Source organism: Hibiscus syriacus, unplaced genomic scaffold (genome assembly GCF_006381635.1).
Source record: "Hibiscus syriacus cultivar Baekdansim isolate YM2019G1 unplaced genomic scaffold, ASM638163v2 tig00004072_pilon, whole genome shotgun sequence".
In the NCBI taxonomy this organism is placed as follows: Eukaryota; Viridiplantae; Streptophyta; class Magnoliopsida; order Malvales; family Malvaceae; genus Hibiscus; species Hibiscus syriacus.
This window is the reverse complement of record NW_024061998.1, coordinates 26,482-98,570: the sequence shown is the minus strand read 5'-3', so window position 1 is coordinate 98,570 and position 72,089 is coordinate 26,482. Positions and strand designations below refer to the sequence as shown.

The window sequence follows — 72,089 nt, the reverse complement described above, 5'->3', positions numbered from 1 at the left end:
CGACGTGTTCATCGATCTCCATCAAAGAACTTACAAACAGAAAGACAACCACACAAATATCTCTATTATATTGCATGCATTCATCATATGAAAATTTTGTTTTAATTAAAATTAAATTTTATTAAAATAATAAAATATTTTGAGTATCCAATCACACCATAATCAAGATTGATGACGACTCTCAAACCACATTTTATTATTAGAAGAAAATACCAAATTATTCGAGATGAGATATTTTAAAAATCAAACTTTTGAAAATTTTAAATTTATTTTTTTAAGAAGATTGTCCAAATCGTTTCGACATTTCTCTCCAATTTTTTTTATCGGACTAGATTTTTTTGAAAAGGTTAATGAAGTCTCAAAAGTAATCTTGAATCTTTCTACTTTTTTTCCATCTCAAAATCATGTCTGATAATTATGTACATTCTGATCATTGGAAAACCATCCACCTTTCTTCCTTTGCACATAAACTTCTCAAATAGCCATTTAACTTTGAGGTTGGTGTTCATGTGATGATTATACTTTCAAATTTTGATAATATGACTACATAATTATCTAAGTGGTTTCAATATAGTCATTTGTCGTTAAAATGAACGTCATAGCTAATGTGACTGTTATTGACTACCGATGAGTTAAAAGTCCACATCAACAACACCGTCTATTTTTAACAATAAGTGTAACCGTTTAAATAATCATGTGGTCATATCACCAAAATTGAAAGTGTAGTTGTCATATTGACACGAACCCCATGATTAAGTGATCATTTTAGTAGTTTACCCTTTTTACTATACTCTTGTACTTTCATTCTATTCTTTTGTTTTTTATTTGCTTGACATTGATCGTTTAATAATTGATGAAGAAAAGTAAGAATTAAAATGGCTATTGAGATGAGTCGAAAACATCGTTATTTACTTTCCATATCGGAATCTTAAAAATGTGAAAAAGTTTCGCTTGTAGTTAACAACAATGAGAATACAATTTCAATACGAAAGAATAAAAATAAAGATTTCGTATATAGTTATTAAATTAATGTTCTGATTTTGATTTGTTGTAATTGTGATGCTAACCGACTAATATGGTGTGTTGTGTTGCCAAGAATATTTGCCTCAATTTCTCATATATTATTATCGTTAGATTTGGCTTGAAATTAAGTTGGTAAGTTGGAAATTTGATCTTGGTTGGTGGCCAACTTATTGGAAATTTCATCTTGATTGGTGGCCAAACTTTGAACATGGGAATTTCATGTTTGGTGGCTAACTTGTACACATTGAAAAATTCTTTGGTAGGTGGCCAACTTATTTTTCATGTTTGATCCCTAAAATATTAAGTTATTTATAAGTTTAGTCCTTAAAACTCAACAATAAATAGACCTAAGTATTTCATTGGAAATCATCCCAAAACAAGTTATATCTTCCTCTTGTATTCTTCATTCTCCCACTTTGGGAATTCTAAAGAATTCCATTTGTTGTAATATTGGCGATATAGTGAAGTTATCATCCGGTGTGTGCCCGAGGAGTAGACGATATTCTCGTCGAACCTCGTAAATTTAGTGTGTTATCTCCTTTATTGTTTTTATTCGATTTTTTCCATTGAGTTTCAATATTCAAAAGTTTGACAGGTTTATCCGCTGTGCAACCTTTAGTGGTTTTAATCTTGACATTTTAGGTCAATTTTGAAACTACGTTCGTGTGGGAAATAACATGATTTCCCCAACAATTGGCATTAGAGCTTCGGTTGAGGTTATCCTGGTGGTTCCGTTGCTGAAAAGATACAGTTCGTGCTATTGAATATTGTTCGTTGGAATTAAAATGCCAAAATACGGATCAGTTGAGACATCAAGCTCTTCATCCGGACCGGTGAGGAGGAGGATGTCAAATGCAAATTTCTCGGTGGAGTTGTTCGATGAATTCAGTCATTTTGGCATGTGGCAAGGCGAGGTGTTAGACACTTTATTCCAACAAGGTCTAGACATCACCATTGAGGAAGAAAAGCTCGAATATGTGGAGGAGAAATAATGGGGAACAATCAATCGTTTGGATTGCAGCACGATTCGATCTTGTCTTTCAGGGAGCAGAAGTATGGCTACAAGAACGAGACTTCTGCAAGAAAGATGTGGAAAGCATTGGAGGAAAAATTCCTAAAGAAAAGCTCTCAGAATCGTCTCCACATGAAGAAAAGATTGTTCAGATTTGATTATCAACTAGGCACCAGTATGAATGAGTACATCACTGCGTTCAATGAGCTAGTGGCAGACTTATTGGGCATGGATGAAACCTTCAAAGATGAAGATTTGGTCTTGATATTGTTGTCATCTCTTCCAGATAAATTTGAGCACCTTGAGATAACGTTACTTCATGGTAAGGATAATGTTACCCTTAAAGATATAACTGTTGCTTTGTATAGTTATGAGCTTAGGAAGAAAACCAAGAAGGAGAGCAAGTACGAAGCAGCGGAGGCCATGGTGGCAAGAGGTCGCTCAAAAAGTCAAAAGCCAAAGTGGAGAGGGAGATCAAAGTCGAAGTCCAGACTAGGAAAAGATGAATGTGCCTTTTGTCATGAGAAATGCCATTGGAAGAAAGATTGTCCGAAGCTGAATAAGAAAGGAAAAGCTACTCCATATGCATGTGTTGCAGAGTATGGTGCAAATGACTCTGACATATCATTGGTTGTTTCATCAACAATATTCTATTCAGATGAATGGATATTAGATTAGGGTTGCACATATCATATGTCCCCTAATCAGGAGTGGTTCTGTGATTTAGTAGAACTAAATGCAGGAGTTGTTTATATGGGCAATGACAATGCCTGTAAAACTATTGGGATAAGTTCAATTCGATTGAAGAATCAAGATGGATCAACCAGAGTTCTGACAGATGTCCGATACATGCCCAGTTTGAAGAAAAATCTCATCTCGTTGGGAGCCTTGAAATCCAAAGGCTCAGTAGTCACTATGAGAGATGGAGTTTTAAAAGTCACATATGGCACACTTGTGATGATGAAGGGCATCAGGAAAAATAATTTGTATTACTACCACGGTAGTACAATTATTGAGCAGTTGCAGCAGCTTCCGGAGGTGATGATTTGGACGCAACCTAGTTATGGCATATGCGGTTGGGGCATGCTGAAGAGAAATCCTTGCAAATTCTGGCAAAGAAATGATTGTTGAAATGTGCAAAGACTTGCAAATTGAACTTTTGCAAGCATTGTGTTCTGGGAAAGCAGAAGAGAGTGAAGTTTGGCACCATTATACATAATACAAAAGGTATTGTGGATTATATTCACTCAGATGTATGGGGTCCTTCAAAGATATCGTCTTTGGGAGGAAACCATTATTTTGTAACTTTTGTAGATGACTTTTCCAAAAGAGTTTGGGTGTATCCGATGAAGTCTAAAGATGAAGTGCTCTAAATTTTCCTGAAATGGAAAAATATGATCGATAACCAGACTGGTAGAAAGATCAAACGTCTTAGGACGGACAATGGAGGGGAATATAAAAGTGACCCATTCTTTGACGTTTGCCATGAGTATGGTATTGTTTGACACTTCATGGTTAGAAATACACCACAATAGAATGGGTTGGCATAGCGTATGAATCGAACACTATTGGAGAAAGTTCGATGTATATTGTCTAATGCTGGGTTAGGCAAGGCATTTTGGGCTGAGGCTATGACATATGTTGACCATCTCATCAATCGTCTGTCGTCATCAGCGATAGGAGGAAAAACACCATTGGAGGTATGGTCTGGAAAACCTGCTACTGATTATGATTCCTTACATATATTTAGATCCACTGTTTATTATCATGTAAAGGAATCCAAGCTTGATCCAAGAGCAAAGAAGGCTTTCTTTATGGGAATCACCCATGGAGTGAAGGGATTTTGCCTTTGGTGTTTAGACACCAAGAAGATAATTTGTAGCAGAGATGTTACCTTTGATTAATCTGCCCTAATAAAGAAGGTAACAAATGAAGTTGTCCAGACAAGTATCCGCAGCAGGTGAAGTATACTCCAAAACAGGTAGAGTTTCAGCAGACGATGATCCTAGAAGTTGATGCAACTGATTCTTCAACTCCAATAGAATAATCAGAAGATGAAGAGTTCAAACCCAAGAACCATTGGAGACACCAGAACCACTTGCAGTTACAAGGCCAATGAGAGAAATTCGTAGACCTGCTCGATTTGTTGATATGGTGGCCTATGCTCTTCCAGTTGTTGATGATGATATCCCTATCACTTACCAAGAAGCAATACAAAGCTTGGAAAGTGAAAAGTGGAAAAATGCCATGGATGAAGAAATGCAATCTCTCCAAAAGAACAACACTTGAAAACTGGCTCAATTACCGAAATGTAAAAGATCAATTGGATGCAATTGGGTATTTGCAAAGAAAGATGGATCTCATAGCAAGAAAGATGTTCGCTACAAGGCACGGTTGGTAGCTAAAGGCTACGCTCAAAAGGAGGGAATCGACTACAATAAAGTATTTTCCCCTGTTGTGAAGCATTCCTCCATTAGAATATTGTTGGTCTTGGTAGCATAGTTGAATTTGGAGCTAGCTCAACTTGATGTAAAGACGGCTTTCTTGCACGGTGATTTAGAAGAGGAGATCTATATGACTCAGCCAGAAGGATACAAAGATGGTGGTCGTGAGAAATGGGTTTGTAAGTTGAACAAATCGCTATATGGATTGAAGCAATCTCCGAGGCAGTGGTACAAGCGATTTGATAGCTTTATGAGGAGGCAAAAGTACACTAGAAGCAAATATGATCATTGTGTGTATTTATAAAAGCTCAAAGATGGATCTTTCATTTATCTTCTTTTGTACGTTGACAATATGTTGATCGCTTCGAAGAGTCAAAAGGAGATAGACAAATTAAAGGCTCAGTTGAATTAAGAGTTTGGGATGAACGATCTAGGTGAGGCCAAGAAGATTTTTGGTATGGAGATAAGCAGAGATAGACAGAGAGGGAAACTTTGTTTAAAATAGAAGCAGTATCTGAGAAAGGTATTACAATGTTTTGGCATGAATGAAAATACCAAACATGTAAATATCCCACTGGCTTCTCATTTGAAACTTAGTTCTCAATTATCTCCTAAAACTAACGAAGAACGAAAGTATATGGAAAAAGTTCCATATGCTAATGCAATTGGGAGCTTGATGTATGCAATGGTGTGTACGCGTCCTGACATTTCACAAGCAGTTGGAGTTGTGAGCAGGTACATGCATGATCCTGGAGAAGGACATTGGCAAGCTGTGAAATGGATTCTACGGTATCTCCAACAAACCGTGGATGTTGGTTTAGTTTTTGAACATAATGAAGCACTTGGTCAGTGTGTGGTTGGATATGCTGATTCCGATTATGCTGGTGATTTGGATAAGCGTCGATCAACTACTGGGTATTTGTTTACTCTTGCTAAAGCCCCAGTAGGTTGGAAGTCTACATTGCAATCTACGGTGGCCTTGTCTACTACAGAGGCAAAATACATGGCAGTTTCAGAGGCTGTAAAGGAAGCAATTTGGCTTAACGGTTGATGGAAGACTTGGGAGTTGTTCAAAGTCACATTAGTCTCTATTGTGACAGTCAGAGCGCTATTCACTTAGCGAAAAATCAAGTCTACCATTCAAGGACTAAGCATATCGACGTGAGGTATCACTTTGTGCGAGAGATCTTTGAAGAAGGAAAGATTCTACTTCAGAAAATTGCGACATCAGAAAATCCTGCAATATGATGACCAATGTGGTAGCAGTAATCAAGTTCAATCATTGTTTGAACTTGATTAACATCCTGAAAGTATGAACACCTTCGGGTGTGTGGCACTTGTGAGTGCAATTAGAGGCACTACAAATTTGGGGAGTTGAAGAAGTTGAGTAGGCTTGGTAATTTCAAGCCAAGTTGGAGATTTGTTAGATTTGGCTTGAAATTAAATTGGCAAGTTGAAAATTTTATCTTGGTTGGTGGCCAACTTATTGGAAATTTCATCTTGGTTGGTGGCCAAACTTTGAACATGGGAATTTCATATTTGGTGGCTAACTTGTACACATTGGAAAATTCTTTGGTAGGTGGCCAACTTATTTTTCATGTTTGATCCCTAAAATATTAGGTTATTTATAAGTTTAGTCCTTAAAACTCAACTATAAATAGGCCTAAGTATTTCATTAGAAATCATCCCAAAACAAGTTCTCTCTTCCTCTTGTATTCTTCATTCTCCCACTTTGGGAATTCTAAATAATTTCATTTATAATATTGGTGATATAGTGAAGTTATCATCCGGTGTGGTGCCCGAGGAATAGACGATATTATCGTCGAACCTCGTAAATTTGGTGTGTTCTCTCCTTTATTATTTTTATTCGGTTTTTTCCATTATGTTTCAATATTCAATAGTTTGACATGTTTATCCGCTGTGCAACCTTTGGTGGTTTTAATCTTAACATTTTAGGTCAATTTTAAAATTACGTTCGTGTGAAATAACACGATTTCCCCCAACAATTATACCCATTAATTTCTCTACAACCACCTTCTTGAATAAATCCATGAAATAGAATGGAGAAATAAGAAATGAGCTTAGTTATTGTTCCATCTCGGTTTCATCATTTGAAAACATAGATGGATGTACCAAATTTCGATTTTAGATTTAATGAGATTTTTTAAACATTGATAACTAAATTAATAAGATTTTTAAATATTGAAAGATTTTATAAACCAAAATTATTATTATACGAGAACACATCACTATTTTTATTAAATTTTGATGAAAATTCAAATTCAATAACCAATAACTTAAGAAAATGTGATATTAATAATGATTTTATTAAAAATAATTTAATTACCAAACATAAAAATATAATAATAATTAAATGATAAAATAAAATAAAATAATTTATCCTTAAAATATCCAAAAATAAAATCATAAAGGGAAAAGTATAATTTTTTTTTATCGATTTATCAGATTATGAGTTTAGCTAAAATCTATCAATCTTTTTTTATTCAATCATTATTACATAACGATGAAATATAGCATATGTTCTCAACAACCAAACCATGCACATGAATACTCCGGCAAAAAAGAGCCAACTATCGGCATGAATACAGGGAATCTAGTTCATTATATATCTTTGTGAATGATAAACAGTACAATTTCATGACAATTTTTGTTTAAACCCTTCCAGTCTCAGATTTCCGATCATCGAGATAGTGCTGATAAACATAGGAAACAAATCCCCAAATGGCCAACACCATAGAAATGACCTTAATCCCGGTCATGGGATCGTGGAAAAACACCATTGCAAACACTGGAACAATAGGCAGCCCCAACGTGCCGATGACATTCGAGAAAAGCGAAGACGCTTCCATTATCAAACCCACCGCACCGATCGAGAAAACTTGCCACCCTATGGCTATACAAACCAGCACGTTCACGTACGATGACTTCCCCATCTTAAACCCTTCCATTTCTCTGCCCAAATTTCCCGACTCCCCACTGATGAAAAGCCCCACAAAGATCACCAAAGTTGCAACCAACGACTGGTAGACTATCATGTCCAACACGATCTTAAAGGTTTCCTTTTTCAGAATCTTTTGGAAACAAAATTGAGTTAGGGACATCATTAATCCGTACCCCGCAGACGCAGCTACTGTACATACAAATCCGATCACGTATTTCCCTTTGGAAACCGATGTGGAACCGGAGGAATCGTTTTGGAATACGAGAAGGGCTGAAGAGATTGTTAAGAGAACTAGAGAGTTGATTATGAAAGGGGTGAACTTTTGTGAGTTAAGGAAGAACGAAAACAAGGCATTGAAGGCTAATTGGGAAGCACAAATGATTGAATAAGTGGAGACCGAGAGATATAAAAGACCAACTGAATACAACAGGCAATCGGCTGCTAATAGAACTCCAAGTCCAGAATACATGCCCGAAAGAAGGAGAACAGACGGTGGGTTTATGATGATGATGTTGCTGTTGTTTGTGTTGTGGTTTGAAGATTTGTATGATGAAAGGTAATACAAGGGAATGAGGATCGGGAAACCGGCAACTTGAACTAAGGTTGCCAGCCACTTGCTGTTTCCACCTTTGTCGTAGTACAACCTTCCGAGAAGAGTGGCCGTTGACTGACCGGCGAGGAGAAAAAGTGTATAGATTGCCACTAGGAGCCACCATTTGTAGCTTCTTTTTGACTGGCTCATGATTCCATTTGTTTTCCGCTCAGCTGAATTTTCATCTAATTTGTTCTCGTCTGGTAAATTATCAGTACTTTTTACATGTGAATTGATTCTTTAAATAAAATTATGGAAAATCATAATTATATAGATGAAGTGGAAGCACTTACCCAGGATCTGGAGTTGTATTTCTGTAGCTTCCCCCATGTCAAAGTTCAGAGTAGTTCAATATTTCAATCGAAGATGATAAGAAAAAAACTAAGAAACAAGACGAGAGAGCTAAATTAAAGGCGGTGAAGGAACTCTGGTTGCTCTGCTCTGCAGGGACATCCACTAGCTTTTAAAGTCCAAGAAGAAGGTCGATCCTGGCCCCGAGTGGGTCCCTGTTTTGATTTTCCTTTACCATTTTATTACAAATCCACGCTGAAGACAAAAAATGAAAAACAAAGCATCAAATCACTCTTTTTGTTTTTTATTAGTCGAGTTAATTATAATGTAGTATAATATCTCTTTTAGGAAAAAAGTAACTATTAAATAATAAATATTCAAAAGAGAAGGATTAAGGGGCACGTAGAGACAATCATCTCTTGTAAAAATTTCAGATTCCCTCCATCCCAAAATTTTAGAATTTCTTCCCTTGATTTAAAAATAATCGTTCATCCTTATCTATAGATATCATATTTAAACTTCCAATTACGAATAATAATTATTTTTTAACCATTAAAATTATTTAATACATACCATTTCTCTTTACTCTTTAATTCGCCTGTCAGTAAATAGTTATCCCTTGTTCCCATATGTAATAGGTAAAGGGAGGTAAGATAGTAGACTGCCCTAACACTAGGTCGAGAGCAACTTCCGTAGGAAACCTCCAAATTATAAAATACCCTCAATGGGAACTAACAATTATTTGTTTCATCATTAAAATCACTTAATTAGTACACTGTTCTTTTCTCTTTACTTCGGAGACTATTATGTCTAGCGTTTAATACTCAGTTATATCAAAATTTAATATGCGGTTTACTTAACAACTTCTATATTTTCTTCAAGCACGTGCTAGATTTGTATCCGATTAAGTATATGCAAATTATTTTACCTTTAATACAAATACCTAATCTATTAAATGTTGAATTGTAATAGTATATTTTAGGGTAAATTATATTAGTAACCACCTAATTATAATCCATTTTCATTTTGATCAACATTTCTAATACAAATACCCAATTTCTTATATGTTTACTTGTAGTAATATATTTTAGGTGAACTATATCAATTACTACCTAATTATAGTTCATTTTTATTTTGACCATCATTTTTAAATTATCGTCAATTAGGTCACCATACTATTTAAATATATTCAATTAAACCACTTGTCGTTAACAGTAATATGTTGTACTGATGTGGCAATTAAACAATTTATATATTACATAAATTCAATCATAATTTTAGATTGATTCAATATATTAATTATTCAATGATATGACAATACGTGCAATGACAAGATTAAAGGAAAGTAAATTGGAAGAGAGGTAATCTAATGGTAGGAATCGAACCCTGGCTTCGCGTGGCCTACCACTACTCCAGCTTCCATATCATGTTATAGATTTGCAACGCATGCTATTTAATTTATATTATAAGAAATTACAGGATAATAGAAATAGCAATGATAATTAATAGAATCAAACCTAGATTATAAGGGAATATAAAATCATCCAAACTATTAAAGAAAATATAATTATTGAACTATAATGATATAAAAATTGATTTTTTTCAACTCGAATTGGTTTCGAGTTGCAATTTCATAGGCTCGATTAAAAAAATTCAAATTCAAATCAAATTGTAAAATACAATTCGAATAATTCATATTTTTTAGTAATTAGTGGATTTGTTTTTAAATTTGAGTCGAGTCCTTCGATTTTTTATTATGTATGCATATCACATATGAAAAAAATATGAATAAATATATTTGTATTGTATATATGGTTATAGAAAAGTCACTTAAATTGGAATCAAATGATATAATAATATTATAAATATTTACAATTAAATTTAAATAGAAACTCAAAAAATTGACTTGGCTCGAATTTTATAAACTCGATTCGAAAAAATTTCAAGTCAACTCTGAGTTGTAAAATAGAACTCGTCAACTCAAAATTTTTTTACTCGACTCGATTGAATGATCACCCCTATATATATATATCTAAAAATATAATAAATATAAGATTTTAAAAAAAATTAAATTAAATTAAATAAATTTTTATCTCACACTTTCTCCGTTTCATATAGTCTAGTTCTAGAATTTTCATTTAGCAAAGCCAAGTTCTCCTCGCAGAGGAATTTTTAGAAAAAACCATTTCCTAGATATAAGATTTAACTCGATCACAATGACACCCCTTATATTCGTTATTTTAGCAAGGAATAAAGTCATGAAAGTGCATGCATGAAGTAGAGAAAATGGAGACAAAAATATATTAAATTTAGTCTAAAAATATTAAACTCACTTTTATTTTAAATATTATATTGATTATATTTATATATATATATATAATGTAGTCAATTATAATTTAAAAATTACTTTTATTTAATGGTTTAGATGTTTTTATATTCCTAATAGACTTGGGCTTGACTCCTTTTGTATTACTTTTATTTTCACTTTTCTGGCATTACTTATAAGATAAGATAAATAAAATATGTTGTAAGATTATGAACAAATGTGGGTGCAAGCATAGCGGTAGGATTGAGTGTTAGCTCTCCCATTGACTTAGGATCAATTACCCTTGGAGTTGCTTCTTTTTTGTTTATTTTCCTTTCCTCACATGGCGACACATCGTGTCGTCATGTGATTGGAGAGGAAAACATTTCAATTAAATATAAATTAAAGATTTCAATTAAATATAAATTAAAGATTCCAATTAAATATCTTGACACATGTCATCGTATGAATGGATAATTAATATATTGAATTAATTTAAAATTATGATTAAATTAATAGAATATATAAAAAATAAAAACTAAATGTGTAATTATACAAATTATTTTAACTGTCGCATCAATACAGTCGTTAATTGTTAATAGCAAATGACTTGATTAAATGTATTTAAATAGTTTGATAACATAATTGACAAAAAATTAAAGTATTGGTTAAAATAAAAATAGACTATAGTTAAATGGTTAGCGGTATAGCTTTATCTATCTTTTAAGGGTGCAATATGGTGAGTTTTGCTTCCTTTGCTCTTGATGGGGAGACGAAGGTATATCCACCGGCAGATTTTTATGTATAATTTTGTGGAGTTAATTACAAAATTAAATCATTGTTTTGTGTACAAAATTTATGGGTATGGCTGGACATCAAATAACAATATAAATAGCAATATAAATGACGTAGTCAATAGTGAGCACATTTATGAGAAAGATTGTGTAGTCTAGATCAAAGGAGAGGTGGATCAATATGAATGTTGATACGACACGAAACATAGAGACGTCAATAAATATGCAGAGACTATTATGTCTTGCTTGTCTAGCTTTTAATAAAAAAATGGTTATCCCTTTTTACTATATGTAATGGAATAAAAGGGAGGTAAGATAGTAGGTTGTACTTAAAACTAAGTTGATAGCAGTTTCCGTAGGAGACCTTCGAATTATGAAATACCCTTTATGAGACTCGATCTCACAACCTCAAAATTAAAAATCTTGTATTCTACCAACTGAGCTGAATAATCATTTCAATACTTTTAGTATGCGGTTTACTTGACAACTTCTATATTTTATTGAAGCACGTGCTAGATTTGTATCCGATTGATTATATGCAAATTATTTTACCTTCAATACAAATACCTAATCTATTAAATGTTGAATTGTAGTAATATATTTTAGGGTAAATTATATTAGTAATCACTTAATTATAGTCTATATTAATCACTTAATTATAGTATATTTTCATTTTGATCAACATTGCTAATAAAAATACCTAATTTCTTATATGTTTACTTGTAGTAATATATTTTAGGTGAACTATATATGTAATTGTCCATTTTTATTTTGTCAATCATTTTTAAAGTTTCGTCAATTAAGGTCACCCTATTATTTAAATATACTCAATCAAACCGCTTGTCATTAACAGTTAATTGTTGTACTGACGTGGTAATTAAATAATTTGTATAATTACATATTTAGTTCTTATTATTTATATATTACATAAATTCAATCATAATTTTAGATTGATTAACTATATTAATTATTCAATCATATGACGATACGTGCAAAATTAAAGGAAAAAAATGGAAGAGAGGTAATCTAATGGTAGGAATCGAACCCTGGCTTCGCGTGGCCTACCACTACTCCAGCTTCCATATCATGTTATAGATTTGCAACGCATGCTATTTAATTTATATTATAAGAAATTACAGGATAATAGAAATAGCAATGATAATTAATAGAATCAAACCTAGATTATAAGGGAATATAAAATCATCCAAACTATTAAAGAAAATATAATTATTGAACTATAATTGATATAAAAATTGATTTTTTTTCAACTCGAATTGGTTTCGAGTTACAATTTCATAGACTCGATTAAAAAAATTCAAATTCAAATCAAATTGTAAAATAAAATTCGAATAAATCAATTTTTTTAGTAATTAGTGGATTTAGTTTCGAATTTGAGTCGAGTCCTTCGATTTTGTATGATATATGTATATCACATATGGAAAAAATTGAATAAATATATTTGTATTGTATATATGGTTATATAAAAGTCACTTAAATTGGAATCAAATGATATGATAATATTATAAATATTTACAATTAAATTTAAATAGAAACTTAAAAAATTAACTCGTCTTGAATTTTATAAACTCGACTCAAAAAAGTTTCAAGTGAACTCGAAATTTTTTTACTCGACTCGATTGAATGCTCACCCTATATATATATATATATCTAAAAATATAATAAATATAAGATTTAAACTAAAAAAATAAAAATTTTAAATTAAATTTAATATATTTTTTGTCTCAACTTTCTCCTTTTCATATACTCTAGTTCCAGAATTTTCATTTAGCAAAGTCAAGTTCTCTTAGCAGAGGAATTTTTAGAAAAACCATTTCCTAGATATAAGATTTAACTCGATCACAATGACACCCCTTATATTCGTTATTTTAGCAAGGAATAAAGTCATGAAAGTGCATGCATGAAGTAGAGAAAACGGAGACAAAAATATATTAAATTTATTTTTATTTTAAATATTATATTGATTATATTTAATGGTTTAGATGTTTTTATATTCCTAATAAACTTAGGCTTGACTCCTTTTAGTATTACTTTTATTTTCACTTTTCTGGCATAACTTATAAGATAAGATAAATAACATATGTCGTAATATTATGAACAAATGTGGGTACCAGCATAGCGGTAGGATTGAGTGTTAGCCCTCTTATTGACTCAGGATCAATTACCCTTGGAGTTGTTTCTTCCTTGCTTATTTTCCTTTCCTCACATGGTTACACGTTTCACCATGTGATTGGAGAGGAAAACATTTCAATTAAATATAAATTAAATTAAAAAAAAAAGTTATACAATCACTAATATATTGAATTAATTTAAAATTATGATTAAATTGATAGAATATATAAATAATAAAAATAAACTATAGTTAAAAGATTACTAATAAAACTTTATCTATCTTTTAAGGGTGCAATATGGTGAGTTTTGCTTTCTTTGCTCTTCATGGGGAGACGAAGGTATATCCACCGGAAGATTTTGATGTATAATTTTGTGGAGTTAATTGCAAGATTAAATCTTTGTTTTGTGTACAAAATTTATGGGTATGGTTGGAAATTAAATAGGCGATTTTTCCGATATATCACTGTTGAACATTATATTTCCCGATCAGGCATCGTTCAAACTATATTTCCCGATCTAATACCCTTTGCAGAAAGGTACGACCCCTGTAATGCGCTTTACGCTGATTTAGTGCCACGTGGGGTAAGGCGTGCCCCCTGAAGCGCGAGGGCGCGACTTACGCTGACATGGTGTACACGTGTGTAAAGCGCGGCCCCGGAGGCGCGTCTTAGGCCACCTAGGAGTATAGCGCAGCACAAGGACCGCACCTTACCTTTAACACAATTATATTAGGCGCGGAACAAGGGTCGCGTCTTAAATTTATCTAATATAATTATGTAAGGCGCGGTGCAGGTACCGCGTCTTGTAGCTTTTTCCGACTATAAATACCCTTCCCCCGGGGTAACTCCTCACATCTCCTCTCGATTAGGAAAAAAATTAATACAACAATCCGACAATCTTCTCATATTTGATTCAGAAGTTCGTGCGATTTTTCGTTATAATGTAATTTTGTGATAAATTTTTTTATTATACTTATTGTTTATTATGATTATTTGAAAAAAATATTATATTGAATGTTGTCAATTAATTTATGTGTTTGTAAAATTAGAAAGCGAGAATATACGTCGAAATAGTTTTGCGGTACATGTAATAATATAAAATTATATTATTTAAATTATTTACGTTTATGTGTAAAAAATTTATTCTGTTATATTTTCGTTCATATATTATTTATTTAATCAACATTGTTTCAGTTGTTTTTTTGCAGATATAATATTGTCACACTTTTAAACTCAAAGAATGGTGCGACTTTCAGCTATTGTTTATTATGGTGGTGAAATTCGAGAAGATGAAACTGACATTGTTTTCGTATCAAATGATCGTGTTAAAATATCATTGAAAAGAAACATAACTCTTGAGGAGCTGATAACGAAGATTTCGATGAAGATTCATGTTGGAAGTAGTAGAAGAATGTCGTCGTTGCAGTACAGATTTCCAACATCATTGTTGCCATTAAATTATATAGCGTTCGAACTTTTGAACAATGATGATGTTGAAATGATGGTTAAAGCTCAAAGTAATTATTCAGACGCTGATATTGAGATGTATGCAAATTTTATTCAAGTGCGTGCTGTTCGGGGTCAATTATTAAGCTCGCACTATGGGCTGGCTGAACAAGTTGATCAAGTTGACAACCCGACGACAGTAATGTGTAATGATTTTAATGCCATAATGGGGAGACATTCATCCGCAACTCCTTACGATATGTACCGAGGTGGGTCGACGAACAATCCGTATGGCAACATCGCGTCGAGTTCAAGGGAAAGACATTCATCTGCAAATCCCTTTGACCTTAATATGGAGATGCCATCGACGCAACATCTATGCAGTTTCCATTTGACACGATGGCTTCAAGCTCCAGGGGGAGGCATTCGACTGCGAGCTTTTTCGATCTGAATGTCGATATGCCTTCCAGTTCAAGGCGAAGGCGTACAAGTAGTAGGTTCTTCGACCTAAATGTAGAAAGCATGGAGGAACCATCATCTCCACCAGAAGAACCGCTTCGTGAGCCTGGTGCGGATGGTGCTGAGATTGGACTATTCATTCACCCAGAATCACCGTAATTCAACTCTGATAATGATGATGATATGGATGAAGTTCCAGCAAATGTGGCACAAATTGACCCTCCAACACATATGTATGAAGCTGATTATTGTGCAATGTATGGGCCAGAATTTGCAGATATGCCTCATCTCGGTGACTATGAATATTACTCATCAATAAATAATGGTGAGTTATATTTAGGCATGGAGTTTTCAAGCAAAGAATAAGCGATGATGGCTATAAAAAATTACAATATCCATAATTCTGTTTAATTGAGAGTCGACCGCTCCACGACAGAAAAAATATGTATGTTACTGTGCCCGACGTGAAAAAGGATGCAATTGGATGTTTCGCGTATCGAAGAGGAAGAGAAAAAATAACAGATGGGAACTAACAGTATACAACGGTCCTCACACATGTTGTGCTGGAGGGGTCAACCAAGATCATCCCAACTTGGACTCTGAAGTGATATGCCAAGTCATCATGCCCATGGTAAAAGCAAGCTCTCATATAGATGTTGTTGTGTTGATTTCAGCTATACAATCGCAGTATGGGTACATTGTCTCCTATAAAAAAGCTTGGTTGGCAAAACAAAATGCCATTGTCAAACTTCATGGCGAATGTGATGCATCTTACAACGAACTTCCAGGCTGGTTTAGACTGGTGCGGATGTTGAATCCTAGGACAATTGTGGACTTCGAAACCTCCTATGCATACCATAATGATTGAGTTCTCCGCGATCGATGCCAATTCTACCGGGTTTTTTGGACTTACCCACAGTGCGTTAATGCTGTGAAATACTGCAAGCCTGTGGTCCAGATCGACGAGACTTTCTTGTATGGAAAATACAAACAAGTTTTTATTATTGGCAGTTGTCCAAGATGGCAATCACAACATTCTTCCAGTTGCTTTTGCTCTTGTCGAAGGAGAAGATACATATTATTGGACTTTTTTCCTCCGAAATTTACGTGCACATGTTATCACGAGGGAAAACATCTTGTTCATTTCAGATCGCGGAGCTGTGATCAAAGCAGCAATGGATTCTTTGGGTCTAATGTAGCAACCATCCTTTATCTAACATAGGTATTGTCTCCGACACATTGCTGCGAACTACCATGGAAGATACAAGAAGAATGATGAGCATCAATTACTTGTGCGCATGGGTAAGTGAAACTGATGTAGTTTGTTTTCTTTCGATCCTTTTGATCATGTTAGTAAGTTATACATTTTTTGATCAGGTTACGAACTACTTCCTTGAATCTTTGAATCAATGCTTCAAGATTTACGGGCGAATAACAAGGAAGGATACGATTACATCAACCTCATCGATAAAGAAATGTGGACGAACGCATATGATGGTGGATATCGATATGGACACATGATCAATTCAACCTTAAAGGGTGCACGTCACTTACCTGTAGCGGCTTTGGTAAAGACTACATATTTTCGTTTGGGGGCACTTTTTGTGAAGCTCAGGGGACAAGCTCAAACCTGGATGCAAGGCGGTCATGTGTAGAAACCAAGGACACACTAGAAAAACATGTCCACTTCTGTTGTCATCAAATAACAATTGATGAGGAAATGATGTAGTTGTTTATCAATTAATAATTATTGTACTTTAATTTACATTTACTTCAAGTTAATGTTATTCGATAACCGCTGATGAAGATTAAAAAAACGATACAATTATACGAGATTGGACGTTGGCGTTATATTAACAAATAACTGATATCAACGATACAATAAGTATTAAATGGTAAATGATAACTAAATTACAATAACTAATATTAAATGGTAATAAACAAAATAAATTAACAAAAAGTTCAACAAATTTATCAAAATAAATTAAAATAAATCCAACCATATTAACGAATTAAAGTAAACATTAAATGATAAATAAAAAAATATTACAATAAAAAAGTCCAATAAACAACTACAATAAACAATACTAAATACAAATATAATAAAAACACAAAATCTATCGATGCATGCGACGCGAATGTGTTCCGCAGGGCGGTGGCTGTCGGTCTCGAGGAGGATTTCTTCGTATCACTGGTTGTGACTCCTCGTTGTCATCATCATCACCATCATCATCATCATCGTCGTTGTCGTCGTCGTCCTGAGCAGCTAAATTTTGTTGATGAGGAGCTGATGACGATGAAGCACCTCCATAGAATAAGGACCCTGGAGGTGTATGACTGACTATCCCTCCGGCCTGTGAAAACTGGGAAAACTCATAAAACCCAGACATCGCTGAGTGTGAAAACTGTACAGGAGGCTGAACCCGCCAAATATCCAGCATATGAACCTCAAGTCAGATTTGCAAACATAGACCCATAATAGCCTCCAGGAGGGGTCATATAACTCTGTGAAGGTGGCGGCGGCGGGGTCATAAAACCAGGTGATGGTGGCGGTAGCGGCATAACATATGGCTACGGTATGTAAGTCGCTGTAGACGGTGGCTACTGTGAAGGTCCTACTGGTGCAGCTGAGGATGAACCGAAAGCACCTGCTCTCCGTCCACGAGTCAGGGGACGATGGTATTATGTCGGTGAACGTCTCTGTCGACGTCATGGAAAGGTTCACCCTCGTACATCCTCGGGAAGTAGAAACGGTTTCCCGTTACTGTTGAACCACTCATAATAACCCTCACCAACCATCAAGAGGTCAATAAAAATGGGCTCTCTACGGGGAAGACGCCGATGTCAATCCTCCCACAACACGACCCACTTATGATGCCTCACCAGCCAATTTGTATCAGTCTTGCCGCGTCTATTTGTGCTATGCAACTCGTCCATATTGCGAGGTACTTCCGGAATTGGTTGAAAACAACCAAATTGTCGGAGCACGCGATCAGTGGAGTGCTACTCGACGGTCGCACAACATATCAAAGGGACCATCGCCATCCAAACATCTGATGGGCCCCTCAACTCAGGTAGGATCACCATCCTCACATCATCAATAGAATATGACACCCATTCAAACTAAAACAAATATATAAAATTTTTATCAAAATAATAATCTAATTATATAACTATAATCTAAAATTGATTTTTAAACATTAAAATTCATACATGTGTGCCAGCCTTCTGATAGATGAGCACCCTAATTTTTTCTAAATCATCAGGTAGCTCCTGATGATTTTTCCTATCAGTCGACCACCTATTCAAGAAAAAAAATTTATTATACGCTATATAAAATGATTAATATACGAAATCAGTTTTATAATTACCTCAAGAGTAGCAGAAATACGAATGGGTTCTTCACAACGGGACATACAAAGGTCAATCGATACCATGCCCAAGACTGCAGCAGGAGGAGACATCTGCCGATAGCATTTCTGCTGTAGTCAGTGGCTCGACACATCTCCTTGTACAAAAAAGCCAAAACTACCGAGCCACAACTGAGTGATCCGGCCAGACGAAAGTCGACAAGATGTCACAACCACATACAATGAACTTGGTTGCACGATTTGTCCGATATCAACAACCCTCCTATCAGCTGCAATATGCATGCCCATGCATACATTTTAACTGCATAATCTGACGCGTCCTCGCTCAACTCCCAAAAATTGGCATATAACCAATTTAACGGTATCCGACCACCGTTAAAACTTTCCGGGACACGTCTTAGATTATCCCGACACAAAGCAGTCTAGGAACCCTGCGTGATCCCCAATATCACATCTCCATCCACCGGAAGCCCCAGGTGCATAGCAACATCCTCAAGTGTAATCATGCACTCTCCACACGAAAGATGGAATGTGTGGGTCTCCGGCCTCCACCGCTCAACTAAGGCAGAAATAAGGTCTGGTTCTATCTTACAGTGACCCTGATATCTACCTATGTAACTGAATCCAACCTCTACTAAATACGGCAAGACACAGCTAGATATCACTAACTTAAGATTCCTAATAAATTGATCTAATACACGATACTTCTCCTAAAATTAAATAATTACAAAAATTAATTCTTAATTTAATAATCATGCATTAAATAAATCAACAAATAATTACTAATAATTTAAATTAAATTAAAACGTTAAAATGTTACCGTATCAGCAAAGTGTCGAGATATATGATTTCCATCCAAGCGAAGTAGACCGGCTTCCATTTTATATATGCAAAAAATTAATTAAATAAAATATTAAATAAATTAAATACTTAAATAAATTAAATATAAAATAATAAAAATATAATAAAATATACCTTAAACAGATATTATAAGAGAAGTTGAGAGAAGTTTGTGTGATGAAAGTGATTGAGGATAGGGGTATTTATAGGGAGGGATTGGGGTGTGAAACGTCGGGATAGGTGGGTAATTATACCCAAGGCGCGCCGCAGGGGGCACGCCTTACTGACGCGTGGCAGATTCTGAGGCAAGGCTCGGCCCCTGCACCGCACTATACCCCTGTACGCACGTGTATACCATGTCAGCATAAGGCGCGTTTAAGGGGGCGCACCTTACCTCACGTGATACCAAATCAGCGTAAAACGCGTTGCAGGGATCACACCTTTCTGCAAAGGGTGTTAGATCAGAAAATATAATGTAAACGGTGTCTAATCGAAAAATATACTGTTCAACGATGATATATCAGGAAATTCGCCCATTAAATAGCAATATAAATGACGTAGTCAATAGTGAGCACATTTATGAGAAAGATTGTGTGTTGTAGATCAAAGGAGAGTTAGATCGATATGAATGTTGATGGGACACGAAACATAGAGACGTGAACAACTTTTATTGAAAGAATTCTTCGTTATAGTAATGGTGACTGATTAGCGTGTTATCCAGGGATGGGCATGAGTTGGAACTGGTCGGTTCGATCTCAAGACCATCCTAATTATGAGTGCACAATAAGTTACAATTTAATTTTTTAAATTAAGTTGTGTGGTGCTTTCGAAAGGTTGTGCTAGGCTTGGGATATAGGGGCATGTAATATGAGAAAAGCTTGATAATTAGACAGAGTTAGACAAAGAAAGTTATTTGAGAACTTTGCACGCACTTGAAGATGATATTGCAATAGTTTTAGAATGTATGAATACAACACGACAGTGTTGGCTGCAAACTATGCTACTAGTTGCATTAGGTTCACTCTGTTGGAAAAATAATGGATTGGTTGACTGATATTAATGTTATTAATAAATCTCATCATTTGGTGATAGACATTAATAATAAGTCATTTCATTTGAGTAAACTTATTAGTTATTGATTTAAAGTTACATCTATCTTATCATATCTATTAGCTTTTATCAATTCTTTTCATCGAAGGTCAAGCCTCTTCATCGAATGTTCTTAATCTTTAAATTCATTTTTCCTTCCACTATATAAAAACTAGTTGAGACGCAATTTAAAAACAACTTAAAAGAAAAAGACTTTAAAAGATTGGTTAATTACATTATTGATCATTTATATTTGTGTTTTGTTCATTTTTTCTCATTGATTTCAAAAAGCATAATATATAGTCACTTTTGTTTTTACTTAATTAAGATATGATCACTTTCACTTTTATTTAAGATGTGGTCACACGAGTTAACTATTTTGAACAGTTAACATATTAGGTAACGTGATAATTAAATATTTTGGTATAATCACATATTTGATCCATATTATTTACATATTCTCTCAATTTAGTTATACTTTTAATAAATTAAAATAAATTTAATCCTCCAATTGATTGACATGTGTCACTGGTGCCACATGGCATCATTCGATTGGAGGATTAAATTTATTTTAATTTATTAAAAGTATGACTAAATTGAGAGAATATGTAAATAATAGAGACAAAATATGTAATTAATCTAAAATATTTAATTGTCATATCATCTAATCTGTTAACTGTTAATGACAGTTAACTCATGGAAACTACGTCTTAATTAATTAAAAATAGAAGTGGACATATATTATATTTTTGAAATCAATGAGGAAAAATTAACGAAACACAAACATAAGTGATCAATAATGTAGTTAACCCTAAAAAATTTCTTTCAAAAATCATTCTTTTAGCGATAAAGGAATGCAAAATTGTGTTCGACTATTTACTATTATTATGTTTAATGCTTTGATCTTTTATTGTTAGATTTTGGGAGATCGGCGTCAACGTTACTTAAAGCATCAAAGAGAAAACGAATTTGTGTTAAGAAAATTAAAATTTTAACTCTAATAATCAATTTTTAAGAATAGATAGTCGATACAAAAATCCTTCTAATGATAGTACTATAGATGCAATTGGGGGTTGTGATCCATCGTTTAGCTATTTTTGAATATTAGAGTGCACAATAAAAAACGTGATGTTCCAATACGATTCATGAATGGAAAGTCGAGTTGTTGGAAATTTATGTTAATTTCTTAGAGTTGATCAAGTTAATCTGGAAAGAAATAAGCACTCGTTACCTGATTTGAAGACCCTTAAAAGCAATTAAAAAGAGTATCCATGTCTTTAACGATCGACTCCCGATCTGATAATTACCGGGTCGGATCGATTCTCGTCAAATTTATAACGACTAAAAAAACCCAATGTGAATTTTCATGACTAAATTTGGCATTTTAAAAAATAATTCTTAATGTCACTGAAAATATATTTTCTTTTATTGATTGATATATGTAGGTTAAAAATGTACTCATCAAAAACTAGAAATTCGATGGTGTTTCCTTTTTTTTTTTTTCTATGTCGAATTATAGATTTGATATACTAGAGGGCTTGAGTAAGAGTATGATTATGATAGTTGAGGGTCACACCACTCACTCTAGCATTGGTGAGAGTGATTTGACCGTAGTGACTAAAGAGTTTGAGGTTCAAAATAGAAAGGTTAATAATACTTTTATGCTCTTTTATAAGTTTGTAAAGAGGGTCGGTGGGTACCAACGGAGATTTATTTAAGTGATAAGTAAATGAATATTATTTAAGTAATGTTTTAGGTTCGAGTTATTGTATATGTATAAAATTTTAATTGGGAGATTCTCCCATCAAAGTTAATTGTACGATTCGAGTCGGTCTAGATTAATCAATGCAAAACCTTGGAATTAGAGGGAAACTAAAAAAAAGAGGGCCAGAGGTTTCAAAGATATCGGAGAGCTTCAAGATCATCGAGCTATGAACAATGCCGAGTACACAGTCAGTAAAGTGTTTGAAACGTGATAGAGTTCGACCTTAATGTTGTAACTCTTATGTTGAATGTTGGTTAATCATAGAGTTTTTATAAGCTCGCAGTCATTATTAATATTTTCAGATAGTTAGGAGTTTACTCGAAGCTTGAGAGACTAGCATCCCGTAATGATCGAATCAAGAACAATCTTATTAATGTATGTCGAAACTTATTTTGAATTGAGGCAATGTGGAAACTTTAAATGTGGTGTACGGTTGACTTATCATTTTAGTACCTTGCTAGTACTTATGTCACTTGATATGACGTGTTTTGAATGATAAATTTGAATTTAAACCCTAATTGAAGTTTGATGATATGGCATGCAAGTTGTTTACAATGATTAAATATGTAAATTTAGTCAAATTATGAACTGATCATAATTAAGTGTAATGATCACCTGGACAAGTTTTAAAGTTGATACATGATGTGTTAAGCGTATAAAAATATGAAATGACCTATAATGATTAAATGACTACTTCAGTTGTGCAAAGTTAATTTTCTTATGTAATTATGACTTTTGATTTCGAAGGTGTGTTTATTTATGTTATAAATGTGTATCATATATATATTAACATATTCTAAGTGTAACAAGTACGTTCTAAACATATTTATAGACCATAAGATCGATTGTATGTTCATATATACTCACGTGACTTTTTAGATTTTTTTAAAAAATGGATCAATACTCTTCATGAACGGATGATCCCTCCCTTAAAAGATCGATTCCTTAGTAATTCTTCCTTAAGGTTTTTATTGTTGAATAATGTCTAAGGGTCGTTTGTTTGGTGTAAAATGTTTTACAGAAAACATTTTCTTGGGCTTGGCAATGCAAAATGAACGAGTCAATGTAAAGTAATTTACAGTCAAAGGGAAAAAGGGTGTGTGTTTTGTGGTAAAATGACTTACCACACAAACTTTCTCTTCTTTCTTACGTTTACAAGAATATTTTCTTGCCTTCTCTTCTCCTCGCCGGCGGTACTATCTTGTCTTCTCTTCTCCCTCACCGGCGGCACCATCTTGCCTTCTTTTCTCCTCGCTTCCTTCTTTTCTCCTCGCCGGTGGTACCGTCTTACCTTCTCTTATCCTCACCGACGGTACCATCAAAATTTTCTTTAATCGGCGACACAATGAGTAAGATTTCACTCTTGATTCATTTTTTTTCTCTATTTCCCCCCTCAATTGTACTAATAGAACAAACACCCATTTGTATCTCTCATTCATGTCCTTATTTCAGTAGAAAAATAAAACAGAATGCCTCCTTTTTCTCTACTTCAACGCCCTTGTTCCCGCAGTTGTTGAACGGTTAGGTGACGCCAAACAGCCTGTTAGAGACGCCGCCAGACGCCTACTGCTCACTCTCATGGAGGTAAAGTTACCAGTTTCTTTCTGAGTTTGGGATGCTTTAATGTTTTAGGCTAAGTGGTGAAGAATTCGTCTGATTTCTAAAATGTGCGTGTGTATATATTGTTTCAGGTTTCTTCTCCAACAATTATTGTCGAAAGAGCTGGCTCTTATGCTTGGATATATAGAAGTTGGAGAGTTCGAGAGGAATTTGCGCGAACGGTTACATCATCAATCAGTCTTTTTGCATCTACTGAACTTCCAATTCAACGGGCAATTCTTCCTCCTGTATGCTCTTTAACATTTCCAAAATGGATTTTTATTTCTCGTCATGAAATGCCACAGAGATTAGCTGACATATAAATTCCTTTATCAGATTTTGCAGCTGTTGAATGACCCAAATTCGGGTGTTCGTGAATCTGTTATATTGTGCATTGAGGTCTGTGAAACATTTCTTCCAGTGTTCTTTTAGAAGAGCTTAGCAACTTGTTGACCTTATGTGTAGGAAGAATTTGACTGTCTTCAAATGAAATATGATTTGTTGTCCTTTTTTTTTTTTTATGTTGGGGTCATATTCAAAATTTTAACATATGGTTTGTAAGAACTTTCACCATACTTGAACACACAGCTAAAAGCCTGAAATATGGCTCTTACATCAGAGGCAGTTCCTCTGTTCTCAGTTATAGAAAAACATGCTGAGCTCCTCATGATAAGCTTTTTATATGCCTTTAGAGGATGGAAATTACAATGAGAAAATTAATATGAATAAACACAGGAACGTGAACTTTGTTTATTGCCATGGTAATTATATTTAACAATTAAACAAAGATAAACCATCTCAATTTAGGTTGCTTGTCACTCGAGTTTTATACCCTTTTTTGCAACAAAAAAAAAAATTCATATTCTCGTTCATGAACATTTAATACTCAATATAGAGTGTTTGTACTTGTGTTGTCTGCTCCTTGGATTGGTTTTAATGCGAGTTATTATGCAAAGTGGCGTGCTTCTATTGAAAAATGTAAGCCATTAATAGTTTTAATCTCTTGTGGAAGAACTATTCGGTAATTATTCATTCGGTGAGTTTTTTCCTTTACTATTTCTGTTTTGGATGGTTTATTAAGTGTTGCAGTAACTGAGAGCATTAGGTCCACTTCTGTTGTTATTCTTGCAAATTGCTCTTAGAGATTTCATGGGTCCTACATTAAAGGTTCTCATATTTGATGGGAAAATTCTGATAAGATAATTTCCTTTCCAGGAAATGTATACACAAGCTGGAACTCAATTAACAGTGACAACTAGGTGATAGCTGGAATAAAAAAATTGATCTCATGCAATGAGTTTTGTGATTAAATAGGCGATAATGTTCGACAGCAATTGGTGGCCGGCAGGTGAGAGTATGAGAGGAGATAATAGGTGGTGGTTGATTTTATGAAAGCATATATGATTTTAGAAATTTAGGGATGTAATTTCAGGATTTTAGGTATTTTAAAAAATTAATAATTTTAATTTTTTGAAAAAAAAAATTAAAAGAAATTAGAAACGTGTTATATATCAGGTATCTAAATGATTTTTTTAAAAGTTATTAATGGTCAAATATGTTAAATGATAATAGAATAAATATTATACATCCATGTTAAATGTTCAAATGGGGAATGGCTAAAAATGCATTCATATTCTATTTCAGGTTATTGTGAAGCAAAATGGAACATCTCAAACTTATATTTTAAGTTTTGAAGAATCATTGTTTAATTCTGTGTTTTGTTCATACACTAACATTTTCAAGTTGAATTTTTAGTTTGGATGGCATCTTTCTTTATATGTTATTGTTTCACTGTTTGGATCATTTTCTTAATTTGTTCTAATATTGGATTTAGTTGGTGTACTTATAGAAATAAAACATTTAATTTCAAAATTTTATAAAATACAATTTTATAAAAAACAACTTAAAAAAAATTTAAAAGGTAAATAACAAGAAAAATATAAAAAATGTATACATTTTTACAAAAACTAGATTCCGTAAATTGTTTTTAGAAAAAATAACCAAACAATGTAAAACATTTTACAATGCAACATCCAAACAATGTAAAATATTTTCTGGAAAATGTTTTAAGGAAATGTAATTCATTTTTCAGAAACTGTTTTCAGTAAAACAAACGGGCCTTAAGTTGTATTAATTAAAGATCAATCATTTGGCTTAGACCCTAGGTTGGTCACTAAACTTTGAATTGAGTTCAAAATGGTCTAGAATGTGATTTCTTCATGAAACACTGGTTTAAAGTAGGATTTGCGGGAATGTCTCAGGAAAGGCGGGTTAATATACGGCTAATATACAGTATTACCGGATACATTAAAATGTATTTAATAAATTCGGTTTAGCGGTACCTATTATGTTGACAACTAATAATGTTTTAGGTAGAAAATATGAAAAACTATTAAAAAATTTGGTAACCGGTAAACTTTGGTTATCGGTAAGTATCTATCTTTTTTATAAAAGTATCCATACTTTTAACATATCAAGTAAATTTTACCGGTTTTGTCATAATGAATCTGATTTTGTCATATTTTTACCTGTTATATTGTAAATTATCTATCATTTTTATAAAAGTGTCCATACTTATTTCACTGTGAAAATATATTTATTATTATCTTTAGTTAATATTGTTAAATTTAAAATCTAAATAATATTTTATAAAATATCAAAACAATCAAATAATTTTTTGTGTAAATGAAATTATTAAATTAATATTGTAGGTGGAAAACATGAAACACTATTAAAAAAATTGAAACATAAATTACATAACTTTCAAAAAAGTATATATCATTTTTATAAAAGTGTCCATACTTATTTCACTGTTGAAAACATATTTATTATTATATTTGGTTAATATTGTTAAATTTAAATTCTAAATAATATTTTATAAAATATCAAAACAATCAAATAATATTTTGTGTAAATTAAATTATTAAATTAATATTGTAGGTGGAAAACATGAAACACTATTAAATAAATTGAAACATAAATTACATAACTTTAAAAAAAGTATATATCATTTTTATAAAAGTGTCCATACATATAAAAGTAGGTCTAAGTCATGAAGAAATATTAAAAAATTGTGCTACCGGTTCATGTCGATCCAAATTAAAAATGTGTCGATCCAAAACGATATAACAGGTAAAACTATGACAAAACTGGTATAGAAATGATAAAACCGGTCAAGCGCTACCGGATACATTTAAAGTGTCGGTACTTTAATATAAGGATCGACACTTCGTGAATTTAAAAGAGAAGCAGTTTTAAATCCTATAAAGTGTCGATACTTTTAAAAAATATATCGATCCAAAACGATATACCAGGTAAAAATATGATAAAACCGGTAAAAAAAAATGATAAAACCGGTAAAACGTTACTGGATATATTAAAAGTGTCGATACTTTATATAAGGATCGACACTTTGTGAATTTAAAAGAGAAGCAGTTATAGCGCCTATAATGTGTCGATACTTTAAAAAAATATATCGATCCACAACGATATAACAGGTAAAAATATGATAAAACCGGTATCAAAATGATACCGGATATATTGAAAGTGTCGATACTTTCGTAAGTACGTGTAATAAATTATCGACACTTTCAAAGAAATAGATAATTATCCTTTCGAAAGTATCGACACCTGACATAAAAGTATCGACACTTTTGTATTTGTATCGATTAAATATAAATAACATATCCGATGAAAATATAAAGGCCATAGCTAAATATCCTCTGAAAAAAGATAGAACGGACGAGTTTTTGAAATCGAAGCGTAATTGTTGCTGTATTTCAGAAGGCGTTTCTAAAGCGAAGTTTGTTTGTTTGTTGCTGCAGTCGAATCGAAAAGTATGTTGTCGAAACCCTAATTTTTTATTATTACAGTATCGCGATAGGGTTTTTATGTGTTGTTTGGGGTTTTGGAGTAAGGAAGCATTGGGACTGATTGCAGGTAGAAATAGATATTCAAGGAAAAATATAAATGTCGATACTTTATTAAATATTATAGGTAGAAAATGATATTATAGGTTGTATAAATGTGCCGACACATTTTGGTGTGGCCATTCAAATTCTTTTGAAGAAAACCGTTTTACCACAAGAGTAGTTATCTATATTTGTATATTGAATAAAGTGTATGTAACAAAATAATTTGATTTGCGTAAACTGATATATGAAGGAAAAATGGAGTCAATGGGTTGGAAAATTGTTGGTGTAGCAGATGACTTTGAAATTGAGGCCGAGACTCGAAAGCAACCAAAGGGTGGATATATGTACTTCTGGTAAGTATCAATGTCCTTTTGTTATTATTGTTGAAATGGTAATTGGATTAAAGTATCGATAAACTTTAAATTGATTACAAATTTTAAATGTTAACAGTATGGCCGAATGCAAAAGGATGAAGGGAGATGGCACACAGAGCGGTTCGGTATGTAAAATGAAATTGACATTGAGTAGTATTAGTATTTAGTGTTAATGTATTGATTAAGAAACGTTTATGTTTAATATTAGGTGAAAAAAGATGTGAGGTCCAAATGGAATTCAATGAGTGATGCTGAAAAAGAACCTTACATCACACAGTCAAGGAATGATAGTAAAGAATACAAAGAACGGAGGAAAGCACATGAAAATAAGGTATTCATTAAACTTGTAAATACGTTGATACAAATATATAAGAACTATAACATTATATTGTTAAAAAATGTAGGAAGTGTCGACAAGATGCATCATTAAAAGGGTGAATTTATTAATTAAACACCTTAAGGAGAAGGGTCAGTTGAATGTGCTGGGAGAAATAGGTTTTGGATCGTTGATCGGAGTAAGGGATCGACCTATTCGGAGGGAATTGTGTCGATCCTTGATGGCACAATTTGACGTCAGTCAATGTATGGCTAAGTATGGTGATTATTCATTCCCTCTGGGGGTATCGACTGCTGCAGTCGTCTTGGGGGTACAAAACAAAGGCAAAAGTGTTATAGAAGTCTGTAGGAGTAAGAACTGGAAAGCACTTGCCTCCAAATATGGTTTGAATCATAAGGTGACATATGTTGAAGTTGAAGAGGATATCAAAAGTGGATCTTACTGGGGGGATGAGCTGAAGGCCCGAGTTCTATTGTACCTTATCGGGATATTTCTTTGTCCAACGGGTGATACGTCAACGAACAAGGAATATATGAAGCTCATTTGCGATGAAGGCTTGAAGGGTGAATTCAATTGGGCTGAATATATCCATTCGAGATTGATTGAATCAATAATCACCTTTAAAAAGGGCAGACAGAGATACCTCAAAGGGTGCATAGCAATCTTAGAGGTAAATGAGTTAAATCACTTTTTTGTTTTTATAAAAATATAAATTTTATTATAAATGCAGGTTGCACTGTTCGATTTTGGTCGGGCTGTGAGGCAGTGCCGGCTTATGAAAGAACCGGAGTGGCACGCATCCGTGCATGGGGAAGGAAGAGGTGGTTAGAGTGATGGTGAAGTTGAAGTTGGATAGAGGGAAGAAGCAAGAAATGGTAATAAATGTAATTAAATAATATTAAGAATATAATCAATGTCTTAATATTGTAATTTAATTTTGAAGGTTATTGGCAAGGATGTAGAGGAGGCAGTGGAGGCAGAGGAGAAGAAAGGAGGGATGGTTGTATTGGGGGATGACGGTGAGTGGGACGACGGTGAGGGAAAACATAGTAACTTCGACATTTTGATGTCTGAATTGGCTGATATAAAAAAAAACCAATTTGAAATCATGCAAAGACAATCAAGAGTCGAAGAGAAACTTGATCGAGTCGTAGAGAAACTCGAGAGAGTCGAAGATACACTTGATAGGCATAAGGGGGTAGTGGAAGGAAAAATAGATGGAGTGGTGAAAGAAGTAGAGGTGTTGAGGGGTGAAGTGGTGAAAGAAGTTGGGTGTTAAGGGGTGATATTAAGATGGTGACGGGAAAAAATTGAGGGAGTGGTGAAGGAGGTTGTGGATTTGAGGAGTGAACTTACGGGGGTGAAGGGGGGTTGATAATACTCGGATGAAGGAGCTCAATTGAAGGGTGAAATAAAAGAGATGAAGAGCTATGTAGAAAAAAAGTACGATGAACTGAAAAATATGAAGAAGAAAGAGGGAGGAGGAAGAAGAAGAGATGGAAGAAATGAGGCGGAAGGAAGTCGATGTCATTTATACACCGGAGAGTGTTATAGCAGCAGTTTGGATTCGGAATGTCCTGCACCCCAGAAGAAGAAGCAGAAGGTAAGTTTAATAAAAGAATACTTAATTTGATTTTATTATGTTGTTGTGACAAAAATTTGTATGCAAAATTGTAGGTTGAAAAAGCGGATATTCCAAGCGGAATTGATGACATCGAAGCTGCAATTTGTGATTATTTATGGAATAGCGAGTTAGAATCGGGGTAAGTGAAATATATTGTTTTGTGAGTGATATTTAAATATTTCATGACAACATATTAATCCTAATGATTCATATAGATATTCTGTAATCTCAATAGGAAATCAATTCGCTACTGTATACGACGTTGCAACGTTGAAGCCTACGGAATGGGTTGGCGGTGTGGTAAGTAGAAAGTAGAAAATGTTAAAACTTATTGAATATGTTCTGATTGTGTAATTAATTTTGTTAGGTTATCGATTTGCTCGCCTGGACCATATGCTACGATTCTCAAAAGTCACTCCGGAGGATTGGCTACCTTCCATACCTCTTAGTGGTGAGTTAAATTAATAAATATTGAAAGTAGTGTTATAGACGGTAAATTAATAATGTTTGTTGCGTAATTACAGCAACAGGCGTTGGATGCCAACAACAAAGAAAGTGTTGAGAGTATTTCTACCTTCTGGGGTGTCATATTGGATAACTATGTGAAATTCACCGACTGTGAGAAGGTAAGACACCATACCAATTGCAAATGATGTTTTCGGATATAGAATGTTGAATTTTGTCAAATTGGGTGTGAAATTTGTTGCAGATCATGATCACAATAAACTACCATAATTCACATTGGTATCTATTGGTGTTGGATATGGTAGATCGTGTTGTAACAATATATGATAGTATGTTTACAACTGAAGCAGCTAAACAGAGAGTGAAGGATGCTAAGAGATTGGTATGTATGTATGTATGTATGAAAGGACATTATGTAAATTATAATGCATAATTTTTTTGGTGCATAACTTCTTCTATTTTAATGCAGATTAAAATATTAGATTCTATAATAAGAAACGCATTTGGGTTGAGTCCTGTGGATCTCTAGGAAAGTATCCCTTGAAAAATTTCAAATTTGTGGAGCATAAGAAGAATAAGCAATTGAATGGGTATGAGATGTTATCACAAATAGAAAGCTTAATTTATGCAGTATTCATCATAATTGACATGTGTGGTTTTCAAATTTTGTAACAGATATGATTGCGGCATGTATGTGATGATGTGGATGGAATCGATCGGTTCTAAAGGGGCAACTGGTGATTTTGTAAGTGGATAGAAAAAATAGTTTGTGGTAAAATTGTTAAAAGTCGTAGATTGAATGCTGTAGTTGACAATACTTAACGTTCTGACAATTTGAATATAGGTTGTTGGAGACTGGGATCGATCGCGAATATTAACGATCTCGTAAGCCACAATCAAAATGAACGAAGACAGGAGATAACAAAAGCTGCAATATTACATAAGAATAACAAAAGGATGCAATGATGTAAATGTAGGGTTAATTTTGTATAAGATTTATAATTTTGTATACGATTTATATTTTTGTATGTGAATATAATTTTGTATACGATTTATATTTTCGCTTGCGTTGTTTTCGTTGAGGGTCATGAACATTGTTTACTACAATGCTCTGGTTGACTGAATGATTCAAACCAAACGAGTTTTCTAATTCTTCTATTAGTTTTTTCATCTCATCTCTTGCGGTTTTGAAAGACTCGTCTGTCTTTGATGCAATGTAGCATAACCTACTTGACGTTGAACGTAGAGCAGCGAACCTTGCCATTTGCATCACTTCTGGAGACACATTCAAATCAACATAGCTGGGTGCAGAAGCCTTCGCATCATTAGTCCACCTACTTTGAATCAAAGTCCCGGGCAAATATGTGTAGTCCAATTGCTTCAAAATGCGAAGTTGATGGTGACACGGAAGTCCAACGGTCTCGAATTTTTTGCAGGAGCAAATTAGAGTTTTCGTACGAGAATCAAAACTAATTTCAAATTTCCTATTTTTTTCTGCGTACTTTGACAAAATATAATGTTGACATTCATCTGATAAGGACTTAATCTCTGCCTCAATCTGGTACAATGTCTCCCGTATAAGTTCATCTTGGAACACACGAAAAGATTCGCGGGTAAAAATCGCAGCGGCATGGCTTTCAAGGTCGACCGGTTTTGTGATCTGGAAGGGCTTCGTATGGGAACTTAAGTAATACGCTTTCAACTCGTTCATACGCATTCTACTAATTCCATCTTCAATTGCACGAACAACATCTAAATATGTCTTCTTGTGTTTAGTGCAATAGCTAGTGAAGCATTCATAGACTCGCACCTTTGTGTTGAGCGAATATTGGCAAAGAAATGACTGGTTAGATATGCTTGTGCCCATAAGTGTCGTGTATTTCCCTTCTCAATCACCCATGGATGCTTTTGGACGTTGAATTCTGAAACAATCGAACGCCATTGAATATCAAATTCCTTGGTTGTCCACCAGGAAGCCATGCATTTTGAGAATGCTGCTGTAAACTTTGGGTCACCAATGTTAGCTTGTGCATTGCGAGAAAGATGCCAAGAACATAATCTGTGCTTAGCATAAGGGATAACAGATTTGATAGCCCTCTGCATTGCCCTATCCCCATCGGTTACAACGGAAATAGGTGATTTATTCATCATGGCTTCTAAAAAATTCTGTAGCACCCACTCGAAAGATTGAGACGTCTCGTCAGCGATTATGGCAGTGGCAAACACAATTGTGTTATGGTGATGATTGACACCAACAATAGGCATAATTGGTCGACCATACAAATTATCTTTGTACGTTGTGTCGAACGCAATTACATCACCGAAGCATGTGTAATCCGATCTCGATGTAGAATCCACCAAATAAGATTATACAATGCCCCCGATTCGTCTACCGAGTATGTCATAAAAACTCGGGATCATCATGTTTCTTATAATCAAAGTAGGCAATAAGCGCATTCACATCCCCATCGACGATTTCCTTTGCTTTACCTCTTTGAAGTGCATTGTAGAGGTCTTTATGTGTAAATCCAACATTATGATAGCCCCCTGCCTGCTGCGTTAAATAGTTCATTACTTGTGACGTGCCAACACCGACCTCTTTCAATGTTGTTGCCTCATCGATATCAGCCTTACTTACAGCTCTATTAGAACGCATAAATGGTGTCATAGCAGATGTGCACAATGCATGATTATGTTTCTGATCAGACTTACTTATAACCCACTGATCGTTTGTATTTGTTGCTGTAACTACGACTCTAGCCTTACATCCTGTTCTTGTGACTGGCGTATGAGCACGTTGACGATCAACAGTATTAACTTTTGATACTCGAAACCCTTATTTGGAACAACAAAATTCTTGTGTCTTCACATTCCCTTCCACGTCAAGCCGTGTTGTTCCCTTACGTGCACTAAACCCATGTTCCCGTGCGAATCCCTTGTAAAAGTGCCAACTTGATCACGTGAACAGAAGAGCTGACCAACCAATCTGTCAGATTCATCAACATTATGTACTTCATGGCATTCCTCGGTTGGCTTAACATTGTCTACATCAGTATTATCCATGGCAAAAATTTTGTTGTGCAAGTTCAGTGCTCCAGAGTTGATGGAGATGTAAGCAAAGGTTCATTTTGAACATGTTTCAGTCGTGCTGCTTTCAATAGGATGTGGCATTGGTAGTGGTAGTTAAAGGGTGGGTACACCATTAAATTCGCAGTACATATTTAGGTATGTACAATAACTACAAGTATATATTATCATTAAATTTAGGTATGTACAATAACTACATATTTAGGTATGTTTGTTAACTACATATTTAGGTATATACATCTTTTGAGTGAGTTTTAAGATATTAATTTAGTAATTATAGGCGTCTAATGATTTATTTTTTATGTTACGGTATATTATTATTAAATTAAAAACAATAAACATATATATTATATATTTATTATTATCTTTGGTTAATGTTGTTAAATTTAAATTATAAATATTATTTTATAAATATCAAAACAATCAATAATTTTTTGTGTAAATGAAATTATTGAATTAATATTGTAGGTGGAAAACATGAAACACTGTTAAAAATTGAAATATAAATTACATAACTTTTAAAAAAATATCGATCTTTTTTTATAAAAAGTATGGACACTTTCAATATAATAGGTAAACATATGATGTAATAGGTAGCGCTTATATAATGTATATGTATCGTTTATATAATGTAATAGGTAGTGGTTATATTGTAAAGTATCTATCCTTTTTATAAAAGTGTCCATACTTTTTTCACTGTGGAAAACATTAATTTAAGGTTATCTTTTGAGTGAGTTTTAAGATATTAATTTAGTAATTATAGGTGTCTATGATTTATTTTTTACGTTACGATATATATTATTATTAAATTACAAATTCTAAATATTATTTTATAAAATATCAAACAATCAAATAATTTTTTGTGCAAATAAAATTATTAAATCAAATTACTTTATTCCAACCATGTGACAAGTGTGACAACTCCATCAACTCACAACTCAGCTTTGAACTCAATCAATATTGTCTTTTAGCTTGATGGTTCATAAAGCATGTTACTTGAACAGTATGAATCAATTATGCAATTTTCATGTTCAATTTAACACTGCATTTCAAATTCATTTCATATGTAATTGGAGTTTGAATTTAAATTTCAATTTGAGTTTGAATTTCAAATATATTTCGGCTCCACTATAAATATTAGCCCAAGCCAATATGCATGTTATCATTGATTATTCCTAATTTCCATTGTTTTTTTTTCCAACGTTTAAACGCGAGGGAAATCCCGACCATTGTATTTTTTGGTCAACTTTAAATCGTCAGAAACGTTTCGGGCGTATGATCTGGGTGGTAAACAAATAGCAACTAAAATCATAAGTCCGAAATGCTTCTGAGTACCACCCAAATCATAAGTCTGAAATACTTCCGATGCTCATCAAATCCAAAGCTCATATGGTGCCAAGCAAAAGGAAATCAAAATTCAAATCTCATATGATGCCAAGCAAAAGGAAATCAAAATCTACAACTTGAGTTTGAACATTGATATGATATGTTCAGTTGTTATCATGTTGGGATTTTCTCGTTTTGATTGCTTGGATAGTTGTTCTCTTGCTTCTTCAAGTGTCCTTAGCTTGTAATTTATAGCTTGGAATGTGTTTGATGTTGTATATATTATTATTAAATTAAAAACAATAAACATATATATTACATATTTATTATTATCTTTGGTTAATGTTGTTAAATTTAAATTATAAATTAAAAACAATAAACAATATTGTAGTGGTTATATTGTAAAGTGTCTATCATTTTTTATAAAAGTGTCCATACTTTTTTCACCGTGGAAAACATTAATTTAAGGTTATCTTTTGAGTGAGTTTTAAGATATTAATTTAGTAATTATAGGCGTCTAATGATTTATTTTTTACGTTACAATATATATTATTATTAAATTAAAAATTCTAAATAATATTTTATAAAATATCAAAAAATAAAATAATTTTTTGTGCAAATGAAATTATTAAATTAATATTGTAGGTGGAAAACATGAAACACTATTAAAAAAAATTGAAACATAAATTACATAACTTTAAAAGAAGTATCGATCCTTTTTATAAAAAATATGGACACTTTCAATATAATATAATGTAATAGGTAAATTTGCAATACTATCGGTATAAATATACCGGATTACTTATAAAATAGGTAAATATAAGCGCTACCTATTACATTATATAAGCGCTACCTAGTATGTTATTGTACTTTATAATATTTCCGGTTAAATAATATAACATAACCGGTATAAATTTTAACCGGTCAATTATTTAACCGGTCACATCGTATATTAACCGTTTTTTAGGCGCCGCACCGCAGAACCACCCAGGATTTGCATGAATCTTGTTTTGTCACTGTTTAATAACACTAATTTCCTAATGAACTCTTCAATTCTATATTTTTAGATGAATCCCATGGTTTGAACGGTCTAGAATTTAGTCCATAAATGATTATTTGTGCAATTGAGTGCTTGATTGAATTGTGATTTAGACTAAATTTGAAACATGATTAATTCATATCTGTTAATATTAAATGGGACGGTTAATTCTGGAAATTTATGTCAATTACATAAGGTGAGACAACATGAATATTGTTGTCCACTCGATCAATCAGTGAAAAGTTTTAATCTCATTTTTGCATGATGAAACCCCGACTTGTATAAATAAATTCGATTTAGTTTTAAATACTTATGATTCACTTAATAATCTCTCTTATTTACCAAATGTGATATCCTCGATCCATTCGAATCTTGGAGTTAAATTAGAAGTGTTATGCTTCTTGTGAAGCTCATATATACAGTTTTCTAGAAATTGGATGGAGGGATAGTATCTAAATACACAGCTTTTCAAAATGGAAAAAGAAATATTGATGGTTAAATTTAACTCGAAATATAAAGATTAAATTAAATAGAAGGTTAAATTTGAGGGATGTTAGTAAGACTGTAAATGAGATGATATAGATCGGGAGGAGCTACTTGAGATCGACTCGGTCAAAGTTTGATCGACACTCGAATTGAATGAACTCGACTCAAATTCTTAACGAGCTAAAACGAGCTACTTAATACTCGACTCGAAAAACTCACGAGCTATTAAAAAAATGTTATATTATAATTTTAGATTTTTTAAAATTACATTATTAAAAATATAATAAAAATACATTATTGATAATTATAAATTTTAAAAAATATATTTTAAATGTAATATTAGATTTTTGTATGTTCAAATTCGAGCTTGAATCGAGCTCAAAATCTAGCTTCAATCAAGCTCAAAATCTAGCTTCAATCAAGCTCCTGAATTTTTTTTTAGTTCGAACCTTTTTAAGTTCGAGTCGAGTTTTAATATTATATTTTGAGTTTGAGTTAAACTTAATAATTTTTAGCTCGCGAATTTTCGAGTCAGGTCGAGCCTAATTTTAAATTTTTCGAGTTCAAGTAGAGCTCTGCAATACTCAAACTCGACTCTGATTTTCTGCCCTAGCTGTTAGATTTATCATCATGCCATTTTTCAATTTGTCAAAAAAGAAAAAGAATAGATCCACCATTAGTCCATCCAACGAAGAATATGAATCCCACGTTAAGCAAACTCAGCGTAGCTGGATGTTAAGTGCAGCTCAACGCCCCCTCCAACTCCAAGAATTTAAGATTCAGTAGCCCATATATATAGCTATACATATAGACGTCCTGTTTTAGTCTCTTCAGTCTTCGCTTTGTTATTATCGCCGTCGCCTTCTTCACTTCAATCGACCATGCAAGTCCTTCAATCTTCATCTCTTCGAGCTTCCTCTCTAAACCCTCTCCAAAACCCCAAACCCAAATCCCATTTCCCCCATGTATCAAGACTCCCTCCCAGGCCGACCAAGAAATTCTCTCCCATCACCGCTTCATCGCCCACCCTTTCTGCTCCCAAGCGCGAGAAGGACCCCAAGAAACGGGTAGTTATTACGGGCATGGGGTTGGTTTCCGTTTTCGGGAACGATGTGGATGCTTACTATGATAAGCTGCTGGCTGGAGAGAGCGGGATCGGACTCATCGATCGTTTCGATGCTTCCAAGTTCCCCACTCGGTTCGCCGGTCAGATCCGGGGGTTCAGTTCTGAAGGTTACATTGATGGAAAGAACGATAGGAGGCTTGACGATTGTTTGAGGTACTGTATTGTTGCTGGCAAGAAGGCTTTGAAAGATGCTGATCTTGGGGTCGATAACTTGTCTAAAGTTAGTTCCTTTTTCTTCTTCTTTAGTGGTTTTTGGTTACTGAGTTTTTTTTTTTAATCGGCTTGTTTTAAGAGGGTTGTCCTTGATTGCATAGTGATTTGCTTTCCCCCCCCCCCCCCCCTTTACTTTTAGATCCATAGATAATCCTTTTATTGTCTTGCACAACGTGCCACATTTACAAATCTTGATGCTTTTCTCTGCTCGTTACTGCGTGTTTGCTTGCTGCAACTTTTGTCATTATTTTGTTAAGCAACTTGATCGCTTTGTGTGTGTGTATTCTGGTAATTTTCTTCCTTTTCCTTATCAGTTGCTGGCAATCTTTGTTGTTTTATATAGTTTGACTCAATATATCTAATTCATAATGTGATTTAAGTAATGGGCTCATAAGAATTATTTTGTTCAATTTTTATGTTGAGATTGTCTTTTGATGTCTATATTTCATTCAAGCTCATAGCCTTTTTGTCCCTAATTAGAAGCAGCTTTCATATAGAGAATCTGTACATATTGGAAAATCGAGTTATCCTTTACATTTGATTTAGAGCATCTTCATTGAAACAATTTCAACAATGTTAATATGATCATATTTGAAAGCAATTATTGGTAAGACTACTAATGCTGCATCCACCAGAAATATGCCTTGGAAAAGGTATATAGAATGTCAAAATTACTGCTTAAGCTTATGATCCCTTTGGATGATTTGTTACCTTATAGACTGAAAGATGCAAGAGCAATAGATATCTTGAGAGTGGAAACAGGTATCTATTCTTTGAGATATGCGAGTAGCAGAGGATATCATATTCGTTATTCTGCCTCTTTTAATCTTATATATGTCATATATTCTCCCTTGTTGCTCAAGAATGTGTATTTGTCGTAGATCGATACGGAGCGAACTGGAGTGCTTGTTGGAACTGGTATGGGTGGTCTTACAGTGTTCTCTAATGGAGTTCAAAATCTGATAGAGAAAGGTTATAGAAAAATAACACCATTCTTCATTCCTTATTCTATAACAAACATGGCATCTGCCTTGCTTGGAATTGAGCTTGGTTTCATGGGTCCGAATTATTCAATTTCAACTGCTTGTGCTACCTCCAATTACTGCTTTTATGCTGCTGCTAACCACATCTGTCGAGGGGAGGCTGAATTGATGATTGCTGGTGGAACTGAGGCTGCAATTATTCCTATTGGTCTTGGAGGTTTTGTTGCCTGCAGGGCATTGTCTCAAAGAAATGATGATCCTCAAACTGCGTCAAGGCCATGGGACAAAGATCGAGATGGCTTTGTTATGGGTGAAGGTGCTGGAGTATTGGTAAGCATGCATGCATTAACATTACATTTGAATCCTATATGTGCATGATTTATCTTTTTGTTGGTTGTTTTGTTGTCTATTTCTGGTTACCAATTTATCATCTTGGTTTGCCTCAATTGGTGACATGTGATACTGTTATTAAGAGAAGTTGGCATTATCATTGACGGAGCCTGGCTCTCAGGTGTTTGTGTGCTCAATGAGATACTGACCATTTCCTTTATGATAATTTTCTGTTGTAGTGTGTTGTTTGTAGCTGATGAGCCTAATTCACTATTTACGATGACTTTCTTGGTCATTAGTTTGCTGTTCAGTAGTAATGAAGTATAAATTTTAACTGGGGAAATGATTTCCTGTTATTCTTGCATATTTTTCTGTCTTTCATCACATTGAACTACTTAATTAGACATAATCTTGTGGTAATGGCTCGTTGCTTTTGCACACTGATATTTGGTTCAATTGTTACAGAGCTGGCTTTTTAGAGTTATATTCCATCAACTGATCTTGATGAGAGTGGAAATGCAATATCCTTTATAATGAGTTATTTTTCTTATGCTTTCCAGGTAATGGAAAGCTTGGAACATGCAATGAAGCGAGGTGCACCGATTATTGCTGAGTACTTGGGTGGAGCTGTTAATTGTGATGCTCATCATATGACAGATCCAAGAGCTGACGGTTTTGGGGTGTCTTCATGCATTGAGAGAAGTCTTGAAGATGCCGGTGTGTCCCCTGAGGAGGTAATAATAATGTTTCAAATGTAATTATTTTCTGAAAAGTCTGCATTATTTCAAATATTAAAATATGCAAACTAAGCAAGTCCTTTTTTACAGGTTAATTACATCAATGCACACGCAACTTCAACTCTTGCCGGTGACCTAGCCGAGATAAATGCTATTAAAAAGGTATTCAAGAATACATCTGACATCAAAATCAATGCAACAAAGGTAATTTCTTTTCCTCCCCCTCATTTTGCAAAATTTGAGAGGATTGTACTCTAATGTTGATCCCTTGCAATTTGGCTAATTGTTTTTCTTGTTTCAGTCTATGATAGGGCATTGTCTGGGTGCAGCAGGTGGTTTAGAAGCCATTGCCACTGTGAAGGCCATCACGACAGGATGGCTGCATCCCTCGATAAATCAATTTGTACGTTCTCCTTGTTTGTTTAATGCACCTTTTTTATTGTATGTATTTCATTAATGCTTGAAGTGCTAAATTTTTAATGTAGAATCCAGAGCCTTCTGTTGAGTTTGACACCGTTGCCAACGAAAAGCAGCAGCACGAGGTTAATGTTGGTAAGCCCCCTGAATGATCCTTTCAAGACTACATGACAAGTTCCTGTTTAAGTTTCTTCAAGCTTTTAATTTCAGTTTGATTTGGACCAGAACCCCATAATTCTTACCAAGTTCGTTATTGATTCTCAGCAATTTCGAATTCTTTCGGATTTGGTGGACACAACTCTGTGGTGGCGTTTTCGGCCTTCAAACCATGAAAGTCTGCGTCACTTGGTTCTGCATTTGTTAGGAAAGATGGACAGATAATGAGCTGTTTATCCCTTGTCCAAGTTCGAATTCTTTCAACTTTTTTATGATAAATTTCTTACGTTTTGGTGTTGTAATAATAATTTTATCTGAAATTCTAGAATAGAATTCGGAATCCAAAAAAAAAAACCTATTTGCTTGGTATTAGTCTGATTTGGTACACGAGTGTTTCAATAACATACAAGTCGCAAATGAAAAAACAAAAGCTGAAGATGAACGACTTCACTATGGATTGAACCCAGAATCTCTGGTTTCGTAGACCAGCGCCTTATCCATTGGGCCATGGAATCATGCTTTGATGCCTCTTTATGGCCTTCCTACTGAAGGAATAGAAAAGGAAAGAGCCTTACTTTCATAGCCTACGGTGTTTTCATTGAATAATTGAGAAGAAAACAATGGAAAAAGATCCAGATTATGCAGGCAGGAGGAAAATATCAGCCAATTCTTGTCTCAAGATTAGATACCTATTATGGCTGCTGGGTTGAGAATTGTCCCAACTCATGGGAAGGCATTGTTTCAGGGTGAAAATGGCAAATTATGTCTACAAAAGATCGCCTCTAAGGAACTTTAACAGTACATTGGCCTCTAATAAGAACTGCACTCTCCTAGCAGCGTTGTGAATCTCCACTTCATGCTAGTTTCTTTAATATTCAGCATGATCATGATAATACTAGTCAAGGTTCAGATTAATGTGGGATTAATGGGTCTGAGAAATGTTCTAAATTAGCTGATAATATGTCCGAAATCAAACTAAATGATAATTATTAGTATCTTTGGAGTCTTGTGATTTCCAGGGTTACTTTGTGCTTCAATCGTCTACTCCCTCTGTGAATTGCTTGCAAACTAGCTATTGACTTCATTGTTTCATTTCCTTTAATTACTGAGAGTCAGTCTAACTCTCCAATTCATTTGTGGGATCCAGGAGACAATTTAACATATAATAAACATCAATTAATTTTTCAGTGCCAGTAAGTGAAAGCAACTACTGGCACCGGGTAAAGTTCTAAACAATAGTAGTTATCTCCACTTTATTTTTGCTCTTGAAGGAAGTAGTTATTCACAATATACAATTTAAAAATAAAAGTGGCACAATATACAATTTAAACATCATGATGTTTAGAACTTTACCCGGTGCCAGTAGTTGCTTCCTCTTTTTAATCTTTATTATTTTTTAACTGCATCATTATCCTTCAGCTTTCTTTAAGACAAAAAAAATTTTGAATTCCTCAATTAAATAACCTTTATAAAATTTAAATAAGAAACTGACAAATAAATATATAAATTTTATATAAAACTTGACATGAAAAAAATTTACACGAGAGGAAAATTATTATGGTCCAAATTGTACAAGAAAGATATAAATTTAAGCATCATTATCCGCATAAATTTTTATTTTTTAAAATATTTTCTACCAAACAACCTTATTAGAAATTTTTAAAAATAAATTAAATAAAATTAGAATCACAATATTTAACATCAGTTTTAGAATAATTAAAAAAAAAAAAAGACAGTAACACCCGTTAAGTGAATTAACACATCCACTAACATTTATCAAACATAATCACAATACTATTTTTTCCCTTTTTATCCTATAGACCCCAACCCCAAAATCCAAATTTTCATCACAAACAAATAAGTATTCATGACATAAAAATGATGATCATACTCCACTTTTTGAACCATTCACCGAGGACTGGGTGTATTTGCTTTTGCTTTACTATATGCATCAAAGGCATCAAAAAATAGAATATGAAAACATATTGACTCCCAACTCAGATAAAAAACCTTGAAAAGAATCCGAAGTTAGTCGAACAAATTCCTAAGTGCATTACTTTTGGCGCATGGTTCAGGCATCAACACCTTTTGGTTAACCCTTTGAGTCACCACAATCACTGCATTCTCTTGGTGACCAGAGGGTAGGGTTCGCTGTTGAGAAGAAGCCTGTGAGTTGGGTAATTGCTTTTGTATATGCTCCCATTTGTCTTGGAAGAGGTAAAAGAAAGCGATGAAGGAGACTTGTGCTGTGAAAAGTATGGTCCAAATGCCACTGCTTTTCGATGTCTTCTTATGGTAGGCTTCTAAACCGGTGTAGATGTTAATGATCCCCACCATGGATGTTGCTGTCCCAAGAATCCAATGTGTTAAGTACCACGTACTTCTTCTCTTACTTCCTCTGCATGAAAAGGGAAAGAAAATTTGAACCAAAAAAGTAAATGTTTTATTTATTCATTTTTTTTGAACAGTATGAGGTGCTGATTACATATTTGTTTAGAATTTCTTTTAGAAATTGATAATACACACAGCAGACGTAATTGCTCAAACTCGAATCTTATAGGGATAACATCATCCTTTAACGCTTAGGTTAGTGAAGGAAAATTGAATTGATGGTTACCTAGGGGGCCTGAAAAACCCAACCAAAGCTTGCATCAATATGGCACCATAAAGGGCAAGGCCTAATCTTTGGTGGTTGTTATTGAATGAGTTCTCGAAGTTCTTTATGGACACTACAGCCCCCACTGTTGCAAGAAGCACTGCAAGTGTCTGCAAAATATGCAGACAATTGGCAAAACAAAACATTAACATATGAGAATGTAATTATATGGGAGGAAATGAAGTACATAATCTCCCATTTCTAATAGTATAAAAAAATACCCATTAATAATATATAATTAAAGTACACACTGTGAGCAAATTCACAAATATTAACTCATAACATTTGCACAAGGAATAAGATAGAGATTATTACCTGCAATATGGCATGGAGATAGAATAAAACTTTAACCCTTGTTCCACCTTCCTCTAATTTATTGGCCATTCTAATGGTAAGTATACCGAGTGGCATTAAGAACCCCATGGAAACCCATAGGATAAGGCCATGAACAGCGATATAAGATGTCATTTGTTCACTCATCTGCAATATTTGTAAGAAAATAATATTAAAATTTTGAACCCTCGTTCTTAAATTTCTGGATCCGCCATTATCACAGTAGTAACAATCCCAGTAGTAACAACAGACAAATAAACATTGCATGCATGTTCAGTTTTCATGTTGAATTACCTTGTGCCCATTTTCGTTAGTGCTGGTGTGATTGCTGATAACCTCTCCATGAGATGAGCAAGAAACAAGTGGTGCAAGAAAAAGATATGATGTTGCAGTAATGGTGGAAAACCTTAGCAAATGATCAGAAACTTGCATTTTTTACTTGTTTATGGAGGAGATAAAGAAAGACTCATTTAGAAGGAAGTGCTTGAACCTTTTTTTGTGGATGAAGAGAGGTAATGAGATATGATTACTGAAATACAAACCTAAGATTCAGTAATGGTTTGAAGAGTTTAAAAGCATGGACAATTAATGGTGCTTGTAGGAGGAGAAGGTTATTAAAATACTATAAATAAGATACAAAAGGTGAGTGAGGGTTATCAGTACCCAATAAGAAATTGAGTATTGTGGGGTTCACATTTATCTATTTGCATGCACTCTTAGGTTGCATTTGATACACAAAGATGGGTCAAGATTTTAATGGATGGAGAGTCTAGAAGGGCGGTTTGTGTGGATTATACAAAGTTGATAATTAAGCTAAAATAATATTTTAGATTCCTCAACCAATGTGTGGTTTAAGTGTAGGATGTGTGTACGTTGCCATTAGATTGAGAATACTTATGAATAAATAATATATTATAAACATCTTAGACTAATTAAAAATATATATCTTAAATGAATTTATTGAGTGGTCTTAGTAGTTAAAGAAAATGTTGTTCTCGCTTGAGGTCATGTGTTAGAGGCTTAGAGCAGTTGCGTTTGTCATATGTATATATTATCAATAAATAAATAAAACTATGAACAAATGTCATCTTATAATACTCAGACTATTAAATAATATATATAGGGTTATAATCCAGTTACACAATATAAATTTTTTTTAGTTGTACACAGATTTAACATCATAAGATGAATGAAAATAGATGGTTGAAATTAAAAGTAGGAAATGCGAAGATATTTACTGGGGAAAAAATAATCAATATCAATCATCTATTTTCACTCATCCAACAGTCCAAAATGTGTAAAACCAAAGAGTTTTACATTAGATAAGTAAATCATAATTATATATATATATATATATATATAGCATTCAATAATGCATACGTCATTAAATCTTTTGAAAAGATAATAATTGTTCTTTGGACATTAAGAGAGCTGAATTACTGCAATGTTGAAATTGATTTTTAAAAAAGGTGTTTATAAATTCATTTGGGATATTCAAATTCTTTCCCTTTTCTCTATACTTTTTCTTTATCAGTCTCTTTACCTTTTCCTTTTTCAACCTATCATCTCTATTTTTTTTTAAATATAACCCATCATCTCTTAGTAAATATGCTTTGCATGTGTTTGATAGTCTTTTCTGAATTGATGACAGGAAAGGTAGAGAACATCGTTTTCACTTTGGTAATATTTTTCCCACTCAAGACAAAGATAACGCAAAACACAGGATATACCAAATTTATAGGGTAAATTACACGTTTAGTACCTAAAATATCAATTTTAGTTTATTTTACAACTTAAATTTATTTTTGTAAAATCATATCTAAAGTTTAGTTTTTATTTCATTTTAGTACCTCGTTGTTAAAACTTTAGTTTTTGTTTTATTTTGGTACTCTGTAAAACTTTAACGACAAGTTTTGAAAAAATAGAAAGTTTATATACTAAAACGGACTAAAATGTATAGTTTATGTACTAAATATGTTAAGTTTTTAACGTCGGGTACTAAAATGAAATGAAAACTAAACATTAGATATGATTTTGAAAAATTGAACATCTAGATTTTAAAATAGACAAAAACTGATAGTTTAGGTACCAAATGCATAGTTTACCCAAATTTTTAAGTCAGACTCCAACTTAATTTGGGATCGATCAGGACTGATAAAAGGGAAGAAAGTTTAATCTAACCATATCGCACGAGCGAAAAAGGGCAAGATGCCCCCTAGAAACTTTCTACTTGAGACTGAGCCTTGACCCGTAGGTTGTAGCACATAAAACCATCGGAGTTTTTTCGGTAATTCTGGCATAACTTTGGGCACTCCACAATGCACTAAAGTGTGCTGGAAGATTAAATCTTAAGAAGATCATAGTTGAGATGGATATTGATGCCTAGGGTTGGCATCACTACTCACCGAGGATATTGATGCCAAAGAAAGGTTCGACACATCATTTCTATTCACTAGATATTGTACTATAACACAAGTATCGTACTTTAAGTAATCATTGATATTTGAATAGCTCACTGAAAAGTAGTGGTTTTACACATTTGGTATAGTATCAGTACCCTTAAGTAGGGTATTGATACTTTGATGTTGAAATACTTTAATCACACATATTTCTATTAACTTTAAGAGTCTTTAAGCATACTTCTTTTCTACAAATTTACCTAATCACTCGAGGAATAATGTAATTCAATAAGAAGTCGGGACATAGACACCTAAGTTCCTTTATGTAACCTTATGCAAGTTCCAATTACTAACAGGGGTTTAAGTGAGTCATCCTTAGCTTTATCTAATTTATCAAACAAATATTGACCCTAAAAGTAATGTAACATGCATCCTTATAATATACCAAATGTCATACTTGAACCAAAATAGCCTAGCATGCCCTTTAATGTACCACAAGCATGACACAATCATTAATATTCATATGACATCAAAAGGCATATGATAATATTCTAACATTGAGAATTTAACCATACAAGTATATTAAGCATCAAAAGGCGTGTACTCATTTTTCTCAAACGAAAATTTTACCTTCTCTATAATATTTTTGATTAAAACTGAAAATTTTACTTTTTTTTCATAATATTTTTTGGTGTAAGCTTCTAAATCCCTCACAATATAACATTTCGGTTACAACAAAAAAATATTATAAATTATATAAATTTTATTTAAACAGAAAATTAAAATCATCTTAAATTAATCTTAATTAAATTATCGTATAACCAATCTAATTGCAAAGTTTAAAAAAAGTAGGGTAAGAGAGGTGCATATAGTGATTGGAAAAGCCCAAGGAATATTTGTCCCACTACGCTCCATTTCGTCATACTTATCATTACGATGCGCACCATCACTAACTTCCAATTTCTCTAAAACACAGATAGGTCCTAGTCTCTTTTTTTTTTGGCTTACCACCAGTTTTGTGATTGATTCGTAATTTTATGAAAGTGATATCCTAGAACTTATTTTTTCTTTTAAAAATAAAATTATAAGAATAATAATAATCTCTATAAATTATTTTATTCTTATGAAATTTTGATGTCATTTACTTGAACCTTTTATGTTATATCATATTTTTTATTTTTTAAATACAGCTGATGTCGATTTTCAATAAGGATAAGTAACTATTTTTTTATGATGCAACAATAAATTTCAAAATAGTTAACATCAAATTAACGTTTGTTTCGTCATGTTTGCATTAATTTTTTTTTAAAAAGTAAGCATTAATTTTAAAAAAAAAGTAAAAGTTTTAAAGAATAAAATGATTAAATTAATAAAGTTAGGGCCAATAAAATCATCCTATTAGTTGCGAAAGTGATAATTTCCTTAGACATAATAATAAGTTATAATAAATAAATAAAATAAGACGATCTTTATTCATTATAATGCAAATCATGTTTGAGTTAACTCGTAGATTCTATTTTTGGGTTGAGTTCCATCTTGCATGTTTCTTGTTCAAATGCATTATGGCCATTTACTTCAAAGTATGCATTGTAATGATTAGTTTAGTTATTTTATTTATTTTTAAAATACTATAATAATAAATTTAATCTTTAAAGTCTATATATTTATAACTTTAACTCTGATTTTTTAATTAAATCTATTAAGTAATCTTTATTTTTTTGATCAAAGAAATAACAACAACAAAATCCTATTCCCATATGTAATGGGGTAAGAGGGAGGTAGGATAGTAGGCTGCCCCCAACGCCAGATTGAGAGTAGCTTCCGTGGAAGACCTCCTGCAGTCAGAAAATTAAAAATATAGATAAAATTCAATGCATGTATAAATAAAATAAATACATAGTTGAACAGTCTTCATATGCAGTCATCATATACGCGTCTGTAATGGGAAGTAATCCCACGACACTCCATCAAAGAAACTTTAATGTAAATGATAATTAGATAGTTAAAATTTTACTTGACGCGACACCCTTTGCGGTGATATATATACTTCATTGTTTATGTGGCATTAATTTATCGATTGTGTCAGGTTAATAACAAGTGGTTAAATGCATAAGTTGTCATTTAATAAATTTATTGAATAATATTAGTAATAAAAGAATGTTATTTTCTCTAAAAAAATTAGATTCGTGTAACTGAATTTATATAGCATGTATATGTTATCAATGATTAAGGAAATTTCTAAACATATATCATCTTACATTCACTAACTATAGAAAAAAATTGCCAAGTAAGTAACCAACTTTTGGGATCGAAAACTTTCTAATATATCGAATGAAGTAAATGAATCTCAACTTGAACAACCAAAGTGGAAATATTGTTCCAAATAAAAAAAATTGTAATAAAATCAGTTATCAGAATAGTTAAACTTGCAAAATTACAAGTTGAATCTTTTAGCATATGATACATGTATCATAAGGCTCACATTAAAGGAAGATGGACTAATGCTTTCAATTGATCTCACGACCAAGCCTTGGAAAATAAGAACAGTTGAGCAACATACTTGCGACTGTTTTTTGAATGAGATCATGATGTTATTTGGTCGACATATCTTCTAGAATTACGACTGGTTGTCTATTAGCTTTTCAACGGTTCTTGAATCACATCAATCAGATATCGAAAACTCAAGATAGGCTCATTTTAGTGAAGATAGTTAATATCAAAATTCTTATACAGGATTAATACGAGAATTTATAAATATTATGAATTTTTAATATTTTTATTGATTATTTGTAATATAACTTAATATAGGATGATTATCATTTATGATTAAATTTATTATTTTATTAGGAATTAAGATAAAGTTGAATCAGTTATCTTTAGTTTATTACTTTTAGAGATTAGGATAATATTGTTATTGTTATTTTATTATTATTTTCAAGTATTAAACAATTATTCCTTCACTCTATATAAAGAGGCTCCTCCCGCCATTCTAAATACATATTTTTTTGAATACAATACGTTGAGAGTTTATATTTGCAAGTGTTAATTACTTATGCCTTCGAAGCTTCTTTTAATTGAGTTATTTTCAAGTTCTTTGTAAGAGAGATCTTTACATTTAGGTGTATATTTTCATTAGGATTAAGAGGGTTGATTAGAACTATTTATCAAGTTTGTATTTTCGTTATGATTAAGAAGATTCGATAGGATAATTATCCATCTTCCACAACTCCTTCATATTTTTCTTTCATTTAAATTCTTCTGCTTTTCATAGTCTAAAATTTTCTAATTTGATTCCTCAACGAGAGTAACATTCCTTCATTCGCAGTTGCTTCTCTATCAGAATACAGGATTGGTTTAACCTTCGTTCTGTGAAGAAAAAGTGATAGACAGCATGGAAAAGGATGTTGGTCAAGGAAATAATATATTAAATCTTTTGGCAAAGTCGTAGTAATCATTAGGCATTGCGTTAAAATTCAACGATATATTATTAAAGACGGAAAGTAGATCATCACGGATTGGCAGGCGATCAACATCATCATTATTCTCATTAATTCTTTTCTTTGCGGTTGGGAGTGGATTAACCTGGTACGTTTACATGCTTGTTAATCAGTTCGTGTGTGTGTATGTATATATATATATATATAAATCGAAATGACATTTTCCTTGCAACTTTATTTTAAAGTTATGGGTTCCATGTTCAAAAGTGAGAAGAAAAAAAAGATAACATTGTCTTTAAAAGTTGACTTAAAGTATAGTAATATTTAATTTGGATGAAACGTTGGTTTTTCTCTCTAAATAATGAAGTTAATTATAAATAGCATTTGTGAACAATATTTTTTAATTATTGAGAGCGCGTGAACACCCTCCTACATAGTTGTTCAAACTTAAAACTTCAAACAATAACAACATTTTATTTAACCATTAAAATTACTTAACAGACTTATATTAATTTCTTACCTTTATAGAAACCAAAAAAAAAAACCTACAGGTGGAATGGTTTCAGAGGTATTTAGTGTAGGCTGATATGATTATGTCAATTAAATGATTAATATAGCTTTTGGTTATGGACAAAAATTGATATTATTAATTAACAAAATCCAATGAGTTAGTAACTGATTAAGTTTGATTGAAGGTAAGATGAGGATGGTGCTTGTGTTTTATGAGGGTGAAGTGCTTGCTTATGATTTTCTAATCAGTTCTGATTAAAAAAAAAAGATCCCACGGAGTAAAAATAATTCAAATGTTGAGAGAGTTTAAGGATATGTTGTATTGATGACCAACAGAACTCTGAAGAGGCAAGCTTCAACACGACCTGCTCGCTCATTGCCAATCATATGTCGACTTAAACAAGTATTTACACACACAAACACAAATTATTATGAAAAAAAACCTTTCAGAAAACAATCTTAATAGTTAAAAGGAATATTATTTATCTTTAAATAATCTTAATGGTTTTCTCTAATGAGTACCGGAGAGTTTGATAATGTCAAGTTCTTGGCTTATTTTTGTTCTTTATCTCTCCTTCTTTCTCTTTTCACTCTCTTTGTTTTTCCTTGGGGGAAAAAATCAAATCAACAGTTTTTTTTTTTGTATGTTTTAATATACTGTTTAACATGTGTCAACACACATTTTTCGTCCTACTAGGATTCAAACTCTTAAAAATATGATAGAATTTTAGGATTCAAACTCCTAAAAATATGATAAAATTTTGCTAGGATTCAAACTTCTAAAAATATGATAGAGTTCTACTATTATTTAAATTCCTAAAGATAGGATCCACAATCACTATAAATAGCCATTGTAACTCACCATTGTAGAAGAGGATTTACACACAAAACAAAGAGGAAAGCACGGAAAATACAAAGGCAAAGCTATTGTAAACGATTCGAAAAGGAAATAAAAGGTAGCATATTTTTCCTTTTTTTTTTTGCATGTGCACGTTATTTTTCTTGAGATTTGGTTCGAATAACCTAAAACGTGGGTTGCGCCGATGACCAAAAAGGGGTGGGGTTTCGAAGTTTCGAACCTAGATCTACTCCCGAGGCATATTCATTTTTTTAGTATTTAATATTCCCCCGATTACTTCAAAATTTGACCCCTGATTTTTTTTATTCCAATTTAATCCCTTCATATTTTAATTCATTTTCTTGATTTCGCATTTTTTACCTATTATACTATATTTTATTTGTTATTACTTTCACTAACAATTATATCTATATATATTTTATATATTATTATTTGTTTCTCCTCTTCTTTTTATTCATATATATATTATGTACATATAACTACATATATGTATTTAGTGTTTCATTCTAACATCTATTTACGTATATACTTTATCATTATTATATATATTATTTATTGCTTCATTTTCTTTATGTGTATTTTATTTATTTATATATATTACCTTTTTTATTTTATATTTATACTATTATTTACTATCATTTTTCTATGCTTTATTTATTTATTTATTTATTATTTTATTTTATTTCTTTTTATTTTGGTTGAATTTATTTATTTATTTTATTTATTTTATTTTTTTATATCTAACATGTTTCTCAACTCTTTAAGGGTACATTTTCAATCGAACTAGGTAAGTTTTGGATCGTTATTTTTACCTTTTAATTTAAAATTACAATTTTCTTAATTAAGACAACTGAAAATTACGTAGTACGAAAAGGCGGTTCAAGGGTGCTAATCCTTCCTTGACCGTAACCGACTCCCGAGCCCGACATTTCTGGAAAGACGCAGATCAGGTAAGAAATAAGGTATCCGATCAACCCATTTACTTTTAAATAAATGATCGGTGGCGACTCCAATCCATTTTCCTAAGTCGAAGCCCAATTCCGGGGCCCAACCGAAAGACGGTTGCGACAGCTTGGCGACTCCGCTGGGTACCAGGTAAGTGAGTCAGGCTAAGGTAATTTCGAGTTGTCTTTTAACGAAAAGGGTAAGTTTAAATTTTAAGGTAATATTCGATCCTTTTTACTTACTTTTGATTATATTTTCGAGTAATAGTTGGACTAACGTTTTCTCATGATTTCAGACTTCAAAGTTTTTTTCATCTAAGGCTCTATACCTGAGCTCCAATTCCTTTTAAGTGGGGGTGAAAGCGACGCCTTCGTGTGATTTATTCACCGTGTGGGCCTAGCAAGTAGCCTTCGGGATACATATACCTTATGCCTTCGTGTGAATTTATTCTCCATGTGGGCATAAGGGAATGTTTCCTCTCGTTTAACTTAGTCCACACAACATGTGATGGGTTTAGGACTAAGGGTCTGGCAAGCCCAAGGGGCACCGGCAAGGACTCGGGTACCGTTTTTTAAAACCTAAACCGGAGACCATGGAGAAATAGAGCCTACCCCGAAACCATTCCAAAAACCTAGGATGTTTTTTACCTTAACCATGTCTTTTTGTGTTTTTTTCTTCCGTCATTTTTCGTTTGTTTTATTTTTTACTAACATTTTTTCCTTTGTGTTTGTTTTCTAGCATTTGCATCATTACAAGAGGCTATTGATCCCTAAAAAGCATTGTTTACACAAAATAATTCGAATTAATGGACAAAGGTGTTGTAATACAAGAGATTGAAAACTCTGAGGCACGACTATGGTCCGAGAAGGCTCAGAAAGAGAAGGGAGACAGTCTTCAGGGGAACTATGTGTCAGAATTGGTTAGTTACGCCGCTGTCAGCCTGAAACAGAATAATCTCCAAGAGCTGCGAAACATTTGGACAGTTGGAAGAATGACAGAAAGCAGAAGTTCAGCCAACGATATGGTGATATCGCCCTCTTGCTCCATGTCAGACTGATGAGCCTTACTCCGAGCATTAATTCAATTTTGGAACCCGGGATATAGTTGCTTCACCTTTAACCGGGAAGACATGGTGCCTACTATCGAAGAGTATACTACTCTACTGCACTGCGAAAGCATCAAACTAGAGAGGGCATATATTAAACATATCAAGAGTCAGCCTTTCAAAAACGGACTGGCTAAGATTGCAGGGGTTAATGAAAAGTGGGTGACTGATCGACTCCGGCACAAAGGTAACGGGCAAGGAATTGAGTGGATCCACATAAGGCAACTAATGAAGGACCACCCTGATGAATGGAAGACTATAGACCTTTTTGCACTAGGTCTGTATGGCTTGATCATCTTTCCGAAGGTTTTGGGATGCATTGACGCAGCCGTAGTAGAATTATTTGAACAACTTCCATGGCGAGTCAACCCAGCACCGACCATCTTAGCCGAGACCTTTCGGTCCCTTAATCATTGCAGAAGAACTGGTGGAGGAAGGTTCATTGGGTGTGTTCAACTCCTTCAAGTCTGGATTCACAGCCACTTCTGGAAGACTAGCGGGGTTGCCTACCGCCGATTTAGCACTACGTATTCACCTTTGAGAGAGTTCATCACCATGACAGGACATGAAGGCACTTCAAAAGAGAAATGGATGAAATTCTTCACTCATCTTCAGGACCGGGATATTACCTGGAGAGCCCCCTGGTTGTTCCTCAGTGATGTTCTTTTCAAGTGTGGGAATTCTGACACTATGACCCTATTTGGACTTTGAGGTGCAGTTGGGTATGCTCCGTTGTTGGCACTTAGACAGTATGGGGCACATCAGTTTGTCCCAGCAACATATGGATTATCTATATCAGAGTTTATGTATCACGGTGGCAGTTATAAGAAGATGATCAAAGAAGCAGTCGAGTCATGGAAGAAAGTATCTCGGATGGATGTCTAGAAGATTTAGTCCGAACATACCTTTTATTGTTTTTATGTCTCTTACAAGATAAAACATTTTTGTTTGAATAAGGATTATTTATAATAATGGACACTTTTCTGGATCAATGCCTCGAACATTTCATTCATTCTTGCATTTTTGCCTTTTTGCATTTTCATCTACATTTTAAGCATTTTCACAAACATGAAATTAAGTCGTGAAGGGCTTGATGAAGCGAATTTAACCACATGGAAGCAAGATTGTAACAGTAGGAGCCTGATCAGCTGATTGTAGGACAAAGCTTGCCAGGATGATCTAAGAAAAGAATCCCCATATCCTAAGGGCCACGATGTTGAAGCTGCTAGCTGTTACCACGTAAGAAGCCCCAAACATTCCTCTGAAACCTGTAAGGCGCTTGCCGAATAAGGGGGCATGGCATATACCATTTGCACTTAGAGGATTGTTTTGTTTGAACACGTCTTTGATCTTTCGCTTAATCTGTTAAATGATTGAATTTATGCTACTTTCTAAGGTGGAGCAATTGAACAAATTTTAATCTTTAGTTCTTCGAATATTAAATGAATTAAGGATTCTTTTAACTCTTCAAGAATTATAGATTTTTGACATATGCCAAGATTAGACCTTTCTTATCATGTCTCAAACCCCAAAATAAAATACCTTGATCATTACCAAAAAGACCAAATTTTGACATAACTTCCCTTTGAAATTCTTGAACATTGTCTTTATCTTTTTGATACACCCATACCTTTCTTTGAGTCAAATAAAGTCACACCATTGTCTTTTTAGACTCAAAATTGACATTTTAATACCCAAGACATTAAGTTGTTCATTTGAACATGAGCATTCTTCTAAGACACAATTTGGGGCATCTCGCCGGGAGCCTGAACATTGAGATATGTTGGGAGCAAGGAGCAAAAAAACAATTCATTCGAAATAATTCTATCACGCATTAACTACACTGTTTTCATGTGAATGAAATTAATCCTGAAAATCTATCCCCCTGGGGATACCTCTTCTGTGAGGACTTCCATGTATGAAATGATGAACGGCTTTCTTTCTTTATCCCTTTACAACAAGAGAAAATATATATCCCTTGTTTCCCCTTTTGAGACTGTAGTATTTTTCTTCTGATTCAACCCTAACCAAGGATCACCCTCCACATTGGGGGGCAAAATGGAAGAAATCTGCTCACATGAGTGAAGACATCAATCAAAAGGAGACACCAAAAGGTGGACCAAATGGCAAGTGCGAAGATCCAATCAAGAACAAAAAAGAAAAGAAGAAAAAAAGCAAAAAAAACAAAGAAAAAGAGAAACAAGAACAAAAATCAAAAAGAAAAAGGGACAAAAAGCACATGTAAAGATTCCCAAAAGACAAATGGCACATCAAGCTTCAAACTATGAGATTGATCAAGCACAATCATTCCCGAATCTATGAATCACTTCACTCGAAGATCATGGAACATCCAGAGAAAATCCAGAGAAACACATATGAGCAGATCCAAATTGAGCAAGACATGATTGAAGGCATCAGAATGAATTGATCCTTGGTTCAACACCCTGAAACACTTGTTTGGGCCTATTTATCCTTTTCTTTCATAACCATGAGCCTTGGCCTACATTACGTGCCTTAAAAGTCCCTTCTAATCATACATGGATTTCTAAACAGAAGAGACTATCTTCATATTTCATCCCGCCCATCAGGATTAATCTTTGTTTGCAAAAAAACAATGTAATTAATGCATGGTAGAAAAAATAACAAAGGGGGGGTTCAAGACGTAAATCCTGAATAACGTCTTGAAACCAAAGGAGGGTTCGAGTTGAAAACCTGAAAAGGCGGCTCGAATATAAAAATTGTGCAACTGAGGTGATCACGTAAATTCCTTGATAAGGCATCGCACAATCCGAGTGTGACAACAAAGGTTGGGAGTCAGGGAACACTTCCAGCAGAGGAGCATGCAAGCACCCCATCAATCTTTTGAGCATCCAATGTCAAACCTTTGAGCATCAAATGCCAAACCTTTGACCAAACACAATAACCTGAGACTTTTTATCCTTTCCTTACTTGACTATCTCCCAAAGATAGCTTGGATCTTGGTAGTTGTCAAATAGCTATAATTTATTGAAGGATTAACATTGTAATTAATTCTTTGATATCCGATGAACTCTAGTTTTATGATTCGTTTCAATTGTAAAACCGTGATAGGGGCAATATTTTTAAAACTTGAGATTAACATTTTTGAAACTCTTTTAATTGATATTTTCACGACTTTGAAAATAAAAGAGAAAGAAAAACATTTTTTTTTCAAACAATACAGTCTCTCTAGAGTGGATCTTGGTAAATGACTTGTGACTCTCAAACACAAAGCTCATGCTTAGAATCAATGATGAAGCAAGAAATGAGGAATATTTGGGGTATCTTTGAAGATTCAACATCAAATATTGGGGCATTTTTGGATATTGAGGCATCTTTGGGGATTCAATATCCTAATGCGAATTATCAGACCTTTTCCAGGAGATAAAATATAACCAATTCATGTTACATGCATCTTATGCATACATTTTAGAGCGTCATATCTATCATTTTCTTTCCACGTACATAATTTTTACAGCTTTAGAGTCAAGTTCGACTTCAAGACGAAGGATACTCGATTCAAAAGTACCTTTACAGATTGATGTCGGTTGCTTAGCTCAGCAGCAAGAAGCTACACTTCAACCAACTCGACAGATAGAAAGATCGACATTCATTTTCAGATTCGACATTTCCAATATAAATTATGTCTCGCTTGAGACAGTCTCATTTAATGCAGATGATTATCTCACTTGAGATTGCTTTTTTAAAACAGACTTTGTCTCACTTGGGACTGTTTTACTCGAAAGAAGATTTATTTCACTCATGATTGTTTTTCTTAAAACAAGATTTGTCTCGCTTGAGACCGTTTTCACTAGAAGAGTTTTGTCTCTCTTGAGACAGTTTCCCTTGAAAGAAATTTTGTCTCTCTTGAGACAGTTTCTCTTGAAACAAATTTTGTCTATCTTGAGACAGTTTCCCTTGAAATTAAATTTTGTCTCTCTTGAGACATTTTCCCTTGAAACAAAATATTTGAATATGTTTTCTTTGAAACAAATTCCGTCTCCCTTGAGACAGTTTCTTTTGGAACTAAGTTTTGTCTCTCTTGAGACAATTTCTCTTGAAATAATTTTCGTCTATCTTGAGACATTTTCCCTTGAAACAAAACCTTTGAATTTATTTCCCCTAAAACAAATTTTGTCTCCCTTGAGACAGTTACTCTTGAAACACAAAATCTTTAAATTTATTTCCCTTAAACCATAATTTTGTTTCCCTTGAGACCGTTTCTCATGAAACAACAGATATCTTTGAGATCGTTTCCCTTGAAACGAATTCTATCTCTTTCAAGACAACTTCTTTTGAAGCATCATCTGAACCGTTACACTCATCTCAGGCACACACTTGAGATGGTCGAGAAGCATTTCTCAAATCAAAAATAGAATGTGCACATCAGATTTGAACATTTGAAGAATTCAAGATCAGGGATCAAAATTTGAAGATTCAAGAATCAAGATTCCAGACAGGCAACTGGAGATCGAGATTTCTCTCCAGAGCCCCAAGATAACATATGTTGCATATGCATTTTAGGCACACCTAAGAGAATTGCATCCATAGCATCACATATATGCATAACTTTTTCAGGTTTTAGCTAGAGTCAATTTCAACTTCGCGGCGAAGGATATTAAACTCAAAGCGACACGATTTGCTCGAGAGTGGATTTCAACTTCACGACGAAGGATATCTAGCTCGAAGCCAAACTTCACAATAAAGGGGTCTCCACGGTTTCAACTTCACGACGAAGGGAATTGTGTCCACCCGCAACATACAATACTTGGATTTCAACTTCACGACGAAGGATATTCAAGCCAAGGCTCAACTTCACAACGAAGGGGCCATCCGCGATTTCAACTCCACGACGGAGGATATCGTGGCACTCGAGACAACACAAGTTCAACTTCACAACGAAGGGACGACTGGTTGTCAACAAACAACTTCTCAATTTCAAAGCCAATTTCAACTTCACAACGAAGGATATTGGACTCCAGACAACGCAAGTTCAACTTCACAACGAAGGGACCGCTGCTTGTCAACAACAACTTCTCAATTTCAGAGCCAATTTCAACTTCACAACGAAGGATATTGGATTTCAGACAACGCAAGTTCAACTTCACGACGAATGGACCGCTGCTTGTCAACAACAACTTCTCAATCTCAGAGCCAATTTCAACTTCACAACGAAGGATATTGGACTCCAGACAATGCAAGTTCAACTTCACGACGAAGGGACCGCTGCTTGTCAACAACAACTTCCCAATCTCAGAGCCAATTTCAACTTCACAACGAAGGATATTGGACTCCAGACAATGCAAGTTCAACTTCACGACGAAGGGACCGCTGCTTGTCAACAAAATTTCATTCAGATTCAATTTCAACTTCACAACGAAGTATATTGGACTCGAGACAACACAAGTTCAACTTCACAACGAAGGGACGACTGGTTGTCAACAAACAATTTCCCGGTTCCAGAGCCAATTTCAACTTCACGACGGAGGATATTGGACTTGGAACAATGCTACTTACTTGGATTGCAACTTCACGACGAAGGATATCCAACTCAAAGAAGAATTATCTGCCATCAAAATTGTCGAGTTCGACTCCATTCAGCTCGATGACACATCAATCACACTACTTTCCGGTTGCAGTCGAGGTTTTCAAGTCGAGAAGATGACCTGGGTTAGCCGTGCCTTAGTGACAAGCAACCATTTTCAAACAGCATAGCTTAAGTCAAGAAAAAGCTATCTGTCAATGAAGATTTCTAAGTTCGATTCCGATCCAAGGTCTTTAAACCGAGAAGAAGACCGAAGGGTAACGGGAAGCCACGTGCTGATTCAAATTCCGAACTACGGCTTTAATTTCATATCATTTCAAGATGAACTAGACTTCACGATGGAGGAGTCATCCGTAACTCAATTCTACAGGGAGTTATTGAAACATCAGAGTTAATTTTCAACTCTACTGAACGAAAAGTGTATCTTTTAATCTTTGCCATATCCCCGTTACACGACTATGGGCAAAGAGGGGCAGCTGTCAACACATATTTTTCGTCCTACTAGGATTCAAACTCCTAAAAATAGGATAGAATTTTAGGATTCAAACTCCTAAAAACAGGATAAAATTTTGCTAGGATTCAAACTCCTAAAAATATGATAGAGTTCTACTATTATTTAAATTCCTAAAGATAGGATCCATAAGCACTATAAATAGCCATTGTAACTCACCATTGTAGAAGAGGATTTACACACAAAACAAAGAGGAAAGCACGGAAAATACAAAGGCAAAGCTATTGTAAACGATTCGAAAAGGAAATAAAATGTAGCATCTTCTCTTTTTTTTTGCATGTGCACGTTATTTTTCTTGAGATTTGGTTCGAATAACCTAAAACGTGGGTTGCGGCGATGACCAAAAAGGGGTGGGGTTTCGAAGTTTCGAACCTAGATCTACTCCCGAGGCATATTCATTTTTTTAGTATTTAATATTCCCTCGATTACTTCGAAATTTGACCCCTGATTTTTTTTGTTCCAATTTAATCCCTTCATGTTTTAATTCCTTTTCTTGATTTCGCATTTTTTACCTATTATACTATATTTTATTTGTTATTACTTTCACTAACAATTATATCTATATATATTTTATATATTATTATTTGTTTCCTCCTCTTCTTTTTTATTCGTATATATATTATGTACATATAACTACATATATGTATTTTAGTGTTTCATTCTAACATCTATTTACGTATATTACCTTTTATCATTATATATATATATTTATTGATTCATTTTCTTTATGTATTTTATTTATTTATATATATTACCTTTTTTATTTTATATTTATACTATTATTTACTATCATTTTTCTATTCTTTATTTATTTATTTATTATTTTATTTTATTTTATTTCTTTTTATTTTGGTTGAATTTATTTATTTTATTTTATTTTTTATATCTAACATGTTTCTCAACTCTTTAAGGGTACATTTTCAATCGAACATAGGTAAGTTTTGGATCGTTATTTTTACCTTTTAATTTAAAATCACAATTTTCTTAATTAAGACAACTGAAAATTACGTAGTACCGAAAAGGCGGTTCAAGGGTGCTAATCCTTCCTTGATCGTAACCGACTCCCGAGCCCGACATATTTCTGGAAAGACGCAGATCAGGTAAGAAATAATGTATCCGATCAACCCATTTACTTTTAAATAAATGATCGGTGGTGACTCCAATCCATTTTCCTAAGTCGAAGCCCAATTCCGGGGCCCAACCGAAAGACGGTTGCGACAACATGTTTGACTGTTCTCACTTCAATTTAAAAAATGGTTGTCCTTTGTTCTCATATGTAATGAGGTAAAGGGAGGTAAGATAGTAGGCTGTCAAACATATTCCAAATTCTAAACACGAGCCTTGAATATAACAATTTTTAGTAATTAAAAATGTGTTGTATTTTTTTTGAAGTTTGACTCACGAAATATAAGATTATCTTTGAGAATAATATTATTAAAATGCAATATTACTATGAGAATGTTGTAATATCTTATTTGGTTTGTTTAGTAGGAATATAAAATTAAAGTGTTTGATTGGAGGAATATAAGATTACTTGAATGTATATTTTAGTATATTGTTTGGTTTGTTTTGTAGTAATGTAAAATTACAGTGTTTGGTTGGAGAAACATAAGATTACTTGAATGTGTATTTTACTAAATTATCCTTGTGACATATTTTTTTAAGTTAAACTTTAATATTAAATTATAAATATTTGAATGCAAATTCGTAGAAATATTTTAATTGTTATACTATCTAACTTTTGAGGGGGAAATACATTTAACATATAATTAGTATATTAAACTTATATTTTTAAATAATTTTCATAAGTACCATACTTATTTATAAAAAATATAATATGAAAAACATAATAATATGGTCTCGAGTGGATAAAGATATTATTTTTCAACGTATAAAATTCATTTTTAATAACCTAAAGCTAGATATTATTTTAAATAATTAAATTTTTACAATAATATTATTTTTCACCTCATAAAACTACAAATAATTAATATATCGAATATTAAAAATATAAAAAAGTTTAAATACTCAAATTTATTAATATTTCACTAAATTAAACTCTCTGTATATTATTATTACATTTATCATTTTGAGTAAAAAAAAAAGAATTGAGAAGGATTATTATAAAAAGAATTTATTAGTTTAAGTGTATTATTGTCTAAAGTGGCAGAAATTGTTTTATACCTAAGAATTGGATGTAACGATATTGCCATCATTTTAACCAAAAAATGCTACTATTGGAAAAATACTATTATTTGATAATGATATTTTCCACGAATCAAATATTTTCTTAAAATTATTCTCTATATTATTTTTTTTATTTTATTTTATGGTCTTTGTTTGTTATTTGATCTAAGCAATTTCACTGAAATTGAGAAATTTAAAATATTCAATAGGACAAATCAAAATCAAGTAGAGCTTCAATCCATCCCATTGTCAAAAGAAAAGAAGAGCCTGAAATGAAAAAGAGCTCCGGAGGGAATAGTTCTATTGTGCATAATCTATTTAAAATTAGTTTAAGATAATTTTCAACCTAAAATATTATCATATTCAAGTTAAAAATTATATAATAATTCATAGCAGTTTCAATTGTAACTGAAAAAATTACATTTCAACATGTTTAGTGTTTATAAACGAAAATTTTATGTATAAAAATTGTTATGAAAAAGATAATATTGTCAATTTTAATATAAAATATTATATTGTCCAACCTAAAAAAATTAATAAAATTTCCAACTACAACAGAAATATATCATTTTTTTAATCTTATATTAACAAAACAAATAGTACTTTAGATTCTCAAGATGACATTTTGAAGCAAATAATCTAATAATTAACTACAATAGACCCTCACACACTGCAAAGGATCTAATAATTAACCTAAAATAACACTTATAACCACATGTTTAGTGTTTACAAATGAAAATTTTATGTATAAAAATTGTTATGAAAAGATAATATTGTTAATTTTAATATAAAATATTATATTGTCCAACCTAAAAAAATTAATAAAATTTCCAACTACATCAGAATTATATCATTTTTTTAATCTTATATTAACGAAACAAATAGTACTTTAGATCTCAAGATGACCTTTTGAAGCAAATAATCTAATAATTGACCACAATAGACCCTCACACACGGCAAAGGATCTAATAATTAACCTAAAATAACACTTACAACCAAGCAACCTGAGTACTCAGAAAATTGATTTAAGATGATGGCATCATAACAACTCAGAACAAGAAAATGATATAATGAAATCCAAGGAACTAAGTTCAACCTGTCTGACATCCCAAGCCTTCTTAAATAAAAGCAATACCCAATCAATAAACTGACAGAAATTCATTACCAAAAATTTCAGCACTTTAAACTCCCCTTTACGAAAGAGAAATTACAAAAACAGGTTGGGCCTTGACGCCTTGTAGGTGGTCTTCAGCTTCCTGGTAGGTGGCCTCACCTTCTTCACCACCAATGGGAACTTGATCTTTGAGTTGTGGAACTGCTTGGTGTTGTCCCTCTTGCATAGCTTGGCTGGGATGGTTGCTGTCTTGATGATCTGAATGCACGGAACCTAACTCTGTGGCGAGAAGCCATCTCGGTATACATCTGTTCAACAGCTCCATTCAAAGTTGTATCACGGTATTCCTTGTACATGTTGTGATAACCTGTACGACTTTGATAGCGGAGCCAAATACCATAATTCTTGATCTTGGTAGGATTCTTCTCAAAAATCTGCACACAATTTATTTTAGACAAAGGGAATTGAAAAAATGCATCAAAAAATAAGTTGCAGATCATTTTTTAGATAATCAATATGAAACCATTAACACTTCTTTTCTTTTTCAAAATTAAATCACCTAATAGAAATAGAAAAAGACTTTTCCTCACAAGCAAAGGTAAGAGTAAGAAATAACAAGTAAAATTTACCCAAAGTTCCAAACCAACTTGGATTCAAAGAGCTAATTCTTCTTTCAATATCTTTAATCATTCAAATGCAACGATATTCTAGAGAAATAGATGAGCAAGTTATCAAACAGTACTTGACTAAAAAGAAAAGGGTGCCATAAAAGACCAGATACTTCGTAGTCAAGATGCATAAAACTCTTAATGCGTGAACAAAATTCCGGATTACATGTTTGTTTTCATTTGATTACCAAGTTTCTCACAGTATACTTTTTTTAGAAAAATAGCTTATCAGATACAAACTTCCATATACATTGCATAGGCATAAACTAATTGTCAGCAAATCTCACATAACCAACATGACTGTAGCTCTAGAAAATCATCAAAACATAAACCAAAAGGATACTTAAATTCACATTTCAACACAACGCTAAAAATAATAAACTACTTCATATAAAGTGAAACAAAAAATAGATAACACACCAACCTCATTGATAGCAAGGACTTGACCATTGCTCTTCTTAACCTTCTTCAGCTTTCTCAAGAAATACCTGGTTAACATTCAAGGAAAGAAACTTCAATCAAATGGGATTTCATTAAAACCCAGAAAAACAAGGATGTCAATGAAAACAATCACTAACCAGAACTTGGACTTGGCCCGAACCTCATTGGTGGCCCAAAGCTTCATCCTGTAGATCTTGGGGTGCTCGTCGCTCTCAGTTGGGTGAGCCCTCCCAACAACCTGGTACTGGTGAAACTGCAACCAAAAACAACAACAAATCAAAACTTCTAGGTCTGTAAACAAACCAAACGAAGATATGCTCATATTTGCTCCATTTAACTTTAACTGAATAAACAAAACAGAATTTATTGTTTGTTTCATTCATTAAGGAATGTAGTTAGTTCGTGTTTGTCTATTAAAATGATAAACAAACATAGAATATAACTTTCTTTTAAATCAAGCAAAAATTCTTAAAAGAATATAAATAAATGAACTTAAATGAAAAAAATAAATTTAATTAAATGAACAAACATAAACGAACGGATTAATATAAATGAACAAACAAGCACATCATTCATTTAATTAAACAAACATATAATTGTGTTCATGTTTGTTCCTTTAGTAATAAACAAACATAGACAAACTCCACGACCAGTTCGCTGAAGGTTCAAGTCGTTTACATCCCTAAAAACTTCACTCTCTTTTTCCTATGTTTATCAACCACGGCTGGAAACATTACTTAGGCCTTTAATTTCTAATAAGACCCGTTAAATTAACAGACAATCATATTTTTTAGCACACGTTCTACTAACAAATTCCAGAGAAATGGAAAAGAAGAGAACACATGAATCTATAAAATGTCTAACATCATAGAACCGACACCAAATCTAGACATAAACTGCTTAACAATAGCATAAAGCGGGTTATCATCGTAGAATTCTGAAGCTGAAAAGGGTAATAAAAGATCTGAGGAAAGAGAAGCGTCGGTCACCTACCCTGAAAGTAACCATTTCTGAAGAACTGAAGAATTTGGCAGCCCCAACCCTGTCTTTTGCTCAAGGTAGGAGAAGAAGGAACTAGGGTTTCTTCGGCCTATATAGTAGTAGGCCTTGACAGATCAAAACCCTAGATCGCAAAGCCGGGCCGGGTCAGGTTAATTTTCTTTAATTTGTATGGGTTTGGGTTGGGTAGGAATTTTATATATGGTCTAAAATTAGATGGTTAAGGTTTGGGGCTCCTCTCTTGGTTGTTTTAACCATCGTTCACTGGATGTTTTTTTTTGTCCCAATACCCCCGTGCAGGTAAAATATTTAGAGTATTGGATTTACCCAAAATTTATTTAGTAAAATATGACATTTGCATAATTTATACAGAACTCATGGGATATTATTTTTTTAATGGTTCACGCTTAGTGAGTCCTACGCAGATCATTATTTAAATGATGTTATAATGACTCATCACGTTGAGGTGATGATTTTAATAAAAATATATTTTTAAAAAAATAAAATAAAATAAAAATTTAGAAAATAAAAAAATATTCAATGAAACTCGTCACTTCGAAGTGATAAATTCATTCGAATTCAAAATAAGCTAATCGTTGACTAGCAGTTACTCAATTATCAACCTCGGTCACTTGAAAACTCGTCCCCTCGAAAAATGAGATGAAACCCAAAACAAAACTACTTTGAAAAAAAAGGAAACGCCAAAGGCTCATGGTCCCTTAAATCAACTCAGGCAAGACCCCTGAAGGCATGTTGAAACCGAGGAGACCTCCTGTTGGAATCTAAATAACCTAGTAACGATTTAAAAACCCATTGAAAAATACTCTCACTTTTTGTTTCATGCTTTGATATGTAAGAAAACAAGAAGAAAATCATGTGTATGGAAGAAGAAAGTACCTAAAAACTTGTATTTTTATTCTTGTTCTTTTTTTTCTTCTATAGAACTTCCTCCCCCTGTTTTCATTCATTTGTTTAGGTTTTAAAGATCTCATAGATTACAAAAAAATGGAAAACAAAAATCTAAGCTTCTCTTTTTCTCTTTTTTTGTTGTGACCGAAAATGACAATGGAGGCTCGGCTCCAACGATCGGCACGGCTCAAAGTGGTGCTGGCAGCAATGGCGGGGCTCAGCTAAGGGAAGCTGCTGGCGGTAACAAAAGGGGTGGGGTACTGCAGCTGGGGCATTGAATGCCCAGATTCTTAGGGATATTGTCCATTTTTATTTATTTTTTTCTTTTTCTATATTTTCTTTTGTAAATATTTGTATAATAATATATGTATTTGGTGTGGACAAAATTGATGATTACAAATAATTTAGTTACATAAAACAAAAAATGACATAATTTGAATACATTTTTTAGTTTAAGCCATATTAAAATTATAATTTTAGTGTAGTTAGTGATTGAAGAGAGTTGTAGACACAAGTTTTGTCCGAGTTTTTTATTTATTATTATTTATTTTTATTAATAATAATAATAATATTATTATTAATGTTATTCATTTTTATTTTATTTACAAGCCTTTACAAACCCAAATTGGACCAATTATAAGGGGGACAACCGACCCTAGCATTACATCATATACTGGCCCAACAAATAGGAGCACAGTTAATCCAAAATAACTAAGGTTTTTGAACCCTAGTTCTCTTGCCGCCACCAAGGAAAAGAAATGTTGCGTCGTTGCCATCAGTTGGAGCTACGCTATCATCGTTCTCGTCCTCGGTCGCCTCACCAGACAGAAATCACTGTTCCAATAACCAAAAAAATTTGATCCTGGATTTTCCAGGATCCCCACCAACCCAGCCTAATCCCTCTACGTTAGCTTCACCAAACACTATCAACTCGAAAAGACGGAACATGCATGATGAAATATAAAAGGGAGAGAAGAACCAGTTTCAAAAGGAGAGTATTCGGTTACAAAAAAAAGAACCAACCAGATTCAGAGTTCGCCGAAAAGTCGAAGGGATGTCAAATTTTGTAGGTTTCGAAAGGTATAGTCCTAGATCTACGTGTTTTGGTTCAGATTTAGGCAAGGCTGGTCTCGGATTTGAGTTAGGAAAGTAAAAAATGAAATATTTTGTGTTCGATTGAGATTTTGGCCGGCGGTGGTTGTCGACATCGAAGATTGGTGGCCATGCACTGGCGAGAGACCAAGGGATACTTTTGGGAATTTTCTCTCAAATTAGTTTTGAGATGAGAAACCTTGAGGGGGTGTTTGGATGGGGGAATGTTGGATTCCCATGGGAATGGAATCCACATTCCTACGTTTGGTTAGCCCGGGAATCCCATTCCCGGTAATGTAAGATTACCAATTGTGGATTTTTTGGGGTATATTACCGGGAATGTCATTACCTCCCTTTCCTTAGGTATTATTGGATTACCGGTGTTTTGGACTAAAATGTCCTTAAATTTTTATTTTTTTCAAAAACATCATTCTTCTGTCATTGAATAATAAAAATTCTACGAATATTAAATTACAAATTTATCCTTAAATTATTATAGATTTACAAAAAAAAGTATATAATTAAAATTTTATATGAAGTTCAGGAGTTAAAATAAAATTTTACCCTTTCATTAAACCTTTTTATATTTTTAATTTTGTAAAAAAATATATATAAATATTATGAATTTAAATTTTTAAAGAAAATATATAAATATTTTCCAACTTATAATATTATACAAATATATAATAAGGACAATTTGGTCAAATATACATTCCAATAATATTTTATTCCTTTAACCAAACACAGTAATCTTACATTCCTGCTAAGCTAACCAAACACAAAAATACAATATTCCCAGTAATCCTATTCCCTGGTAATCTTACATTCCCACTGGTAATCTTACATTCCGTGAACCAAACGCGGATTTTAGCTTTTCTCTATATATATATATATATATATATATATATATATGTGTGTGTGTGTGTGTTAGGGTTTCTGAACCCTTGAATGTAGGGTTATTTATATGGGAATGGTCTCAGAGTCCGTTGCCTTTTAACCATGGGAAGTTTATGTTTGCAATACTCTAATCTTTGAATTAATTTATTTTAGTCCTATATTGAGGTTTTTACATTTTCGTATATTGTTCCTTTATTTCTTCCATATTTCATTTTGGTCACATTAGCTTATTATTTACGCTCTTTTAATTTTTGGTGTGCTATTTTAAATACTTTTATTTTAGTTCTAAATATTTATGGTTTATTTCCATTTCCTAGAATTTGTATGTTATGTTATTTACGCTTTATTTTACCTTTAAAGTTTATGTTTATTTTTATTTAATTAATCATAAGATTGTACATTGATTTGTATAGTATTTCATAAATTTATTATATTATGTTTATTTGTATGATTTTCGTATAACATGTTTATATATATATAATCCTTATATTTCCAATTTATATATGTATAATATATTTTTAAATTTACATAAAATACATGTATATAATAAAATATATATTTATGTTTTTTAAGTATTATTTTATTTACATGATATACTAAGGTAAAGTGTGAATTAATTTTTATTACATATTTGTATGTATCGGTTTACTATTAAGTATTATATATATTATTATATTTATGTGATGCATGTACATAGGTTTAGGTTTTAATTTGAATTAATGTGTATGATATCCTCATAAGCATTACTTGGATTCAAATCAATAATGGGATTAAAAGTAATTGGATTTGAAATAATGGGGTGCTAATCTTTCCACATGCATAATCGACTCCTGAACTTAGATTTTTTATAATGCAAACCATAAAATTATCGCTTTAATTAAAAGTAATATTTTATTAAAATGACAAATATGTTTTTGGGTGTCCAATCACACCCTAATTAAAGATTGGTGGTGGCTCCACAAATCGATTTTGTTTTTTTATAAACACAAGTCCTAGATTATTCGAGGCGAACGTTTTTACAAAATTTTGATTTTTTAATCGTCCAGATTTTAAAAGGAACGTCTCGACAAGAATATTATTCTTTTAGAATTTTTGGATTTGAATAGATATATCTGTAGGATGTGTGTGTTGTCGATGGCTAAGAAATACTGAACAAATATTACCTTATAATCACCTTATACTATTCAAAAATATTAAAATCATATAAATTTTAGAAAAAATATATAATTTAGTATATGAACTTAAATTTAATATATTAATTTGTATAATTTTAATTTAATTATATATTTATGATTTTAATTCAATTATATATATTCTAAAAATAAATATTTATTTTTAATATTAAATAAATATATTTTATACATATAACACGTAAAGCAGAAAATTATTTGTAAACATTAAATTAAATCAAATTAAAATTATATAGGTAAAATATTAAAATTTATATTTCACATTACATATTTCATCAAAATTTATATATACTTTTCTTAAATATTTTTATAATTTTATAGTTTGATAACTTTTTTCCGAAAATTATAGTTTGATAATTGAATTAAGACTTAATATACTTTTAAGTGATTAAATTATATTCTAAATTGACTTTTAGTGTCTAAAGAATTTTTTGTTAAGAATATGTGTATAATGTTTTCTCTGTTGCACTTTTAGATGCCTACAGTTATATTTTTAATTTTTTAATAATAAAAATATTATTAAAAAAGAAAGATAAAAAACCTATACCTGCGTCGTGGCGTCCTCCCTTGCCCCCATCTCTCGACCACTCTTCACCAGCCATCCATCGCGTGCACCACCGTCAACCCAAGTTCTTCATCTTCCTGCGACCAAACCTCGACCATCATCTTTCACCCATGTCAATCATCGTTTGCCAGAAAAAGTTAGAAGTCCCATCGTCCACTTTATCTCCGATCGTTGGAATCACCCATTTTTTATGTAGTCGTTGCTTGAATCATGGCGGTTCAATCTTGGCGGCCAGTGATGGTAAAGAGATTGAAATTGGAGTTTTATTTTCTCGAGATTTTGATTTTTTTAATAATTTCAAAAAATTGAGTTTTTTATTAAAAAAAATAATACTTTTAAGTTTTTATAAAAAGTAAATATTTTTAAAATTTTATATGGCTAACACATGACGGATAATGACTAAATTTATCGGTTGTTACAATCTAGACAACTAAAAGTGTAACGTTAGAAAATTTAGACATCTATTTTTAACAAAAAAATTATTTAGACACTACAAGTCAATTTAAAGTATAGTTTAAATACTTAAAAGTGTATTAAGACTTGAATTAATTATAAAGTACCCTAATTGATTAAATTAATTAAAGTAAACATTGAAAATAACGTGGATCTCCTATTTGATTAAAACTTATCACTTCTCCTACATCTTGTTTAGACACATTTTTAGTTCCCTCTCAACCTCAATTATTTTATTCTCTGCTTCCCTTTGGGAGAAAAGGATGAATCCATTTTATAAGAGACCGTAATGCTTCTGCTCCACATGTAGTTTTTTTCTAAACGAGCAATTATAATTAATTTATATCTGATATACCTTTCGAAATTACTATAGATATTTATAGATTTTGATTGAGAAGAGTTTTTTTTTTATTTATTTCCTATTTCTTCTTACTCTCATCTTTTTCTTTATACATTTATCTCTCTTAAAAAAATATCAACCAACAGTCCTTATTTTATCAAGCGGCAATTTTATCTAATTTAAAAAAGAGTAAATCGTTAACGGTCGACGAGATCAAATGGTACTCATCAATTACAATAATAAATTACACTAATAATATTACTAATAGTAATATAATAATAATAATTTATATTGATAACATTATAATAATATTATTAATAATATCATACAATACTAGTAATAAAATTATAAATTTTTAAAATAATTATAATTTACTGATGTGGGAATAACAATACATTAAAGCTATTTTTTTAACTTTAGTCGCCAGAATAATAATAATAATAATAATAATAATAATAATAATAATAATAATAATAATAATAATAAAAATAATAAATTTTATATTTTTAATATAATAATAAAAATATATTATTAATAATAACATTAAACATCTTTTTATTTTAAAAACCAAAATATAATAATAATAACATAATATTAGTTAAAATAATAATAATTAATTTTATATTTTGAATATAATAATAATAATAATAATAACAATTATGACTACTAATAAATTATTAAAAAATATTTTTTAAATATTTTATATAAATAAATATTTACAGTTTATTCTCTCATATTATTAACATTAATTTGGTTACTGTAATATGTTTACACAACCAACTTACCTCGGTGGTTAAATGAATCGTTATTGTTCCTAGATGTCTTAGGTTCGAGCACCAGCGACTGCAGCAGGATGATTGAGCATTCATTGTCATATGATTGAGAGTATTTAGAACATATATTACTTTGCAATCACCTTAGCTTAATTAAAAAATATATATTATTAGTGTAAATTTTGAAAATTTATCATAATTAAATACATAAAGTGTAAATAATTAGGGATGAACTACTATTATCAAACATCTTCAATTCTTTATTTTAATATTAATATTTCTCTAATTTAGCTTAAATAAATGGTATCGCTCTGGTTGTTCAATTAAATAAGTATGTGAAGACACCAAATTTTGACCAATTAATATTGTTATATATTATATATACAATAATGTTTACATCAGATTGGTAGCCCAGCAGTGACTAGTAACACGTGGCCCAACAATGACCCGAAGTGAAGCACTTGAACCGGTCTGCTTGTATTTCCGTCTGAACCGGGTCCAAATTGAACCGTTGAACTAGGGTTTGGAAACCCTAGTTCCTCCTCACTTTGTCTCCTGACTGAGCGCCGCAGCCCCAACCTTCCAAAGGTCCCACGACCAAATTCCTCGATCAACAGCCCCCACGAGTCTTCGCCATACACGCCTATATCCCATGCTTCTCGGCAACAGACCACCATCGTGGATGTTTAGGACACCAAAATAGCAAATAACAAGTGTTTTAGTCCAAACAAACCTCTGAAAATTCGGAACTAGAGATAGCATTATTATGTGTATAAATACCCATGTAATCAACGATATCAGGGGAGAGGACACGACTTGTACACAAACACCACAAATCTACAGCAAATATAGAGAAACAAGCTGAATCTTTGTACAACGTTTGAAAAGAAATAAAGGTAGCGTTTTTACCTTATTTTGTTCGTTCTTGGTTACTTGCATGCGTAGTTACTTGCATTTTGTGCTTGAAAACCCCAAAGAAAAACGTTTTGGCCGATGACAGAGGGGTGGATCTTTTGAACTTTCAATCTTCGATCTACACCCGGAGGCTTGTTTTCCTAAAAAAACTATTCGGAAATTCAAAGTGGGGAAGGGAAAAGCTCTTAAAAAATGAAATTTTTTTTGGATTTGCCGCCGATGAACGGCGGCCGTCGCCGTTCAACGGCGGCGGCGAGGCGGAGCAAGGGTGGCCGGATTCTGGGCTGCTCATCATGTTCATCAGTTTGATGAACAAATCAGAGAAAATAAGAAAATGGGGGGGGGTTCGGCTGATGAGGAGAGAACAAATGAATTTTTCTTAAAAATTTTAAGTTATATACTCGGCCCACGAAGACCCGCGTGACCCGACCCGCAACAGCCTATACCCGCGTGTTTTTTGAAAGGGGGTAAACTGCGCCTTTTGACCCTACCG

General features: G+C 32.9%; 3 protein-coding genes, 1 long non-coding RNA gene and 1 pseudogene across 6 annotated transcripts; 2 read left to right on the top strand and 3 right to left on the bottom strand.

Annotated features, from left to right (window-relative positions):
- Nucleotides 1–7,071: 7,071 nt before the first annotated feature.
- LOC120188985 (probable purine permease 10) lies at nt 7,072–8,456 on the bottom strand. Of its 3 annotated transcripts, none has more exons than XM_039192349.1 (2): nt 8,327–8,456; nt 7,072–8,236 (listed from the first exon to the last, which is right to left on the bottom strand). In XM_039192349.1, the coding sequence occupies exons 1-2, from the start codon at nt 8,361–8,363 to the stop codon at nt 7,152–7,154; spliced, it is 1,122 nt and encodes a 373-aa protein (XP_039048280.1). In that variant the 5' UTR covers nt 8,364–8,456; the 3' UTR covers nt 7,072–7,151. The 3 variants fall into 3 exon arrangements, with proteins under 3 accessions (XP_039048280.1, XP_039048286.1, XP_039048275.1); XM_039192355.1 differs by having other exon boundaries at nt 7,072–8,233; nt 8,327–8,446; XM_039192344.1 differs by having other exon boundaries at nt 7,072–8,250; nt 8,329–8,444.
- A 15,244-nt stretch (nt 8,457–23,700) lies between these two features.
- Nucleotides 23,701–24,358, top strand: LOC120188958. The gene is made up of 3 exons (XR_005522462.1): nt 23,701–23,871; nt 23,975–24,106; nt 24,214–24,358. It is a non-coding gene; the product is annotated as an uncharacterized LOC120188958 (long non-coding RNA).
- A 13,117-nt stretch (nt 24,359–37,475) lies between these two features.
- On the top strand, nt 37,476–41,055 carry LOC120188965 (3-oxoacyl-[acyl-carrier-protein] synthase I, chloroplastic-like). The gene is made up of 7 exons (XM_039192332.1): nt 37,476–38,119; nt 38,994–39,425; nt 39,986–40,159; nt 40,253–40,366; nt 40,464–40,565; nt 40,648–40,714; nt 40,844–41,055. Exons 1-7 carry the CDS (start codon nt 37,655–37,657, stop codon nt 40,909–40,911), a joined length of 1,422 nt encoding a protein of 473 aa, XP_039048263.1. The 5' UTR covers nt 37,476–37,654; the 3' UTR covers nt 40,912–41,055.
- Nucleotides 41,056–42,571: 1,516 nt separating this feature from the next.
- On the bottom strand, nt 42,572–44,322 carry LOC120188518 (cytochrome b561 domain-containing protein At4g18260-like). The gene is made up of 4 exons (XM_039191922.1): nt 44,019–44,322; nt 43,707–43,871; nt 43,353–43,501; nt 42,572–43,133 (listed from the first exon to the last, which is right to left on the bottom strand). Exons 1-4 carry the CDS (start codon nt 44,154–44,156, stop codon nt 42,764–42,766), a joined length of 822 nt encoding a protein of 273 aa, XP_039047853.1. The 5' UTR covers nt 44,157–44,322; the 3' UTR covers nt 42,572–42,763.
- A 17,989-nt stretch (nt 44,323–62,311) lies between these two features.
- On the bottom strand, nt 62,312–64,514 carry LOC120188508 (annotated as a pseudogene).
- Between the last annotated feature and the right edge of the window lie 7,575 nt (nt 64,515–72,089).

Coding starts and splice junctions, on each gene's coding strand:
- LOC120188965 (XM_039192332.1), top strand. CDS start 37,655: ATGCAAGTCCTTCAATCTTCATCTCTTCGAGCTTCCTCTCTAAACCCT. Junction 38,120..38,993: donor GGGTCGATAACTTGTCTAAA/GTTAGTTCCTTT, acceptor TATTTGTCGTAG/ATCGATACGGAGCGAACTGG. Junction 40,566..40,647: donor ATCCCTCGATAAATCAATTT/GTACGTTCTCCT, acceptor TTTTTAATGTAG/AATCCAGAGCCTTCTGTTGA.
- LOC120188985 (XM_039192344.1), bottom strand. CDS start 8,363: ATGGGGGAAGCTACAGAAATACAACTCCAGATCCT. Junction 8,251..8,328: donor GAAATACAACTCCAGATCCT/GGGTAAGTGCTT, acceptor ACATGTAAAAAG/TACTGATAATTTACCAGACG.
- LOC120188518 (XM_039191922.1), bottom strand. CDS start 44,156: ATGCAAGTTTCTGATCATTTGCTAAGGTTTTCCACCATTACTGCAACA. Junction 43,872..44,018: donor CTAACGAAAATGGGCACAAG/GTAATTCAACAT, acceptor CAAATATTGCAG/ATGAGTGAACAAATGACATC. Junction 43,502..43,706: donor ATCTCCATGCCATATTGCAG/GTAATAATCTCT, acceptor CATATTTTGCAG/ACACTTGCAGTGCTTCTTGC.